A 68,842-nucleotide genomic window follows, 5' to 3' on the forward strand; every position below is an offset into this window, starting at 1 on the left:
CGCCAATACTTCGGGCCTCTTCGTTTCCTCCACAAAGGGGAACGGATTAGGATGATCAGGAAGACCGGAAAAAAAGTCGTCAAAATTGGGAATTTGCACATCGCTCGAACCGCTCCCATCGCCAAAGCCTAGAGACGGATCCCATCCCGGAAGCGGAGAATCATCGGCGGGAAAGTCGTGATCCTCGACCTCGATGTCTTTATTTTTCCGCGGCAACTCAGGCGATCTCTCGACCGGAACACGCTCTGGGAGATGCTTAACAGGAGCAAAATCAATCTCACATTCCGCCTCGAAATCAGAGTGAACCAATCGAATCGCCTTCCGAACCCTCTGACTGGTAAAACTGGTCCACCAATGATCGCCGCTCCTAAGTGCGTTCCTCACCTCCATAATGTCCCTAGGCCAGGGATGGACCACGCTGATGTGTGGAAGGGGATTTGGAACCGTCCGGAACATCGGAATAAATTCCTCCGCGATTGCAGCATTGAGTCGGACGTAGAAGAAAAATTGTCTCCAATTGTTAAAATTGGAAACGGTTCCCCTTACTACCAGCATTATGGTACGAGGAGTCAGTCGCCCGGAGGTCGGCTCCTTGTTGTATTAAATCCGCAGAAGTGCCTCAAAATGGTTAGCAGTGAGGGATAGGCCACGCTCGTAACTCAGAATTACGAGACCGATAAGGATCTCGAAACTCGTAGGGTTCATCTGGTTTAACGAAACCTGAAAACGGTCCAGTACGCGGACAATGATCTCAGGAATTGGAAACCAGATACGACAGCACCTCAGAACGGCCTCGTAACACGTTAAGTAGCCTTCCGGAGGATGGTCGGCGCTTTCTCCGACCTTAGGAATCCGGAACTCAACCGCGTCCAGGACTCCGACAAACTTCCGAAGATCGGCATATCGGAAACTTTTCTTCTCCGGGACGTTTGATATGATCACTGCTTGTTCTACAATACGCATAACGTTCAGCCGCATTCGGAGGAAGCTCAAACTCGGCCTTCGGAACTAGGAGTTCTTCATCCTGATCGCAATCGGGAGAAGGAGTCACGGGAGTCTTCTTCTTGGAAGACTTCTTTCCGCTTCTAAACAACTTTGGCATTTAGTTGAAGGATTTTCTTTCTAAAAAAAAATTTCTTGAGAGGATTCTTCAAAGAATGTCTTATGAAAGATGGGTGAGTAAAAATGAAAGAGTTACCCTCTCTTTTATAAACTTCAGGATTTACTATTCAAGTTCGGACTTTTGGACACTAACTTGGCCTAAAAACTCGCCTAAACTCGCCAAACCATACGACAGAATCTCGTCAGCCCACGATTATACCGCACTGGGGGGCTAACTGTTGGGGTCGAAATTGGACAAGGAAAAGTTGGCATCCAAATTTCCACTAAAAATTATTTACTTAGAAATTTTTTACGGTTTTTCGGAAAAGGAATACTTATACGAAATATTTACGGAAAAATCTTGTTTTAAAAGAACGATTCTTTAAAACGACGATTTCTTAATCAAGGATTTCTTAACAAAGACGATTTCTTAATCAACGACTTAAGAAATCAGCGATTTCTTAACAACGGCTTAAGAAGTTAGCGATTTCTTAATCCACGGCTTGAGAAATTTACGACTTAAAAAAGAAAACGATTTCTTAAAACAAACGGAAAATTGTTATCAAAGGTCTGAACATCCGCAAACAAGCATCCTAAGAGAATCGTAGCTTCGCAATGGTTCCAAACGTTCGGACAACGGACCATAATCCACGGCACAAACCCGATCGCGATGGCGATTGGGACACGGATAAGGGCTCGATTGCTATAGCGAACGGATCACGAGACCACGCTACAGCGACCGAGCTTCGATTACAGCTCGGTCGCTATAGCGATCGAGCGTTCGTGCATCGATCATTCTCCGAAAAGTCCAAAGTCTTCCCAAACGACGATATGACGTAAAACTATGCATGCTCGACTATCCGTATAGCCGTTCTCCGCAATTCACGACTATCTGTTCCTTGATCTCTCGATCAAATGGAATCGTCCATTTGGTTTACGATAAAACCGCAGAAAACTTAACCTTATCGGAGAAATCGTAAAAAAGTCATAAATCAAAAATACGGCCCAAAGAGGTCCTAAACTTGATTCGAAGCCCACTTGCGATTTCTTAAAAACTCATAAACCTAATGACGGTTTATGCTTGGAGAATAAGCATCAGTTTCCGTGGAAAAAATGGAAACTTTCTGCAGATAATCATGAAGATCGGAAAAAATGGAATATTCCCATTTTTCGACTATGACGGCTTAAGGGCAAAAGGGGGAAGCGTAAACCGACCTTGGAGGGAGTATATAAGGAGTTCAAGGCGAGAGGCATAGATGCATCACTTTTCCAGAGCAACTTAGCACTTAGAGCAATTTAGGCAACTTTCCGTTTTTATTTTTCGAGCTGCGACTCAATTAGGTTTAGCCAGCTTCGGGTATTAGAACTAGGATCTCACCGACATCTCTCGTAGCCGAAGCACGTTGTCCTGTTGTTGTCACGCTCATACGCAGATTCAGAATAAAATCCTTCTTGCTCTCTTTTTACGATTTCTATTTTTATTTTCCGTTATTGTCGTGTTCTGATTGCTTGACGTGTGGTTTCTCAGAAATCCGTGACCTTCTGGGAAATTAGGGTTTTTCCTAGTTTCCTTATTTATACGAAATATTGACGGTGTGAATTTCGGTTCCCACAGTAACAAGTGCAGGATGATAAGGAGGGGTAGCGATTCCTCTCCATCACGAGGCGGCAGGCCTAGGGAGGGTGTAAGTACGCGCTCACAACGACCGTCGTTGACCAGATACTCGTCCGAAGTATTGTCTGACGTGTTGGCTGATTTGAATGCCAACGTATTCGAGAGGATGCAGGCTCTTCCCTTGGACAAGGATTCCTCTGGGATTATTCAGCAGGTTCAGGGCGAACTCCTTCAGGTGAGATATAAATAGGACCCTGTATTATGAGTCCGCAGTTTATGAGACTTATTTTCCTACGCAGGTCCTCTCTGATTTGCATCATCTGAAGGACCGAATAGTGGAGGAGGGTTCGTCAATGAATCGAGACGAGGTTTCGGAATTATCCCGTCAATTATCTGAGGAGAAGAGTGTTGGGGAAAAATATCCAGACATAAGTTTTCTCCAGCTTCCAGATAGGTCCTCGACTTCCAGACCCTTGTTCAAAAGGAACCAAGGACCGACCCCTGCCTTAGGTCCGACCCCTAGATCGGACCGACCCCTTAGAGCAAAATAGAAGTTTTCTACCTAAGGGAAAACTTCCATTTTCTGATTATGGAAGAGTTCTATTACTACAATTATAAAAGGGGAGCCCAAACCCTAGAATAAGGGATCAACAATTCGAGACTTAGAGATTAGAGTTTAGGCGACTAGAACTAGGGTTCATTCACCATCAAAACGTTGTAGTCCCGATCAATAACTCAATAACATCTTATTGCTCTCGATTTACAACTCTTACAAACAAGTTCTCTAGTGTTTCGTAGTACTTAAACGATCCTAAACAAAAATACCCTAACAGTTTGGCGTTAGAAGGAGGGGAGTGATCCAATTACGTGACGATGACGCTAGAGGACGATACTAACCAAACGGAGATGACTCCGAGAGAGATCGAGCTCCTCAACAAGCTCGAGTTTCTTCAGAGTCAGGTGACCGATTTTCACAAAGCTCGGGGGACAACACCCGGAGGTCCTGAACTTCTCCTCGAAGTTCAAACCCTAAAAGACCAACTTGTAGAACACTCCAAGCAACTACAGCAAAGTGCCGAGAAGCTAGACGCCATAGAGGCGGAGAATCTTGTCCTCCGACAAGAGAACCATACCCTCGGTGAAGCTAGCAACAAGCAAAAATGGTTCCGGACTAAGGTTCGACCCATGGCTTCACTCTACACTCTCCGCGATGGTGAAGAAGTACCTCGTCGACCCGCCTCCGCTGAAGACGAACCCGAAAGTCGAGGAGCCGCGAACGATGGGACCCGAGTACAAGTGGATAGCGATTCCGATACGGAGGATGAAGAGTAATCACCCGATGATCCTGGGATCTCAGATCCGGCTCTAGCAGCCTACTTAGAAAGAGTGGTCTCCGAAAGGTTCGACACCATTCAATCAATGGTAGAAAGGCTCCCAGGGGTATATCCTCCTATTCGAAGGAGTAATCAAGGGTCCTACTCAGATACACCTTTCGTGGAGGAGATTGCTTCGGTGGAGATGCCATGAAAGTTTTCTTTCCCGAGCATAAAGATGTATGAAGGTGTCGGGGATCCCAACAATCATATCGCCCAGTACAAGCAACGCATGCTAGCAGTAGCAATCCCTCGGGATGCACGGGAAGCTACCATGTGCAAAGGATTCGGATCAACCTTGACCGGTCCTGCTCTCCAATGGTATATCAATATGCCTACCAAATCCATCAAATCCTTTGCAGCACTTAGCGATAAGTTCGTAGAGCAGTTCGCCAGCAGCCGTGACCTAGATAAGAACTCAGATGATCTCTACGAGATCCTCCAGCATAGGAATGAGCCCCTGCGTTCCTACATAGCGCGCTTCAAACAAGCGAAGGTGGTTATCCCTGAGTGCAACGCTGATACGGCTACCTCAGCCTTTAAGAGGGGTCTACTTCCGGAGGGAGATCTTTACAAGGAGCTGATTAAATACAAGTGCAGGATTATGGAAGACGTACTGTCTCGTGCTTGGGCTCAAGTAAGGTGGGAAGAAGACGTTGCTAGTAGGGCCAAAGCCGGTCCGAAGTATGATCAGAAGTCATCAAAGCCTACCAGGAGTGTTCGCGATGAGCCTTCTCACCCCAAGTCCTCTAGGGAGACTAGTAACCCGAACAGGGGCAGGTACTAGCATCGACCTTTGCCTAGATCCGAAGGAATGATGGTGTCTACTTGGCCTGACATCTCCCATCTTGCAATATCCAAACCGGAACTGATCGGTGTCCTACGACAAATGGGTCCTCAAGTCAAGTGGCCTCCTAAGATGAAGGCCGCAGAGGCTAATCGAAACCCCAAGCGATGGTGCGAGTTCCATAGTGACCATGGTCATACTACGGAGGATTGCATATCCCTGAAGATGGAAGTCGCTGAGCTCCTCAAAAAAGGCTACCTACGGGAGTTCTTCTCGGATAAAGCCAAGAACCTCCTAAACATAGAAGGTCCCAGTCCCCCTATCAAGGCAGCTACTGCATTGCCACCAAAACAAGACCGGGTGATCCATGTCATCTCAGGCGGATCAGAGGTAAGCGGAATTAGCAGTGCCGCAGCCAAGAGAAGTACTCGCAACGCCAGGAACGGCCAAGAGGCCGAGGGTCCCAAGAGCCTACTCCTTGGAACATACGAGATCAACTTCACTGCAAGGTAGCAGGAGAAGGTCCTTGCCCCTCATCACGACGCTCTCGTCATTTCACTTACCATTGCAAACTGCTTGGTCAAGCGAATACTAGTAGATAATGAGAGCTCCAGCAACATAATCTTCCATTCGGCCTCCGCCGACCTAGGGTTGGAACCTACAGCTCTAACCAGAAAGGCGACTCCCCTTGTAGGCTTCAGTGGAGAAGTCAAACAAACCTTGGGAGAGGTCCTTCTTCCCGTGTACGCCGAAGGGGTAAACCAAGCCACGAAATTCCTGGTCGTCGACTGCCCCTCATCATACAACGTGATATTGGGAAGGCCTTGGATCCAAGACATGGGAGCCGTACCTTCAACTTTGCATCAGCTGGTCAAGTTCCCAACCCCTTGGGGCATCAACGCGGTCAAGGGAGATCAAGAGAATGCTAGGTCCTGCTATCAGACTACCCTTAAGGGAAAAACTCAGGTCTTATAGCAATTATAGAAGAAGCTTCCGGCCCCACACATCGAAGAGCCGGAAGTGGAAGGAATGGATGAGGTCCCACTCACGGAAGGGAACTCGAACCGAAACTTAAAGATAGGCTCCAAGCTTCCAGAAGGTTTGAGAAGGAGATTGATTTCCTAAGATCCAACTCCGATTGCTTTGCCTGGTCTCATGAAGACATGCCTGGAATTGACCCCGATGTCATCATGCATCAACTCAAAGTGGATCTAATGCATCCTCCTGTCAGACAGAAGAGGAGGAAGTTCGCTTCTGAAAGGGACGAGATACTCAACGAAGAGGTCAAGAACCTACTAGACGCCGGGTTCATACGAGAGGTGCAATACCCAGAATGGCTAGCTAACGTAGTGGTCGTTAGGAAGAAGAACGGGAAGTGGAGAGTCTTTATCGACTTCACGGACCTTAATAAGTCCTGTCCTAAAGACCCCTTCCCTCTGCCTCACATCGAAAAGCTAGTCGAAGCAACCGCTGGTCATCAACTGATGAGTTTCATGGATGCGTTCTCCGGATATAACCAGATCCTAATGCATCCTGACGACCAAGAGAAGACCTCATTCATGACCTCAAGGGGTATCTACTGTTACAAGGTTATGCCTTTCGGATTGATGAACGCCGGCTCGACCTATCAAAAGCTTGTCAACATGATGTTCGCCGATCAGATAGGGCAGACCATGGAAGTCTATATTGATGACATGTTGGTAAAGTCCCTGGATGCCGAGGACCATATCTCACACCTTCAACAAGCCTACAACATGAAGCTAAACCCTTCTAAGTGCTTGTTCGGAGTAAGCTCTGGAAAGTTCCTAGGGTACATAGTCACCCACAGGGGCATTGAATCAAACCCAGAGCAGGTGAGAGCGATCCAGGTGATACCTTCCCTTCGCAACGTCAAGGAGGTGCAAAGACTGACAGGAAGGATGGCCGCCTTGAGTAGGTTCATCTCCAGGCTATCTGACAAGTCGCATGCCTTCTTCGAAACCTTGAAGGACCCAAAAGAGTTCCAATGGACCGAGAAATGTGAGCAAGCCCTATCCGATCTCAAGGCCTATCTCACTACTCCACCTCTCCTCTCAAAACCCTTGGAAGGTGAGGTCCTATTGCTCTATTTGGCGGTATCGGAACATGCGGTCAGTGCGGTCCTAGTAAGGGAAGAAGGAGGGAAACAGCATGCTATCTACTACGTGAGCAATTCTTTACTAGACGCGGAGACCCGCTATAGTCACCTCGAGAAGCTTGCCCTTGCCTTAGTTAACGCCGCTCGAAAGCTACGCCTCAACTTCCAGGCTCATCAATTCGTGGTGGTCACCTCCTTCCCCATCAAGGCAGTCCTGCATAAGCCGGAAGTGTCTGGACGACTAGCAAAATGGGCTACAGATCTTGGGGAATACGACGTGATCTTCCGACCTGCAACAGCCATCAAATGCAAGTCCTAGCAGATTTCGTAGCTAAATTCTCTCATGCCATGCTTCCAGCCCTAGAACAAGAGGTAAAGCTTCGTGATAGCGAATGGGAGAAAGGCGAATGTACACTGTATGTTGATGGATCTAGTAACGTAAGGGGCGCAGGCGTGGGACTAGTCCTAACTTCCCCCACGGGGGAATCAGCCTCAAGGGCCGTACGTTGCAACTTCAAAGCAACGAACAACGAAGCTGAGTATGAAGCTCTAATAGCAGGGCTGACACTCGCCAAACAAATGAGGGTAGAAGACATCCAGGTCTTCAGCGATTCACAATTGATCATAAGCAAAGTCTAAGGAGACTATCAAGCGAAAGATCCGAGTATGATCAGATACCTATCCGTGGCTAAGCGACTACTCGACAGGTTCCGACATTGTAAGCTCACACAGATCCCTAGGGAGCACAACTCCCAGGCTGACGCTCTAGCTAATCTAGGGTCCGCCCTAGAAATTGCTTTTCTGAGGGGAAACTATACCGAAGATCCTTTTCAGGACTCTATCTACGATGTCTTACCCCTAGAGAAGCCGCCAGGATACTAGAAGAGTTGCATGAAGGAGAATGTGGTTCCCATTCTAGTTGTTGGAGCCTGGTACTCAGAGCCAGAAGGGCAGGATACTATTGGCCAACCATGGCGAGGGACTCCCTCAAACAAGCCAAGCTCTGTAGCCAATGTCAGAAGCACGCGCCAATCTCCAACCTTCCACCAGAGAACCTCAAATCATTAAGTTCTCCTTGGCCCTTCCGAAAGTGGGGCATGGACATCGTAGTGAAATTCCCTATGGCATCGGGGCAAAAGACCTTTGTCCTAGTCGTGACAGATTATTTCACAAAGTGGGTGGAAGCTGAAGCACTAGCCAAGATAATGGATCTCCAAATCAGGAAATTCCTGTGGATTAACGTGATCACACGCTTCAGAACTCCCCATGAGATCGTCACAGACAACGGACCCCAGTTCACAAGCTACAACTTCCGAAAGTTCTGCAAGGACGGGAACATCAAGCTTTCCTATTCAGCACCACGACACATTCAATCTAACGGTCAAGCCGAATACACTAATAAGACAGTGGTGAACATGCTCAAGAAGCGCCTATAAGACGCCCACGGGCGATGGGCAGAAGAGCTACACGGAGTACTCTGGACCTATCAGACAACCCCGAAGACGGCTACCCAGGAGACTCCCTTCTCCCTTGTCTATGGTGCTGATGCGGTGATACCCACAGAGGTGCACGTAAGGACCACGGTCTCTGAATTCCTTTCCCAGGAGGAGAATAACGAGCTAATGTCCATGAGTCTAGACCTACTCGACGAAAAGAGGGAGGCGGCCTGCCTTAGAAATGCGTCCTACCAGTTGAAAGTTGCCAAGAGCTACAACAAAAAGGTCAGATCCATAACTTTCCAGAAAGGGGACTGGGTCCTAAGGCGAGTCTGTGAACACACAAGGGACAAATCAGCCGGAAAACTCGCTCCTGGATGGGAAGGTCCCTATAAGGTAATAGAGGTGCAAGGGGCAGGAGCCTATAAGCTGGAAGACAGCGACGGCAAGGTCCAACCCAACTGCTGGAATGCCTTGCACCTCAAATTCTATCACTTCTAAAGTAAGATCCTCGGATCAAGCTTTATATACTACTACTATTATTATGATATATTTAAGTACACTGGTTTCCTACTCCTATGTATGCGATAATGTCTCCGGACTAAGCTTATAAAATAATTATTAGTTACGGCTAAAGGGGTTATAGGAACTCCAATGTAAGTAAAGGGGCATACTAGCTAGGTCAGGTCCTAAGGGATCTTAGATCTCAGCAAACCCTATATATACTAGTGAGACTACTCACATGGGTGTACAACATATAAGGAACATGTCTGATCAACCCTATTACATTGTCTGCACCTCGGGCCCTGCTTAAAGGCTATAAGTCCAAAAGTTACGTGGGGACCACCATACTAGTGCTACCCAAACCCTCTGTTAAAGACGCTACGAGCTAAATACTCGCAGGGGGCATGACGTACTCACATGGGTGTACTACATACTAGTGAGACTACTCACATGGGTGTACGACATATAAAGAACGGGTCTAATCAATCCTATTACATTGTCTGCACCTCGGGCCCTGCGTAAAGGCTATAAGTTCAAAAGTTATGTGGGGACCACCATACTAGTGCTACCCAAACCCTGTGTTAAAGACGCTACGAGCTAAATACATGTAGGGGGCATGACGTACACTGCAAAGTACTGTAATCAGATGCTGACGGCTGATATGCAGGGAGCAAATGTGTGAAAATACCGGTTAGCACCAAAAGTTAATACTTATCCAGACGTGGAAAGTAGTGTGTCTGGTGTGAAGTCGCTCCGCGGGCCAGGCCCACGACAGACCACAGTAAGGCTGAGCGTGACCTTTTCTGCAGAAAGGTAGATTGCAGCATTGAGATTCACGAGAGTGGCCTATACCTCTGGGTGGCAGAGTGCGGTTTCTCAATAACAGATCGGTCGTGGTTCCCCCATGGGGAGCAGAATACGATCACAAACCTCCCATAATGCATACGGCCTCAGTGTCTATGACGAACCTCAGGGTTCAATACGGCCTCAGGGTCTATATAGTAACCTCCGGGTTCAGTACGGCCTCAGGGTCTACATAGTAACCTCCGGGTTCAGTACGGCCTCAGGGTCTATATAGTAACCTCCGGGTTCAGTACGGCCTCCGGGTCTATAAAAGAACCTCAGGGTTCAGTGCAGCCTCCGGGTCTGTAAGGGTCTATCAAGAACTTTTGGGTCTAACTGATCTTCGGATCTAGTAAGAACCTCAGGGTTCAAGGATCTTCGAATCCAAATACCAACCTTCGGGTTTGCCAAGAACCTCAAGGTTCAAAAGCATCAACCTTCGGGTTCGAGGTATCCATAGGGTTTAATCACGGTCCCCGGATCTAAATAATAAACCCCACACTCAGAAACCTCAGGGTTCAATGAGCAAACCTTCGGGTTCAATAAAACGGCCTTTGGGCTTAAGTAAGGGACCCCAGGGTTCAAGACCTTAAGAACTTCCAGGTTCTAGGGCTCAAGAACCTCAGAATTCAAACCAAGCTAGAACTCTAGGGTTCCAAGCAAGGATCTTTCATTCCAAATCTAAAACTCAGGTTTTTAATAATGGATTACAAGGTCTAACTCTTTTCTAATGATTTCAGGATTCATTCAATTTACTAACATGATCCAGGTCCTAAACATTGATATATATTCAAGGGATCAACCCTTACAAGGGTCCAGCCCTCACGAGGAGTCAATTCCTTTCAAGGGTCCAGCCCTCACGAGGAGTCAATTCCTTTCAAGGGTCCATCCCTCTCAAGGTTTCGTCCCTTTCGAGGGTCCGTTCCTTTCCACGAATATGTGCGTCTACCTAGGGCTCAAGTCCTGATTCCTCTAAAGTCCTAAGTGGTATGATCCCCAGGGTGGAACTATCATCGGTTCCTAAGATCTCGCCCGATCTGATTAGGGTTATGGTCGGCCTTCGCCCCATAACCTCTGATAGGGAATTCCTCAATCCTCGAAACATAAACAAGGCAATTTGTTTCGGAAGACGAATCTATGCTACTAAAAGATAAAAACAGAAGCATAAATAGATTAAAGTTAAGACCCCCGAGGGTCAGTACTTAAAGAGTCTTAAGGCACGAAGTCCTGAGGTTTAAAAAGCAAAACCCTGAAGGGTAAAAACAACAACAAAAGCCCGAAGGGCTTAAAAGATCAAGAGTTCAAGAGATAGGGAGATCAGGCAGTTGGAGAAGCACCCGCGCCCTCAGATGGAGTAGGGGAAGTCTCCTTGGCGGCATCGGCTTTGGGAAGAGGTGGCTCGTCATCAAAAGAAGGAGGAGGCAGCCCCTGCAGCTTAGCCTCGGCCTCCTTCACCAGCTTGTATCGCTGGAACTCCACAGCCAACTCCCATTTGTCGGTCTGCTCCTTAAGCCATTCCCTCATCAGCTCCCAGCGAGCAGTCACCTTGGCTCCACTCACCGCCATCATCCTTTCGTCCTCAAAGGACTCCTTCTCCAGCTTCAGCCCACAGAGCTCCTCCTGGGTCTCCTTCAACTGACGCATCAGAGCGGTGTTCTCCGCAGCAGTAGCAGCCTCAGCCTCCTTCGAGTTCTTCAGCTTGAGCTGAAGGGATTTGATCTCCTTTCCCTGAACCAGGACCTTGTTCTTCTCTTCTTTGAGCTGAGCATTCACGCTCTCCAGCTCCTTCTTGGATGACTGCTCGTTCACCATGTTCTCAAGATGGTGAATCTGAGACATAGCATGTAAATCAAATCACAACGATCACTAATCCACAGATAAGTACCTGATCGTACTCGGATCTTTCGCCTGGTAGTTGATAACAGGACTTTTCAAGGGTCCAATTATGCAAATCAAAGTAGTACTTCAGATGTCAATCTATTCCTAGATGATCTCAATGCAAAGAGAATGCAAGTCTATACTTAAGCTAAGTGCAATCCAATAAGAGAGATGGTTTTGATTATAAATTAAGGCTATACTAGAAATGCAATAAAAGAGTGAACTTTCTTTTCAATATGAAGCAAGGAGGACTTATGGGGCTAGGCATTTGATCTTGGGTGATGTAGATCCAATCTAGAGGTGGCAAGCTATCAATCTAACATTTTCCTTATGCATAAACACTATGCTAAACAAGCTCTATCTCTAGATGCATGCTCTTTTGCTAAAGTAACTCAAGCATCTAATCTCTTAGGTTGAATGTTGCTAAATCAAACATGGAGAACAAGTCTAATAGCAATCTTAACTCCTTTAGCAACTAATCTCTTAGGTAAAGCAAGCTAAAAGCATTGAAGAGTTGGTTCAGGCATTTCATTATACACCTTGTGGGCAAGAAATGCCTAAGGATCTATTTTGATATGGTTAAGATCAAAATAACATTGAGAACCCTCAACAAGCAAGGAAACAAGTAAATCTAACACTAAACACCTTAGATCTTCACTAATCATCCTTAATCACCCTAGCCCATGAATCCAAAAGGAGTCTACTCACTAATCTTCATGATTAACCTTAAACCCGTGGTTGATTTAAAAGAAAATATGTTTAGAAGCAAGTTTAAACCAATAATCACAAAGAAATAAGAAGAAAAGAAACTAAAGATTCAATCTTTCTTTAAGGTTTCAATGTGTTCTTAGAGAGAAAAGAAGATAAGTCTCAACTTTGGGTTACAAGAGTACTTATACTTAGGTTTAGAAAGGAAGAAACACCAAGACAAATGACCAAAATGACCTTAGGAAAAGCTAATTTTCGTCCAAAATGAGGTAAGAAAACGGACCGGGGTCGAGCCAAGGTCAACCAACCCGGTCCTGCCACCCCGGTCCTTGCTTCTTCCTTTTGCGCCCGGGGTGCTGACTCCAGTCCAAGCCTCCCCGGTCCTTCTTTGGTCCATCTCCGCCCGGGGTTTTGTACCCGTTCCATGCTTCCCCGGTCAAAAACTTCCTTGGCCAGACCCATCATTTGCGCCCGGGTAGCTGTACCCGGGCCACTCTACCCGGTCAGCTTGATGTGCTTCTAGTAAACTGATCATAACTCCTCCAATATAGCTCCAAATGACTTGAAACCACTTCCATTGGAAAGCTAACTCAATTATCTGTCTGTCCACAAAATCTTAGAAACAGAATACATCTCTAAGGCCTCCGTCCAAGATTATCTTTGTCTCAACCAGATGATGGATTGACTTCTCTTTTCATGGCCAAACTTGATTCTTCACCTTCTTTTTGGGCCATAAGACTCCCAAACACTTCAAATCACACCAAAGCATGCTCAACCACCTGATAAGGACAAATGAATGTAAAATGGACCTAAAGGTGCCTAATGCCTAACTTATATGGTCAAAATGCACAAGATATGAATGCTAAAAACATGTAAATATGCAAGACATCAACTCCCCCACACTAGACCTTTACTTGTCCTCAAGTAAACTTTTCAAAACACAAGGAGGGAAGACTCACAACCAAAAGAATCTCTTCTTAGTTCTCAACCTAACAACCTATCACAATCATGCCAAATAGCAATGAGCAAAGACTTTTTCCATCTCTAACTTCTCTAGGCCTATCATAACTCTTTTGCACCTTTACTCCTCATCATCATGTTTCCACAAACCACAAATCTACTAACTCTCTAACAATCAACAAGTAACTCAATAGAAATCTTGCTCATGGTCAAATGGTCCAAGTCATTTGGTTTGGTAAGGAAAAAGGGTCAAAGTGTGAAGTGAAACAAGATAAGATAGCATGTATTTTTGGGTGGCTAACTCTCAAAATAAGTAGCCTTGACATTGCACATAATATATCTAAGAAAGGGATCAATTCATGCATACAATGCTCAATCTCCATTATTCTATCCTTTTCCTAAATAATCATAACTAAGAACTTATCCCTAATGTCAACCCAACTCACATCACTCACCAAAAGACATTTTAAGATACTCAAAGGTAATTTCTCACTTAGAACTCTTTCTTTTTGAAGTCTACAAGGGATTTTCATATTTGTAAACACTTCTAAGCTATCACTAACTTTGCTAGCCCCCTTATTTCATTCATTTTTTTCTTTTTCTTTTTTTTTCTTTTTTTCCTTTTTTTATACATGGGGGCCAAGACATTCTTATATACTAGAGCTAGAATCCTTCTTTGCCATCCCTATAAGACATAATGAATAACTTTCTCTAGAGTTCTAGGGATCTATTTTTTTTATAACCAATGAGTCTATCTTCTCTTCCTTAACCAAATCTCATTCCCCAATATCAAACTTACAACACTCACCTCCCCATCCTAAGAGCTAGATAATAGAGTGCCTAATCTAGCAAGAATGGAGACTAAGCATTGTTGTTCCCAATACTTTCAACATTATGCACATGTAAAGCTTTCCAAAAAGGCTTCACTCAACAATCAATGAAGGCTTGAAAGAAAGGATGGGGGTTAAGGGGATGGAGTGCCACTTGAGTTAGTCAAAAGAGATTGGTAAAATGAATGGGACAACTCAAGTGTGTATAACCATGACCTAGTACACAAGGGACCATATGCAAAAGACACTAAGTCTAAATGTGACAGGAGCTAGCTTCAAAGAGAGAGTTTCAAACATTCTAATGAGTTTCAAGAAGAGTTTTCAAGGCTCAAAGTCTACAAGCTCTCTAAAGGATGCTCAAGCTACTTGCCATGTTTACAAAGGTTATCAATTTAAGAACTTAGCATGAGCTTCTTTACAAGGTTGATATCATTTTAATGCATGAATGCAACCTATATGCTTTTAGACTCAATCTTAAAGATGTAGATGATGCAACTACATGATCTTTTGAAATTCTTTTTATGCAAAAATGTATGTACAATGCAATGCATGAGACTCAAAATCATCAAAGCAAACATGATCAAATACTTGGTACCTCCCCCACACTTGAATCACACAGTCTCTGTGTGAGTAAGGGAGAGGTACCCAAATGCAAATAATATGCAAAAATAAACTGGTATGTACAAGATTAAGGTGAAGGAGTACCTCTGATGGATTGTTAGAAGAGCAGTGTGGTGCAAGGAGTAGTGTCTGGTCGCCTTCCTCTCAATTCAAGGGCTCTTATTCAGAAGATACTACTGATATGTACATGGATAGACATGGAACTTCCTCCCAAGTGAGCTTGTTTTAAGTCTCTAGCTTGACTTTCCTTCCTTTAGCTAGTGAGAAGGAGACTCCTTTCCACCTTCAAGAGTGATGGTGAGGACGTGGGAGAGAAGCTCTTGAAGCTTGATTGGATCATCTTGGAGGTTAGGAGTGATGATGGCCTTTGCACTTGAGAATGGCTTAGACCTTCCCTTGCACTTGATCTTGTACTCAATAGCTCCATCCTTGAGCTTCATTGGGTGGAGAGTAAGGGTGTGAGGAGTCTTCTCAAGAGGTGGACGGTGAGATTCCTTCACAATCTTCTTCTTGCCATGGGAGGCCTTTGTGGCTTCACTCACCTCCTCTTTTTGAGCACTTTCCAAGTGCTCATCACACTTCTCCTTAGGGGACTCTTCACCAAGAACCTCTTTCTCAATACCACTCAGCTCAGCCTTTGTCTTCTCAATGGAGGATGCTCCACAAGTTATTGTGCCACAATACTCAGCTTTCAACTTAGGTGATTGAAGAGGGTAGGAGACAGCTTTGTTCACATTTAAGAGTGTGACTTTGTTGTTGGCAAAGTCTATGCAAGCTCCCACTGTTGTGAGGAATGGAGTGCCAAGGATCAATGGGACTCTCTTCCTAGTTGCCATCTTCAAAACAGTGAGGTCTATAGGGATGCTGCATGCTCCAAGCTTCAAAGGGAAATCCTTAATGATACCAATTGGGGTTGTAGAAGAGGAATCCCCAAATTGGAGCTTAGATGTGTCTTGTAGCATGTGCTCAATCCCTAGACTCTTCATCACCTCAAGTGAGATCACATTCACACTTGCACCAGAATCAACTAGAGCATCATCAAAGTTAAGCTTTCCAAGGGAGCAAGGCAAAGTGAACATCCCTTGGTGTCCTAGTTTAGGGAGGGACTTGGGTGGGACTGGTGGATCAAGCTTGACTGTAGAGATGTCAGGAGCTCTGCTACTTCAGCTTGGTGGTCTATAATGTCCTTGATGAGCATCATCTGGACATGAGCAGCTTGCATGTTGTGGATCTCTGGAAGCCTTACTCCAATATCACTCAAGTCTTTTCTGAATTTGGAGACCACCTTCTTTTGAGCTTTGGTGAGGAATCTCTCTCGAAAAGGGAGCTTGTCATAGGGGGATAGCTCAACCTCAGTGTCTTCCTGCTTCACCACATTCAGCCTCTGACCAGATCTTCTCTCAACTGGTTTCTCAGCCTTGTGCTCTATGCTCTGCTCAACCTTTTCTGCAACTATCCTGTCAGCTTCTTGCACGATCTTGGACTCAGCTGTTGCAACAACCACATGCTCAACCTGTTCAATTCCAGTTCCAAACACCAATCTTTCAATCTCATCTACCTCTCTCTTGTAGGTGGCGACCTGAGAAGTGTCACTAGAGAGGAGAACAATGCAATGTTCCCTTCGGTTTGCCTCTGCTTTCCCTGGTAGAGTTCCCATAGGCTGCTTGGAGGATGAAGGCATAGAAGCAACCTGGCTCTCTAAAGCTTTGACGTGAGAGGCAAGTTGCATGTACTTGTTGTTGAGGTCAGAATAAGTTCCATCAATCTTGGCATGAATAGCTTTGAACTCATCTCCAATGTCCTTAGCAAATTTCCCTTGAGTTTCTAGGATTTGTTTGAACATAGATTCCATGGTTGAACTTGGAACTTGAGCTTGAGAAGAGCTTCCTTTAGCTTGAGTAGGCTGGTTGCTTTGATAACCACCTTGTTGGTTGTTGTAGAGGGGCTTTTGCTGGTAGTTGTTTTGGTATTGAAAGTTGGGCTCTTTCCTATACCAAGTTCCATTGTTGTTGATAAAGCACACCTCTTCCTGTCCTTCCAAGCCACCAATCTTCTTGATCTCAGCAACCTGCTTTTGTTGCTGTTCCCCAACTGATTTCATCTGATCCAGCTTAGCTTTGTTGGCAAGAAGTAGGTCCAGCTTCTCTTCCAAAGACTTGAGCTCTTTCTTGGTCTGCTGATCATCACTTCTGTTTACTCTATCATGATCCTTGTGGGAACCGAAATTCGCACTGTCGATTTTAGTTAAGTTAAAACGTAGGAAAACTAAGTTGACCTAGTTTTCCCCGAGGATCCCGGCTATCTGCTGGGCCACGCACGACAGAGTTAAGACAAGTCTAATTTGAGAATAAATACGCAAAATAAGTAGAGCAAAAAGAAAAAATCTTATTTCCGAATCTGCGGAGAGCGTTTGGACAACAGGTCGAGATCTCGGCCGCAAGAGCTGTCGATCGTCGCTAGTCTCGAATCCTAGATCTAACCTAGTTGAGTCGCAGCTCGCTAAAAAAGGAAATAAGCGCCTAAGTTCTAAATTGCTCTGGGATGGTTTCTTTCTTCTGATTTCGGATCCCCCTTCCTCTGCTCCTAGCATTGCTTATATACTCCCATATGACGGTCTATCCTTGGTGGGCTGAGTCTGCCGTGGGCTGGACTTTTTCCATTTTCGTCGGCTTTCGTGTTTATCGGGAAAGTTGACATTTATCTTTTCGGAAAGTTGACATTTATCTTTTCGGAAGTTTATCATTTATCTTGTCATGCGAAGATAATTGTAAACCGTCGCATCTATCCCTTTAGAGAATCGTAAACTGGTCGTCCGATCGGAGTTGGTCCCTTTCGGGCCGCATTCCGGGCTTCCGCTGTTTTTCTACGATTTCTCTGAAAGGATACTCCTACTTGGATGTCGAGTCTTTCGGAAGATCTTCGATCCATTGCTGAGGTGAATGGTGTTGTACGATAACCATCACCGTTTTATACGAAGTCTTCCTATCCGTTGACGTCTTAGGGGTTTTCAGAAATCCCGGAACAGAAAAAGGAGTTTTATTTATAAGGACTCGGAAGTCGTGAAACACGGATTTCTGGCGACCCGGAGGCTTGGAACTTATGCACGAAGACTAGCCGTCGACGACCCGAGCGAGCACGGGGCTAGCCGCCCGGCGACCACGGCCAGCACGGGCGCTAGCCGCCGGCGGCCACGGCCAGCACGGGGCTTGCCGCCCGGCGGCCACGGCCAGCACGGGCGCTAGCCGCCGGCGGCCACGGCCAGCACGGGGCTAGCCGCCCGGCGGCCACGGCCAACACGGGCGCTAGCCGCCGCCGGCCACGGCAGCACGGGGCTAGCCGCCCGGCGGCCACGGCCAGCACGGGCGCTAGCCGCCGGCGGCCACGGCCAGCACGGGGCTAGCCGCCCGGCGGCCACGGCCAGCACGGGCGCTAGCCGCCGGCGGCCACGGCCAGCACGGGGCTAGCCGCCCGGCGGCCACGGCCAGCACGGGCGCTAGCCGCCGGCGGCCACGGCCAGCACGGGGCTAGCCGCCCGGCGGCCACGGCCAGCACGGGCGCTAGCCGCCGGCGGCCACGGCCAGCACGGGGCTAACCGCCCGTCGGCCACGGCCACGTCCGGTGTTGGCTGCTCGGTTCCTTCGGCGCGTTCGTGTTCTTTGCGTTTTTAGTTTTCCGTAGGTTTTTTTCCTTGTGTAGAAAATGTTTCTAGCAGTTGATTTCGAGACGATGAATCTCGAACTTAATTTTTTCTTAAGGTTTCTCGATTAACAATTAGTCTCTCGAGGTTGCTTTTACATCTTTCATATTTTTCCGAGATTTTCGGACATCGATTTCGTCTTGACCGATTTTGACCCCAACAATCCTCACTGTATACTGAGTCACTCTTGGCCATGTTCTCTATCAGCTACTCTGCATCCACCTCGTTTCTGCCTAAGAAGAATACATTGCTGGCTGTATCAAGTCTGTTTCTGCACTGTGGTATAGCTCCCCTGTAGAAGGTACTCAACAAGTTCTCTTTGGAGAAGCCATGGTGTGGGCAATGAGCTTGGTAGCCTTTGAATCTTTCCCATGCTTCACTGGAACTTTCTAAGTTCCTTTGCTGAAACCCAGAGATCTCATTCCTGATCTTAGCTGTCCTGGAGATGGAGAAGAACTTGTCTAGAAAGGCTTCCTTGCACTAATCCCAAGCAGTGATAGAGTTGCTTGGGAGAGACTTCTCCCACTGTCTTGCCTTGTCTCCCAGAGAGAAAGGAAGAGCCTGAGCTTCAAAGCATCTTCTGACACTCCATTGATCTTGGACAAACCACAATAGCTATCAAACTTGTCCAAGTGGTCAAAAGGATCTTCAGTAGCAAGACCATGATACTTGTTGTTCTCAATGGTGTTGAGCAGTCCTGACTTGATCTCAAAGTAGTTGTTCTCCACAGCAGGTGCTCTGATTCCCAACCTATGACCATTGATGTGAGGTTGATCATAGGCCCCAATGGCTCTAGCTTGGCGTGGAGGGTGTTGTGGCTGGCACTGAGATCTAAGGTTGGCAGCTCCTTGACCAATACCAGCTTGAGCAGCTTCATGTTGAGGTACGTTCTCCATATCAAACCCCAATCTCTGCAAGTGAACCTGTTACTCTTCTTCTCTTCTCTTTCTTACTAACTCTCTTTCAAGTGCAGCTATGTCTTCAACTCTTGGAACAAGGCTTGATGAACCTCTGCTCCTCAAGTTCATACACCTGAAATGCACCAAGCTTTGCAGGGAGAGAATCAATATCACAAACAGCAATAATAAAAATGACTTAGTCTCAAGCAAGTGACCATATCTCAATGTCAAAATCAAACTAGGATTGGCAACGGCGCCAATTTGATAACAGGACTTTTCAATGGTCCAATTATGCAAATCAAAGTAGTACTTCAGATGTCAATCCATTCCTAGATGATCTCAATGCAAATAGAATGCAAGTCTATACTTAAGCTAAGTGCAATCCAATAAGAGAGATGGTTTTGATTATAAACTAAGGCTATACTAGAAATGCAATAAAAGAGTGAACTTTCTTTTCAATATGAAGCAAGGAGGACTCATGGGGCTAGGCATTTGATATTGGGTGATGTAGATCCAATCTAAAGGTGGCAAGCTATCAATCTAACATTTTCCTTATGCCTAGACACTAAGCTAAACAAGCTCTATCTCTAGATGCATGCTCTTTTGCTAAAGTAACTCAAGCATCTAATCTCTTAGGTTGAATGTTTATAAAGCAAACATGGAGAAACAGTCTAATAGCAATATTAACTCCTTTAACAACTAATCTCTTAGGTAGAGCAAGCCTAAAAGCATTGAAGAGTTGGTTCAGGCATTTCATCATACACCTTGTGGGCAGGAAATGCTTAAGGATCTATTTTGATATGGTTAAGATCAAAATAGCATTGAGAACCTTCAACAAGAAAGGAAACAAGTAAATCTAACACTAAACACCTTAGATCTTCACTAATCACCCTTAATCACCCTAACCCATGAATCCAAAGGAGTCTACTCACTAATCTTCATGATTAACCTTAAACCCATGGTTGATTTAAGAGAAAACATGTTGAGAAGCAAGTTTAAACCAATAATCACAAAGAAATAGGAAGAAAAGAAACTAAAGATTCAATCTTTCTTTAAGGTTTCAATGTGTTCTTAGAGAGAAAAGAAGATAAGTCTCAACTTTGGGTTACAAGAGTACTTATACTTAGGTTTAGAAAGGAAGAAACACCAAGACAAATGACCAAAATGACCTTAGGAAAAGCTAATTTATGTCCAAAATGAGGTAAGAAAATGGACCGGGGTCGAGCCAAGGTCAACCAACCCGGTCCTGCCACCCCGGTCCTTGCTTCTTCCTTTTGCGCCCGGGGTGACGACTCCGGTCCAAGCCTCCCTGGTCCTTCTTTGGTGGCTCTCCACCCGGGGTTTTGTACTCGGTCCATGCTTCCCCGGTCCAAAACTTCCTTGGCCAGACCCATCATTTGCGCCCGGGTAGCTGTACCCGGGCCACTCTACCCGGTCAGCTTAATGTGCTTTTAGTAAACTGATCATAACTCCTCCAATATAGCTCTAAATGACTTGAAACCACTTCCATTGGAAAGCTAACTCAATTATCTGTCTGTCCACAAAAGCTTAGCAACAGAAGACATCTCTAAGGCCTCCGTCCAAGATCATCTTTGTCTCGACCAGATCATGGATTGACTTCTCTTTCATGGCCAAACTTGATTCTTCACCTTCTTTTTGGGCCATAAGACTCCCAAACACCTCAAATCACACCAAAGCATGCGCCAACACCTGATAAGGACAAATGAATGTAAAATGGACCTAAAGGTGCCTAATGCCTAACTTATATGATCAAAATGCACAAGATATGAATGCTAAAAACATGTAAATATGCAAGACATCAACTCCCCCACACTAGACCTTTACTTGTCCTCAAGTAAACTTTTCAAAACACAAGGAGGGAAGACTCACAACGAAAAGAATCTCTTCTTAGTTCTCAACCTAACAACCTATCACAATCATGCCAAATAGCAATGAGCAAAGACTTTTTCCATCTCTAACTTCTCTAGGCCTATCATAACTCTTTTGCACCTTTACTCCTCATCATCATGTTTCCACAAACCACAAATCTACTAACTCTCTAACAATCAACAAGTAACTCAATAGAAATCTTGCTCATGGTCAAATGGTCCAAGTCATTTGGTTTGGTAAGGAAAAAGGGTCAAAGTGTGAAGTGAAACAAGATAAGATAGCATGTATTTTTGGGTGGCTAACTCTCAAAATAAGTAGCCTTGACATTGCACATAATATATCTAAGAAAGGGATCAATTCATGCATACAATGCTCAATCTCCATTATTCTACCCTTTTCCTAGATAATCATAACTAAGAACTTAACCCCAATGTCAACCCAACTCACATCACTCACCAAAAAACATTTTAAGATACTCAAAGGTAATTTCTCACTTAGAACTCTTTCTTTTTGAAGTCTACAAGGGATTTTCATATTTGTAAACACTTCTAAGCTCTCACTAACTTTGCTAGCCCCCTTATTTCATTCATTTTTTTCTTTTTTTTTTTTCTTTTTTTTCCTTTTTTTATACATGGGGGCCAAGACATTCTTATATACTAGAGCTAGAATCCTTCTTTGCCATCCCTATAAGACATAATGAATAACTTTCTCTAGAGTTCTAGGGATCTATTTTTTTTATAACCAATGAGTCTATGTTCTCTTCCTTAACCAAATCTCATTCCCCAATATCAAACTTACAACACTCACCTCCCCATCCTAAGAGCTAGATAATAGAGTGCCTAATCTAGCAAGAATGGAGACTAAGCATTGTTGTTCCCAATACTTTCAACATTATGCACAAAAGCTTTCCAAAAAGGCTTCACTCAAGAATCAATGAAGGCTTGAAAGAAAGGATGGGGATTAAGGGGATGGAGTGCCACTTGAGTTAGTCAAAAGAGATTGGTAAAATGGATGGGACAACTCAAGTGTGTATAACCATGACCTAGTACACAAGGGACCATATGCAAGAGACACTAAGTCTAAATGTGACAGGAGCTAGCTTCAAAGAGAGAGTTTCAAACATTCTAATGAGTTTCAAGAAGAGTTTTCAAGGCTCAAAGTCTACAAGCTCTCTAAAGGATGCTCAAGCTACTTGCCATGATTACAAAGGTTATCAATTTAAGAACTTAGCATGAGCTTCTTTACAAGGTTGATATCATTTTAATGCATGAATGCAACCTATATGCTTTTAGACTCAATCTTAAAGATGCAGATGATGCCACTACATGATCTTTTGAAATTTTTTTTTATGCAAAAATGTATGTACAATGCAATGCATGAGACTCAAAATCATCAAAGCAAAAATGATCAAATACTTGGTACCTCCCCCACACTTGAATCACACAGCCTCTGTGTGAGTAAGGGAGAGGTACCCAAATGCAAATAATATGCAAAAATAAACTGGTATGTACAAGATTAAGGTGAATGAGTACCTCTGATGGATTGTTAGAAGAGCAGTGTGGTGCAAGGAGTAGTGTCTGGTCGCCTTCCTCTCAACCCAAGGGCTCTTATTCAGAAGATACTACTGATATGTACATGGATAGACATGGAACTTCCTCCCAAGTGAGCTTGTTTTAAGTCTCTACCTTGACTTTCCTTCCTTTAGCTAGTGAGAAGGAGACTCCTTTCCACCTTCAAGAGTGATGGTGAGGACGTGGGAGAGAAGCTCTTGAAGCTTGATTGGATCATCTTGGAGGTTAGGAGTGATGATGGCCTTTGCACTTGAGAATGGCTTAGACCTTCCCTTGCACTTGATCTTGTACTCAATAGCTCTATCCTTGAGCTTCATTGGGTGGAGAGTAAGGGTGTGAGGAGTCTTCTCAAGAGGTGGACGGTGAGATTCCTTCACAATCTTCTTCTTGCCATGGGAGGCCTTTGTGGCTTCACTCACCTCCTCTTTTTGAGCACTTTCCAAGTGCTCATCATACTTCTCCCTAGGGGACTCTTCACCAAGAACCTCTTTCTCAATACCACTCAGCTCAGCCTTTGTCTTCTCAATGGAGGATGCTCCACAAGTTATTGTGCCACAATACTCAGCTTTCAACTTAGGTGATTAAAGAGGGTAGGAGACAGCTTTGTTCATATTTAGGAGTGTGACTTTGTTGTTGGCAAAGTCTATGCAAGCTCCCACTGTTGTGAGGAATGGAGTGCCAAGGATCAATGGGTATCTCTTCCTAGTTGCCATCTTCAAAACAGTGAGGTCTATAGGGATGCTGCATGCTCCAAGCTTCAAAGGGAAATCCTTAATGATACCAATTGGGGTTGTAGAAGAGGAATCCCCAAATTGGAGCTTAGATGTGTCTTGTAGCATGTGCTCAATCCCTAGACTCTTCATCACCTCAAGTGAGATCACATTCACACTTGCACCAGAATCAACTAGAGCATCATCAAAGTTAAGCTTTCCAAGGGAGCAAGGCAAAGTGAACATCCCTTGGTGTCCTAGTTTAGGGAGGGACTTGGGTGGGACTGGTGGATCAAGCTTGACTGTAGAGATGTCAGGAGCTCTGCTACTTCAGCTTGGTGGTCTATAATGTCCTTGATGAGCATCATCTTGACATGAGCAGCTTGCATGTTGTGGATCTCTGGAAGCCTTACTCCAATATCACTCAAGTCTTTTCTGAATTTGGAGACCACCTTCTTTTGAGCTTTGGTGAGGAATCTCTCTCGAAAAGGGAGCTTGTCATAGGGGGATAGCTCAACCTCAGTGTCTTCCTGCTTCACCACATTCAGCCTCTGACCAGATCTTCTCTCAACTGGTTTCTCAGCCTTGTGCTCTATGCTCTGCTCAACCTTTTCTGCAACTATCCTGTCAGCTTCTTGCACGATCTTGGACTCAGCTGTTGCAACAACCACATGCTCAACCTGTTCAATTCCAGTTCCAAACACCAATCTTTCAATCTCATCTACCTCTCTCTTGTAGGTGGCGACCTGAGAAGTGTCACTAGAGAGGAGAACAATGCAATGTTCCCTTCGGTTTGCCTCTGCTTTCCCTGGTAGAGTTCTCATAGGCTGCTTGGAGGATGAAGGCATATAAGCAACCTGGCTCTCTAAAGCTTTGACGTGAGAGGCAAGTTGCATGTACTTGTTGTTGAGGTCAGAATAAGTTCCATCAATCTTGGCATGAACAGCTTTGAACTCATCTCCAATGTCCTTAGCAAATTTCCCTTGAGTTTCTAGGATTTGTTTGAACATAGATTCCATGGTTGAACTTGGAACTTGAGCTTGAGAAGAGCTTCCTTTAGCTTGAGTAGGCTGGTTGCTTTGATAACCACCTTGTTGGTTGTTGTAGAGGGGCTTTTGCTGGTAGTTGTTTTGGTATTGAAAGTTGGGCTCTTTCCTATACCAAGTTCCATTGTTGTTGATAAAGCACACCTCTTCCTGTCCTTCCAAGCCACCAATCTTCTTGATTTCAGCAACCTGCTTTTGTTGCTGTTCCCCAACTGATTTCATCTGATCCAGCTTAGCTTTGTTGGCAAGAAGTAGGTCCAGCTTCTCTTCCAAAGACTTGAGCTCTTTCTTGGTCTGCTGATCATCACTTCTATTTACTCTATCATGATCCTCACTGTATACTGAGTCACTCTTGGCCATGTTCTCTATCAGCTCCTCTGCATCCACCTCGTTTCTGCCTAAGAAGAATACATTGCTGGCTGTATCAAGTCTGTTTCTGCACTATGGTATAGCTCCCCTGTAGAAGGTACTCAACAAGTTCTCTTTGGAGAAGCCATGGTGTGGGCAATGAGCTTGGTAGCCTTTGAACCTTTCCCATGCTTCACTGAAACTTCTAAGTTCCTTTGCTGAAACCCAGAGATTTCATTCCTGATCTTAGCTGTCCTGGAGATGGAGAAGAACTTGTCTAGAAAGGCTTCCTTGCACTAATCCCAAGTAGTGATAGAGTCGCTTGGGAGAGACTTCTCCCACTGTCTTGCCTTGTCTCCCAGAGAGAAAGGGAAGAGCCTGAGCTTCAAAGCATCTTCTGACACTCCATTGGTCTTGGACAAACCACAATAGCTATCAAACTTGTCCAAGTGGTCAAAAGGATCTTCAGTAGCAAGACCATGATACTTGTTGTTCTCAATGGTGTTGAGCAGTCCTGACTTGATCTCAAAGTAGTTGTTCTCCACAGCAGGTGCTCTGATTCCCAACCTATGACCATTGATGTGAGGTTGATCATAGGCCCCAATGGCTCTAGCTTGGCGTGGAGGGTGTTGTGGCTGGCACTGAGGTCTAAGGTTGGCAGCTCCTTGACCAATACCAGCTTGAGCAGCTTCATGTTGAGGTAGGTTCTCCATATCAAACCCCAATCTCTGCAAGTGAACCTGTTGCTCTTCTTCTCTTCTCTTTCTTACTAACTTTCTTTCACGTGCAGCTATGTCTTCAACTCTTGGAACAAGGCTTGATGAACCTTTGCTCCTCAAGTTCATACACCTGAAATGCACCAAGCTTTGCAGGGAGAGAATCAATATCACAAACAGCAATAATAAAAATGACTTAGTCTCAAGCAAGTGACCATATCTCAATGTCAAAATCAAACTAGGATTGGCAACGGCGCCAATTTGATAACAAGACTTTTCAAGGGTCCAATTATGCAAATCAAAGTAGTACTTCAGATGTCAATCCATTCCTAGATGATCTCAATGCAAATAGAATGCAAGTCTATACTTAAGCTAAGTGCAATCCAATAAGAGAGATGGTTTTGATTATAAACTAAGGCTATACTAGAAATGCAATAAAAGAGTGAACTTTCTTTTTAATATGAAGCAAGGAGGACTCATGGGGCTAGGCATTTGATATTGGGTGATGTAGATCCAATCTAGAGGTGGCAAGCTATCAATCTAACATTTTCCTTATGCCTAGACACTAAGCTAAACAAGCTCTATCTCTAGATGCATGCTCTTTTGCTAAAGTAACTCAAGCATCTAATCTCTTAGGTTGAATGTTTATAAAGCAAACATGGAGAAACAGTCTAATAGCAATATTAACTCTTTTAACAACTAATCTCTTAGGTAAAGCAAGCCTAAAAGCATTGAAGAGTTGGTTCAGGCATTTCATCATACACCTTGTGGGCAGGAAATGCTTAAGGATCTATTTTGATATGGTTAAGATCAAAATAGCATTGAGAACCCTTAACAAGAAAGGAAACAAGTAAATCTAACACTAAACACCTTAGATCTTCACTAATCACCCTTAATCACCCTAGCCCATGAATCCAAAAGGAGTCTACTCACTAATCTTCATGATTAACCTTAAACCCATGGTTGATTTAAGAGAAAACATGTTGAGAAGCAAGTTTAAACCAATAATCACAAAGAAATAGGAAGAAAAGAAACTAAAGATTCAATCTTTCTTTAAGGTTTCAATGTGTTCTTAGAGAGAAAAGAAGATAAGTCTCAACTTTGGGTTACAAGAGTAGTTATACTTAGGTTTAGAAAGGAAGAAACACCAAGACAAATGACCAAAATGACCTTAGGAAAAGCTAATTTTCGTCCAAAATGAGGTAAGAAAATGGACCGGGGTCGAGCCAAGGTCAAACAACCCGGTCCTGCCACCCCGGTCCTTGCTTCTTCCTTTTGCGCCCGGGGTGCCGACTCCGGTCCAAGCCTCCCTGGTCCTTCTTTGGTCCATCTCCGCCCGAGGTTTTGTACTCGGTCCATGCTTCCCCGGTCCAAAACTTCCTTGGCCAGACCCATCATTTGCGCCCGGGTAGCTGTACCCGGGCCACTCTACCCGGTCAGCTTAATGTGCTTTTAGTAAACTGATCATAACTCCTCCAATATAGCTCCAAATGACTTGAAACCACTTCCATTGAAAAGCTAACTCAATTTTCTGTCTGCCACAAAATCTTAGCAACAGAAGACATCTCTAAGGCCTCCGTCCAAGATCATCTTTGTCTCGACCAGATCATGGATTGACTTCTCTTTTCATGGCCAAACTTGATTCTTCACCTTCTTTTTGACTCCCAAACACCTCAAATCACACCAAAACATGCTCCAACACCTGCTAAGGACAAATGAATGCAAAATGGACCTTGTTGGGGTCGAAATCAGACAAGGCAAAGTTGGCATCCAAATTTCCGTTAAAAATTATTTACTTAGAAATTTTTTACGGTTTTTCAGAAAGAAAAACTTATACGAAAAATTTACGGAAAAATCTTGTTTTAAGAGAACGATTCTTTGAAACGACGATTTCTTAATCAACGATTTAACAAATCAACGATTTCTTAACAAAGACGATTTCTTAATCAACGACTTAAGAAATCAACAATTTCTTAACAACGGCTTAAGAGGTTAGCGATTTCTTAATCAACGGCTTGAGAAATTTATGACTTAAAAAAGAAAACGATTTCCTAAAAGAAACGGAACATTGTTATCAAAGGTCCGAACATCCGCAAACAAGCATCCTAAGAGAATCGTAGCTTCGCAATTGTTCCAAACGTTCGGACAACGGACCAAAATCCACGGCACAAACCTGATCGTGATGGCGATCGGGTCACGGATAAGAGCTCGGTTGCTATAGCGAACGGATCACGAGACCACGCTCGGTCGCTATAGCGATCGAGCGTTCGTGCATTGATCATTCTCTGAAACGTCCAAAGTCTTCTAAAACGACGATATGACGTAAAACTATGCATTCTCGACTATCCGTATAGCCGTTCTCCGCAATTCACGACTATTCGTTCCTTGATCTCTCGATCAAATGAAATCGTCTGTTTGGTTTACGATAAAACCGCGGAAAACTGAACCTTTTCGGAGAAATCGTAAAAAAGTGTCAAATCAAAAATACGGCCCAAAGAGGTCCTAAACTTGATTCGAAGCCCACTTGCGATTTCTTAAAAACCCATAAACCTTATGACGGTTTAAGCTTGGAGGATAAGCATCAGTTTCCGCGGAAAAAATAGAAACTTTCCGCAGATAATCATGAAGATCGGAAAAAATGGAATATTCCCATTTTTTTGACTATGACGGCTTAAGGGCAAAAGGGGGAAGCGTACCGACCTTGGAGGGAGTATATAAGGAGTTCAAGGCGACAGGCATAGAGGCATAGAGGCATCACTTTTCCAAAGCAACTTAGCACTTAGAGTAATTTAGGCAACTTTCCGTTTTTATTTTTCGAGCTGCGACTCAACTAGGTTTAGCCACCTTCGGGTATTAGAACTAGGATCTCGCCGACAGCTCTCGTAGCCGAAGCACGTTGTCCTGTTGTTGTCACGCTCATACGCAGATTCGGAATAAAATCCTTCTTGCTCTCTTTTTACGATTTTTATTTTTATTTTCCGTTATTGTCGTGTTCTGATTGCTTGACGTGTGGGAAATTAGGGTTTTTCCTAGTTTCCTTATTTATACACAATCCAGGACTCCCTCCATAAAGCCTCGGATTACATAATGATCGAAGAAGAGACGAAAGTCCTGTCGCAAAAACATAAGCCGGCAAGGAACTCTTCGAAAGACATGGATCCAAAGTCGAAGAAGAAAACTTCTCATAACGACAAGTACGTCCATCACGAGGGGGAAGCACTCCAAGGCACGCACAACTACGCGGTAATTACGGAGCAGGGCAGAACTTCGGGAAATATGTGGAACCGTAACTAGAGTTACGACAAAAACGTCTACTGCGAGTTCCATCAGACCGAAGGTCACTCCACGGTTAACTGCAAAGTCATAGGGGCAAGGCTTGCCGCAAAGCTGCTTGCTGGAGAACTCTCTGGAGTAACCAGCGTCAAGGATTTAATCCTCGACTCCGACCGTCCGCCAAAAACCAATAAGAATCCTCCCGTGGAAACTCGTCGCCGAGAAATCAGGCCGGAGAAAAACGCGAGAGAAGACCGGACGATAGAGGGAATGATAACTCCCGCAGGAGGGTGAACATGATCATGAAAGGATCCCAGTACTGCAAGGACTCGGTCTCGGCCATCAAAGCCTACCAACGGAAAGCCGAGACAACTGTGAAGTATCCCCCACGGTCTCCGACTCGAGACGGGCATAACGCCTCGATCACGTTCACGGAAGAAGAGGCTTGCGGAATCGACCAGCCTCACTGCGACCCCTTGGTCATTGATCTCGTAATAAGAGATCTCGAAGTCACAAGAATACTTATCGATACCGGAAGCACGGTAAAACTAATCTTCCGCGTTACCGTAAGAAGGATGGGCGTTAAACTCGGAGAAGTCACTCCGGTACCAAAACCGCTCACGGGTTTCTCCGGACAAACGTCCATGACCCTGGGATCCATCCAACTACCCGTCATAGCAAAAAACGTCACCAAGATAGGTGACTTTGCGGTGGTAGATAGCCCGGCTATTTACAACGCGGTTATGGGAACACCATGGCTAAACGCCATGAAGGCCGTTCTCTCGACTTATTACTTGGGCGTTAAATTCCCAACCAGGACTAGAATCGCCGCAATCTGGGGTTGTCAAAAACAGTCGCGACTTTGTTTCCTAGCGGAGCATAAGATAAGGCAGATAACGACGACCTCCACTTTAAACGCAAGCGAACCCAACCTTCCGCCGAAGATGCCCCGACAAAGGGCACATCGATGCCTTCTGCAGAAGCAGATTCAGAGATCGGAACCGTCCCCGACTCCAAAGACAACATCACAACTCAACGGGAAGAGAAAAATCCCGAGGAAAACGTCGACCCCGCGACTAAAGTGGTCGACAAAAAACTAGCCGACGAGTAATCACACTCACGGCACAAACAGAACTACGAGATGGCTTGATCCTCAAAAGAGGTACGTAGGCAGCCTGTTGAAACCCGGCGAGTTCAGCTATCCCCCTCGCCAAAAAGGCGGGGGAGTGGGTGCGTATACTCGTATACTCCCACAAGACAAAAAAAAAATTACCCGCAATTGTATTCGAAATTTTCGAAACTTTTTCAATAAAATTCTTTTTCTCAATCTATCGATTCTTAAACATTCCAGAAAAGGAAAAACGTATCCTCAAGAAAATGCGAGACGTCACAGTTTTACTGAAGATTTTTAGTTCGTATCATCCGTCAAAATAGTCCATCCGCGACTTTAAACATTTAATCAAAATAGTCCGCCCGCGACATTAAAACAACCACTAAATAGTCCCTCCACGACCTTAAAAACGAAAACAAACCCGTCGATTGGCCCGACGGGCAAATAAAGAAATGTTTCACTTAAACAAATTCGTAGTCAGATCTTTTCACGAGATCCTCTTACATCCGACCAGTATACCATAGCGCGCTATACAAGAAAATCGAAATTTTGTCTAGCACTTCGTAAAGGAAGTCGCTCGGTTCGTACTCAGACAAATAGTATAAACCGGTAACATTTCGCGGATTTTAAAACGGTACGAATCAGGTCAAAATCACAAACAGGCAAAACGGAAGCCGATCAGTCATCGCATAGCCATTAAGCTGAGACTAAACATAGGTCTTGCCCTAAGCCCAGTCTTGCTGGCACTTAACATCTCACGAACATAGTATCAAATACGAGATCCCAAAACATGTCTCTTATCGCTTATACCTAAAACACTCGCTAAAAAAGTAGCATACGGACCAAGCGACGAATTAAGAGTTAGAATACGAAATGACTACTAGCATTCTGCCCTCTACACTTGGCGAAAGTTTAAATCAGATCATAAAACATAATCATCGAAAAACTTACTTCATATTTATAAAAAGCCGTGCAAAGACGGCAGGGATTCAAAGCCTTAAAAGGCCAGTCCCGAAATACATAAAATTACGCAACCTGCTACGGTCGCGGCATAAACATATAAAACGGCCACACTTGGCCACGGAAATACAAAGATAAGGGAAAACATTTTCCCGACAAATTCAGTAGAGGATAAAATTATCCGACGACAAAGTTCCGAACTCCGTCGGATAAGTCACCTCATCTTCACCTCCCTCCGCTTCGGTCGCGACCTCCACCATGTCAAGAGAAACAGGGATCGGCTCTTAGAGTCCCCAGATCCTTTCCTCGATGGGGGGAACAAGCGACTTGGCGTGAACATTGTCCTTCATGCCATCCTGCATGAGGCTCAACTCCTCTTTGTAAACATAATCCCTCTGCTGAGTCCTCGTGAGAGCTCCAACCGATCCGCGACACTCGCGAAAATCACCTACCGCGGCATCGGCCGCCCGGAGATTGTAATACTCCTCCTGGAAACGCATCGCTCGATTCTGCATCTCGGCGGCAATCTCCCGCTTGGCCTGCCTCCTCGCTCGGCGAATCTCTCTAGCATGGTCGGCAGCCGCCCTTAAGTTCGCTCTAAGGTCTCCTCCTGAAGTCGCGCCAAGTCATTCGCGTTCTTCTCCGCTTTGAAGCGCCAGATCCTCAATTCTCTCTGGCTATCCACCAACGCCGAGCCGAGATGGTTCATCGCCTGCGAAATTCGAAAATAGAATTTTTATTTTTTACAAAAATATAAATATGATCGGATAACAAAAGAGAATGTAGGAAGAAGTAGAAACTAACCCCATTTACCACGCGAGAAGTCTCCGCCAATATTTCGGGCATCTCCGTTTCCTCCACAAAGGGGAACGGATTAAGATGATCAGGAAGATCGGAAAAGAAGTCGTCAAAATTGGGATTTTGCGCATCGCTCGAACCGCTCCCATCGCCAAAGCCTAGAGACGGATCCCATCCCGGAAGCGGAGAATCGTCGGCGGGAAAGTCGTGATCCTCGACCTCGATGTCTTTATTTTTCCGTGGCAACTCAGGCGATCTCTCGACCGGAACACGCTCCGGGAGATGCTCAACAGGAGCAAAATCAATCTCACCTTCCGCCTCGAAGTCAGAGTGAACCAATCGGATCGCCTTCCGAACCCTCCTAAGCGCGTCCCTTAACTCCATAATGTCCCTAGGCCAGGGATGGACCACGCTGATGTGTGGAAGGGGATTTGGAGCCGTCCGGAATATCGGAATAAATTCCTCCGCGACGGACGCAGCATTGAGTCGGACGTAGAAGAAAAATTGTCTCCAATTGTTAAAATTGGAAACGGTTCCCCTTACTACCAGCACTATGGTACGAGGAGTCAGTCGCCAGGAGGTCGACTCCTTGTTGTATTGAATCCGCAGAAGTGCCTCAAAATGGTTGGCAGTGAGGGATAGGCCGCACTCGTAACTCAGAATTACGAGACCGATAAGGATCTCTAAACTCTTAGGGTTCAGCTGGTTTAACGAAACCTGAAAACGGTCCAGTACACGGACAATGATCTCAGGAATCGGAAACCAGATGCGACAGCGCGTCAGAACCGCCTCGTAACACGTGAAGTAGCCTTCCGGAGGATGGTCGGCGCTTTCTCCGACCTTAGGAATCCGGAACTCAACCGCGTCAGGGACTCCGGCAAACTTCCGAAGCGTCTCGAGAAAAAGATCAGTGGTCTTACTCGGCAGGTGGGCCCCCGCTTTCCGAGATTGGCAGATCGGAAACTTTTCTTCTCCGGGACGTGTTATACGATCACTACTTGCTCTCCAATACGCATCAAGTTCAACCGCATTCGGAGGAAGCTCAAACTCGGCCTTCGGAATGAGGAGTTCTTCATCCTGATTGCAATCGGGAGAAGGAGTCACGGGAGTCTTCTTCTTGGAAGACTTCTTTCCGCTTAAACAACTTTGACCTTTAGTTGAAGGATTTTCTTTCTACAAAAAAAATTTCTTGAGAGGATTCTTCAAAGAAAGTCTTATGAAAGATGGGTGAGTAAAAATGAAAGAGTTACCCTCTCTTTTATAAACTTCAGGATTTACTATTCAAGTTCGGACTTTTGGACACTAACTTGACCTAAAATCTCGCCTAAACTCGCCAAACTATATGACAGAATCTCGTTAGCCCACGATTCTACCGCACTGGGGGCTAACTGTTGGGGTCGAAATCGGACAAGGACAAGTTGGCATCCAAATTTCCATTAAAAATTATTTGCTTAGAAGTTTTTTACGGTTTTTCGGAAAAGAAAAACTTATACGAAACATTTACGGAAAAATCTTGTTTTAAGAGAACGATTCTTTAAAACGACGATTTCTTAATCAACGATTTAAGAAATCAACAATTTCTTAACAAAGACGATTTCTTAATCAACGACTTAAGAAATCAACGATTTCTTAACAACGGCTTAAGATATTAGTGATTTCTTAATCAACGGCTTGAGAAATTTACGACTTAAAAAAGAAAACGTTTTCCTAAAACAAACGGAACATTGTTATCAAAGGTCCGAACATCCGCAAACAAGCATCCTAAGATAATCGTAGCTTCGCAATGGTTCCAAACGTTCGGAAAACAGACCATAATCCACGGCACAAACCCAATCGCGATGGCGATTGGGTCAAGGATAAGAGATCGGTTGCTATAGCGAACGGATCACGAGACAACGCTCGGTCGCTACAGCGACCGATCTTCGATTACAGCTCGGTCGCTATTGCGACCGAGCTGCGGACAAAGTTCGGTCGCTATAGCGATCGAGCGTTCGTGCATCGATCATTCTCCGAAACGTCCAAAGTCTTCCGGAACGACGATATGACGTAAAACTATGCATTCTCGACTATCCGTATAGCCGTTCTCCGCAATTCACGACTATCAGTTCCTTGATCTCTCGATCAAATGGAATTGTCTGTTTGGTTTCTTATAAAACCGTGGAGAACTTAACCTTATCGGAGAAATCGTAAAAAAGTCTCAAATCAAAAATACGGCCCAAAGAGGTCCTAAACTTGATTCGAAGCCCACTTGCGATTTCTTAAAAACCCATAAACCTTATGACGGTTTATGCTTGGAGGATAAGCATCAGTTTCCGCGGAAAAAATGGAAACTTTCCGCAGATAATCATGAAAATCTGAAAAAATGGAATATTCCCATTTTTTCGACTATGACGGCTTAAGGGCAAAAGGGGGAAGCGTAAACCAACCTTGGAGAGAGTATATAAGGAGTTCAAGGCGAGAGGCATAGAGGCATCACTTTTCCAGAGCAACTTAGCACTTAGAGCAATTTAGGCAACTTTCCGTTTTTATTTTTTGAGCTGCGACTCAACTAGGTTCAGCCACCTTCGGGTATTAGAACTAGGATCTCGCTGAAAACTCTCGTAGCCGAAGCATGTTGTCCTGTTGTTGTCAAGCTCATACGCAGATTCGGAATAAAATCCTTCTTGCTCTCTTTTTACGATTTTTATTTTTATTTTCCGTTATTGTCGTGTTTTGATTGCTTGACGTGTGGTTTCTCAGAAATCCGGGACCTTCTGGGAAATTAGGGTTTTTCCTAGTTTCCTTATTTATACGAAATATTGACGGTCTGAATTTCGGTTCCCACAGACCTAAAGGTTCCTAATGCCTAACTTATATGATCAAAATGCACAAGATATGAATGCTAAAAACATGTAAATATGCAAGACATCAGTAGTCTCCTTGGACTTAACTTATGATCAGTTGTGAGTCGCTGAAGACCTGGATGTCCTCTACTCCCATCTGTTTGGCGAGTGTCAACCCTGCTATTAAAGCTTTGTACTCAGCTTCGTTGTTCTTTACTTTGAAGTTGCATCGTACGGCCCTTGAGGCTGATTTCCCCGTAGGGGAGTTAGGACTAGTCCCACGCCTGCGCCCCTTACGTTACTAGACCCATCAACGTATAATGTCCATTCGCCTTTTTTCCCTTCGCTATCACGAAGCTTTACCTATTGTTCCAGGGCTGGAAGCATAACAGGAGAGAATTCGGCTACAAAATCTGCTAGGACTTGCGATTTGATAGCCGTTGCTGACCGGAAGGTCACGTCGTACTCCCCTAGCTCTATAGCCCATTTTGCTAGTCGTCCGGACACTTCCGGCTTGTGAAGGACTTCTTTGATGGGGAAAGAGGTGACCACCACGATTTAATGAGCTTGGAAGTAGGGGCGTAGCTTTCGAGCAAAGTTAACCAAGGCAAAGGCCAGCTTCTCAAGGTGACTATAGCGGGGTTCCGCGTCTAGCAATGATTTGCTCACGTAGCAGATAGGATGTTGTTTCCTTCCTTCTTCCCTCACCAGGACCGCACTGACTGCATGCTCTGATACCGCCGGATAGAGCAATAAGACCTCACCTTCCAAGGGTTTTGAGAGGAGAGGTAGAGTAGTGAGATAGGCCTTGAGATCGGATAGGGCCAACTCACATTTATCGGTCCATTGGAAGTCCTTGGGGTCCTTCAAGGTTTCGAAGAAGGCATGCGACTTGTCGGATGCCTGGAGGTGAACCTGCTCAGGACGGCCATCCTTCCTGTCAGTCTTTGCACCTCCTTGACGTTGCGAGGGGAAGGTATCACCTGGATTGCTCTCACCTGCTCTAGGTTTGCTTTGATGCCCCTGTGGGTGACTATATACTTTAGGAACTTCCCAGAGCTTACCCCGAACGAGCACTTTGAAGGGTTCAGCTTCATGTTATACCTCCTGAGAGTGGTGAAGGCTTGTTGAAAGTGCGAGATATGGTCCTCAGCGTCCAGGGACTTTACCAGCATATCATCAATATACACCTCCATGGTCTGCCCTATCTGATCGGCGAACATCATGTTGACAGGCCTCTGATAGGTCGAACCTGCGTTCTTCAATCCGAAAGGCATGACCTTATAACAGTAGATGCCCCTTGAGGTCATGAATGAGGTCTTCTCTTGGTCATCAGGATGCATTAGGATCTGGTTATATCCGGAGAATGCATTCATGAAACTCATCAGCTAATGACCAGCAGTTGCGTTGACTAGCTTGTCAATGTGAGGCAAGGGTAAGGGGTCTTTAGGACAGGATTTATTAAGATCCGTGAAGTCGATACAGACTCTCCACTTCCCGTTCTTCTTCATAACAACCACTACATTAGCTAGCCATTCCGGATATTGCACCTCTCGTATGAATCCGACATGCAGTAGGTTTTTGACCTCTTCATTGATTATCTCGTCCCTTTCAGGAGCGAACTTCCCCTCTTCTGTCTGACGGGAGGATGCATTGGATCCACCTTGAGTTGAAGCATGATGACGTCGGGATCAATTCCAGGCATGTCCTCGTGGGACCAGGCGAAGCAATCGGAGTTGGATCTCAAGAAGTCGACCAATCTCTTTCTTAGACCTTCTGGTAGCTTGGAGCCTGTCTTTCAATTTTGACCCAAGTTCCCTTCTGTGAGTGGAACCTCATCCATTCCTTCCACTTCCGGCTCTTCTGTGTGCGGGGCCGGAAGCTTCTTCTGTAATTGCTATAAGACTTGGGTCTTTCCCTTCAAGGTAGTCTGGTAGCAGGACCTGGCATTCTCCTGATCTCCCATGACCACCTTGATGCCCCAGGGAGTTGGGAACTTGACCAGCTGATGCAAAGTCGAAGGTACGGCTCCCATGTCGTCGATTCAAGGCCTTCCTAGTATCACATTATACGATGAAGGGCAGTCGACGACTAGGAATTTTGTGGCCTGGTTTATCCCCTCGGCATACACGGGGAGAAGGATCTCTCCTAAGGTTTGCTTGACCTCTCCGCTGAAGCCTACAAGGGGAGTCGCCTTTCTAGTTAGGGCTGATGTTCCAACCCTAGGTCGGCGAAGGCCGAATGGAAGATTATGTTGCTGGAGCTCCCATTGTCTACTATTATTCTCTTGACCAAGCAGTTTGCTATTGTAAGTGAAATGACAAGGGTGTCATGATGAGGAGCAAGGACCTTCTCCTGCTCCCTTGCAGTGAAGCTGATCTCATCCGTTCCGAGGAGTAGGCGCTTAGGACCCTCAGCCTCTTGGCCGTTCCTGGCGTTGCGAGTACTTCTCTTGGCAGCAGAACTACTAATTCCGCTTACCTCTGATCCGCCTGAGATTACATGGATCACCCGGTCTTGCTGCGGTGGCAATGCTGGAGCTTCTTCGGTAGGGAGACCGGGACCTTCCTTGTTTAGAAGGTTCTTGGCTTTATCTGAGAGGAACTCCCTTAGGTAGCCTTTCTTGAGGAGCTCAGCGACTTCCATCTTCAAGGCTATGCAATCTTCTGTGGTGTGACCATGGTCGCTATGGAACTCGCACCACCGCTTGAGGTTTCGATTAGCTTATGTAGCCTTCATCTTGCGACGCCACTTTACTTGTGGACCCATTTGTCGTAGGACACCGATCAGTTCCGGTTTGGATATCACACACAAGATGAGAGATATCAGGCCAAGTGGACACCATCATCCCCTCGGACCTAGGCAAAGGTCGATGTTGGTACTTACCCATGCTTGGGTTGCTAGTCTCCCTGGTGGACTTGGAATGAGAGGGCTCGTCACGATCATTCCTAGTTGGCTTTGAGGACTTCTGATCGTACTTCGGACAGGCTTTGGCCCTACTAGCAACATCTTCTTCCCACCTTACTTGAGCCCAAGCACGAGACAATACGTCCTCCATAGTCCTGCACTTGTATTTGATCAGCTCCTTGAAGAGATCTCCCTCTGGGAGTAGGCCCCGCTTGAAGGCTGAGATAGCCGTATCAGCGTTGCACTCAGGGATAGCCACCTTCTCTTGGTTGAAGCGTGCTATGTAGGAACGAAGGGGTTTGTTGGGGAAAAATATCCAGACATGAGTTTTCTCCAGCTTCCAGACAGGTTCTCGACTTTCGGACCCTTGTTCAAGAAGAAACCAGGAACCAACCCCTGCCTTGGGTCCGACCCCTAGAACGGACCGATCCCTTGGAGCAAAATAGAAGTTTTCTACCCAAGGTGAAACTTCCATTTTTCCGATTATGGAAGAGTTCTATTACTTGAAGCCGACATCTACAACTATAAAAGGGGAGCCCAAACCCTATAATAAGGGATCGACAATTCGAGACTTAGAGATTAGAGTTTAGGCGGCTAGAACTAGGGTTCATACACCACCAAACGTTGTAGTCCCGATCAATAACATCTCTTTGTTCTCGATTTACAACTCTTACAAACAAATCCTCTAGTGTTCCGTAACACTTAAACGATCCTACATAAAATACCCTAACAGTTTGGCGCTAGAAGGAAGGGAGTTATCCAACTACGTGACGATGGCATTAGAGGACGACGCTAACCAGACGGAGATGACTCCGAGAGAGATCGAACTCCTCAACAAGCTCGAGTCTCTTCAGAGTCAGGTTACCGATCTTCACAAACCTCGGGAGACAACACCCGGAGGTCCTGAACTTCTCCTCGAAGTTCAAACCCTAAAAGACCAACTTGGAGAGCACTCCAAGCAACTACAGCAAAGCGCCGAGAAGCTAGACGCCATAGAGGCGGAGAATATTGTCCTCTGACAAGAAAACCATACCCTCGGTGAAGCTAGCAACAAGCGAACCGGTTCTGGACTAAGGTACGACCCATGGCTTCACTCTACACTCCGCGCGACAGTGAAGAGGTACCTCGTCGACCTGCCTCAACCGAAGACAGACCCGAAAGCCGAGGAGCCGCGAACGATAGGACCCGAGTACAAGTAGATAGCGATTCCGATACGGAGGACGAGGAGTATTCACCCAATGATCCCGAGATCTCAGATCCGGCCCTAGAGCCTACTTAGAAAGAGTGGTCTCCGAAAGGTTCGGCACCATTCAATCTATGGTAGAATGGCTCCCAGGGGCAGCTCCTCCTATTCGAAGAAGCAATCAGGGGTCCTAATCTGATACACCTTTCGTGGAAGAGATTGCTTCGGTGGAGATGCCGCGAAAGTTCTCTTTCCCAAGCATAAAGATGTACGAAGGTACTGGAGATCCCGACAATCATATTGCTCAGTACAAGCAACCCATGCTAGCAGTAGCAATCCCTCGGGATGCAAGGGAAGCTACCATGTGCAAAGGATTCGGATCGACCTTGACCGGCCCTGCTCTTCAGTGGTATATCAACCTGCCCACAAAATCCATCAAATCCTTTGCAGCCCTCAGCGATAAGTTCGTGGAGCAGTTCGCTAGCAGCCGTGACCTAGAGAAGAACTCAGATGATCTCTATGAGATCCTCCAGCATAGGAATGAGCCCCTTCGTTCTTACATAGCTCACTTCAACCAAGTGAAGGTAGCTATTCCTGAGTGCAATGCTGATACAGCTATCTCAGCCTTCAAGAGGGGTCTACTTCCAGAGGGAGAGCTTTACAAGGAGCTGATCAAATACAAGTGCAGGATTATGGAAGACGTGCTGTCTCGTGCTTGGGCTCAAGTAAGATGGGAAGAAGATGTCGCTAGTAGGGCTAAAGCCGGTCTGAAGTATGATCAGAAGTCATCAAAGCCTACAAGAAGTGACCGCGACGAGCCTTCTCACTCTAAGTCCTCTAAGGAGACTAGTAACCCGAGTAGGGGCAGGTATCAGCATCGACCTTTGCCTAGATCCGAAGGGATGATGGTGTCTACTTGGCCTGACATCTCCCATCTTGCGATATCCAAACCGGAGTTGATCGGTGTCTTACGACAAATGGGTCCTCAAGTCAGGTGGCCTCCTAAAATGAAGGCCGCGGAAGCTAATCGAAATCCTAAGGGATGGTGCGAGTTCCATAGTGATCATGGTCATACTACGGAGAACTGCATGGCCCTAAAGATGGAAGTCGCCGAGCTCCTCAAGAAAGGCTACCTACGGGAGTTCCTCTCGGATAAAGCCAAGAACCTCCTAAATAAAGAAGGTCCCGGTCTCCCTATCGAGGCAGCTCCCGCATTGCCACCACAGCAAGACCGGGTGATCCACGTCATCACAGGCGGATCAGAGGTGATCCACAGCAAGAAAAGTACTCGCAATGCCAGGAACGGCCAAGAGGCCGAGGGTCCCGAGCACCTACTCCTTGGAACAGATGAGATCAGTTTCACTGCAAGGGAGCAGGAGAAGGTCCTCACCCCTCATCATGACGCTGTCGCCATTTCACTTACCATAGCAAACTGCTTGGTCAAGCGGATACTAGTAGATAATGGGAGCTCCAGCAACATAATCTTCTATTCTGCCTTCGCCGACCTAGGTTTGGAACCTACAGCTCTAACCAGAAAGGCAACTCCCCTCGTAGGCTTCAGTGGAGAAGTCAAAAAAACCTTCGGAGAGGTCCTTCTTCCCGTGTATGCCGAAGGGGTAAACCAAGCTACGAAGTTCCTGGTCGTCGACTGCCCCTCATCATACAACGTGATATTAGGAAGGCCTTGGATCCATGACATGGGAGCCGGACCTTCGACGTTGCACCATCTGGTCAAGTTCCCAACCCCTTGGGGCATCAGAGCGGTCAAGGGGAATCAAGAGAATGCTAGGTCTTGATATCAGACTATCCTTAGGGGAAAAACTCAGGTCTTATAGCAATTATAGAAGAAGCTTCCGGCCCCACATACCGAAGAGCCGGAAGTGGAAGAAATGGACGAGGTCCTGCTCACGGAAGGGAATCGAGTCGAAACTTAAAGATAGGCTCCAAGCTTCTGGAAAGCTTGAGAAGGAGATTGGTCGATTTCTTAAGATCCAACTCCGATTGCTTTGCCTGGTCTCACGAAGACATGCCTGGAATTAATCCCGATGTTATCATGAATAACCTCAAGGTGGATCCAATGCATCCTCCTGTTAGACAGAAGAGGAGAAAATTCGCTCCTGAAAGAGACGAGATAATCAACGAAGAAATCAAGAACCTACTAGATGCTGGGTTCATACGAGAGGTGCAATACCCGGAATGGCTAGCCAATGTGGTGGTCGTCAGGAAGAAGAATGGGAAGTGGGGAGTCTGTATCGATTTCACGGACCTTGATAAGTCCTGGCCTAAAGATCCTTTCCCTCTGCCTCACATCGACAAGCTGGTCGACGCAACGGCTGGTCACGAGCTGATGATTTTCATGGATGCGTTCTCTGGATATAACCAGATCCTAATGCACCCCTGACGATCAAGAGAATACCTCATTCATGACCTCAAGGGGTATCTACTGTTACAAGGTTATGCCTTTCGGATTGTCAACATGATGTTCGCCGATCAGATAGGGTAGACCATGGAAGTCTACATTGATGACATGTTGGTGAAATCCCTAGACGCCGAAGACCATATCTCACACCTTCAACAAGCCTTCACCACTCTCAGGAGGTACAACATGAAGCTAAACCCTTCAAAGTGCTCGTTCGGAGTAAGCTCTGGAAAGTTCCTAGGGTACATAGTCATCCACAGGGGCATTGAAGCAAACCCAGAGCAGGTGAGAGCGATCAAGGTGATACCTTCCCCTCGCAACGTCAAGGAGGTGCAAAGACTGACAGGAAGGATGGCCGCCTTGAGCAGATTCATCTCCAGGCTATCCGACAAGTCGCACGCCTTCTTCGAAATCCTGAAGGACCCCAATGACTTCCAATGGACCGAGAAATGTGAGCAATCCCTATCCGATCTCAAGGCCTATCTCACTACTCCACCTCTCCTCTCAAAACACTTGGAAGGAGAGGTCCTGTTGCTTTATCTGGCGGTATCGGAACACGCAGTCAGTGCGGTCCTAGTATGGGAAGAAGGAAGAAAACAACATCCTATCTACTATGTGATAAAATCTTTACTAGACGCAGAGACCCGCTATAGTCACCTTGAGAAGCTGGCCCTTGCTTTAGTTAACGCTGCTCGAAAGCTACGCCCCTATTTCTAGGCTCATCAAATCGTGGTGGTTACCTCCTTCCCCATCAAGGCAGTTCTGCATAAGCCAGAAGTGTCTGGACGACTAGCAAAATGGGCTATAGAGCTGGGGGAATACAACGTGATCTTCCGGCCTGCAACAGCCATCAAATCGCAAGTCCTGGCAGATTTCGTAGCTGAATTCTCTCCTGGCATGCTTCCAGCCTTGGAACAAGAGGTAAAGCTTCGTGGTAGCGAAGGGGAGAAAGGCGAATGGACACTGTACGTTGATGGGTCTAGTAACTTAAGGGGCGCCGGCGTGGGACTGGTCCTAACTTTCCCCACGGGGGAATCAGCCTTAAGGGCCATACGTTGCAACTTCAAAGCAACGAACAACGAAGCTGAGTATGAAGCTGTAATAGCAGGGCTGACACTCGCCAAACAGATGGGGGTGGAAGATATCCAGGTCTTCAGCGATTCACAACTGATCATAAGCCAAGTCCAAGGAGACTATCAGGCGAAAGATCCAAGTATGATCAGATACCTATCCATGGCTAAGCGACTACTCGACAGGTTCCGACATTGTAAGCTCACCCAGATTCCAAGGGAGCACAATTCCCAGGCTGGCGCTCTAGCTAACCTAGGGTCCGCCCTAGAAACTACATGTCATATGAGCATCCCACTACTGGTACTTCATGGCGCGCGACCGAAAAGGAGACGGAACCTGAAGAAGTATCCATGGTAGACGAAGGAGAGACCTGGATGACGCCCATCACCAACTACCTAAGGTACGACACCTTACCTGAAGATCAAGACGAAAGTCGGAAGATAAAGCGCCAAGCTGCAAGGTATTGCTTTTTCAAGGGGAAACTATACCGAAGATCCTTTTCAGGACCCTATCTACGATGTCTCACCCCTAGAGAAGCCGCCAGGATGTTAGAAGAGCTGCATGAAGGAGAATGTGGTTCCCACTCTAGTGGTCGGAGCCTGGTACTCAGACCTAGAAGAGCAGGATACTATTGGCCAACCATGGCGAGGGACTCCCTCAAACAAGCCAAGCTCTGTAGCCAATGCCAGAAGCACGCGCCAATCTCCAACCTCCCACCAGAGAACCTCAAATCCCTAAGTTCTCCTTGGCCCTTCCGAAAATGGGGCATGGACATCGTAGGAAAGTTCCCTATGGCACCGGGGCAAAAGATTTTTCTTCTAGTCGTGACAGACTATTTCACCAAACGGGTGGAAGCTGAAGCACTAGCCAAGATAACGGATCTCCAAATCAGGAAATTCCTGTGGACTAACATGATCACACGCTTTGGAACTCCTCATGAGATCGTCACAGACAACAGACCCCAGTTAACGAGCTATTACTTCCGAAAGTTCTGCAAGGACTGGAACATCAAGCTCTCCTACTCAGCACCACGACACCCCAAATCTAACAGCCAAGCAGAATCTGTGAGGGATTAAACTCACCTCCTGATTTTAGGTCAGGTTAAGATTTAGGAAAAGGTTAGGGAAAGATAACGTGGGCTGAATCCCGTAAGAACTTATAAGATGAATGATGATTTTATTGATTCTTGATAAGAATTGTTTACAAGGAATGTTTTTGAGATTACAAAGAGATAATAGTATTTAAGAGCTAATGTGTATGAATCGTAGAGAATGCGGATCCCTTGATTATTGTTTGATGTCTTCTTTAAATAGCCTCAGGTCCCGCTTGATCGTAGCCAACTGGTTCCCGAGATCCCCTCCGTGATTTGAGGGATTTGTAACAGCTCCCTTTTGACCGGGTCCTGCGCCTATTTATTTGTCCACGAGCTACCTCTTTGATCGGGTCCTGCGTCTGTTTACTTGTCAACGAGCTGCCTCTTTTCCTTGACCTCTCTGATGAACATCTCCAGCTCACAGCCTCCGGATCTGACTTAGCTGTTTTTGAAGATTGAATTCATGATGGGCCTTTCGCGGCCCGTTATCATTTCTTATTGTCTATCACTAGCTAGGGGGTCATATTTGGGCCCAACAGTTGCCCCCAGCTTTCGAGATAAGATTCCTTATCTCGGAAGCTAGACCTAGCCGCCGAGCATCAATCTTTTTGTTGAGATCTCGAGCAACAGTTATCTTTATGGAAGATTTCTTTTGCTTAATCTGATGGCTACGATTGCGTATGAAAAGGAGCAAGTATCCGACTTCTCGGCCAGCAAGCTTCCCATTCCTCAATTCTCAGAGAGTTCAGGTAGTTTCGAGATTAACATGTTTAATCTATCCTTTTCCGGAGAGTATGGTTCTAACTTAGGTTTGGTGGGTCCTGATTCAGCTCCAGTCGAGACGTCCCAGATGGGCGATGACAAGGAGGCAGATGAGGGAGATCCAGCCAAAGAAAGTGATCCAGTCGAGGGAGACAAGGATGTCGGGATGAGCTCCCGTGATAATGATGGCTAAGAGCTGCTGCTCTTTTTGAATTGTAATGTTGCTTTTCATGACTTTTGCCCAATGGGCTTTGTTTACGTTTCAGACTTATAGCCTGAGGAGGCTTTTAAACCTTAGGGTCTTCTGAACCCTTGTTAGCCTAGGAGGCTTTTAAACCCTTTTATTCAAATTTCGGTTTTGTTTTTCGTATTAAGTCATTTGACTTGGTTTGATCGTTTCTTGGATGAGATTGACTTTTGTCAAGTGGAAGTTTTGGTTTGGACATGTATCGTGATTATTATATACAATGTCCAATGACTTATCAGGTCTCGAAGATTTCGAGTACATTCGATTACGAGGATCCTTAGAAGGAGTTCCTGAAACATTGAGATTAGCTCAGGGTTTTTAGGAACCTGAGCTACTCTGAAGACCTTAGGAGGGGGTTCATGGGAACCTGAATTCGTGTGTGGGATTTTAAGACCCATTGAAGTTTGCTTAGGATTTTAAGACCTTTTGAGATTTGATAAGGATTTTAAGACCTTTTGAGATTTGATAAGGATTTTAAGACCTTTTGGGATTTGATAAGGATTTTAAGACCTTCTGAGGTTTGATAAGGATTTTAAGACCTTTGTGATTTGATGAGGATTTTAAGACCTTGGAGATTTGATAAGGATTTTAAGACCTTGGAGATTTGATAAGGATTTTAAGACCTTGGAGATTTGGTAAGGATTTTAAGACCTTGGGTCCAGGTTCGTCGAGACCTGATATTGCTTGAAGGATTTTAAGACCTTCGAGGTTACTAAGGATTTTAAGACCTTAGGTCCAGGTTCGTGGAGACCTGAGTTTGTTGGAAGGATTTTAAGACCTTCGAGATTACTGAGGATTTTAGGTTCAGGTTGACGGAGACCTGAATTTGTTTGAAGGGTTTTAAGACCTTAGGTTCAGGTTCACGGAGACCTGAATATATTCGAAGGGTTTTAAGACCTTAGGTCAGGTTCATTGAGACCTGAATTTGTTCGAAGGGTTTTAAGACCTTAGGTTCAGGTTCACGGAGACCTGAATATATTCGAAGGGTTTTAAGACCTTAGGTTCAGGTTCACGGAGACCTGAATATATTCGAAGGGTTTTAAGACCTTAGGTTCAGGTTCACGGAGACCTGAATTTATTCGAAGGGTTTTAAGACCTTAGGTTCAGGTTTATTGAGACCTGAATTTGTTCGAAGGATTTTAAGACCTTAGGTTCAGGTTCATTGAGACATGTATTTGTTCGAAGGGTTTTAAGACCTTAGGTTCAGGTTCACGGAGACCTGAATTTATTCGAAGGGTTTTAAGACCTTGGGTTCAGGTTCGTAGAGACCTGAATTTGTTCGAAGGTCAAGTTATCGAAGATAATTGCTTTATTGATAATAGGATACATGGTATCACAATAATCATACAATCGCTGTTTGGGCTTTATGTTCTCAAACATATGCCCACTTTCGTCATGGTGGAAAGAGTGTTAAAATGAGATTGGGGTTGCACTCATAACACAATTGCCTACGTACCCAGTCAAGGGGTCAAGCCTAACGTAATTCGAGGAATTTAAGTACCTAATGATAGTATTTCTTCAGATTTGTGGCATTTCACGATCTGATTTCAGATACTCCGGTTCGCACCTTCAGGAGCTTATAGACGCCAGGTCGTACCACATGGATAATCCGGTAGGGACCTTCCTAATTGGTTCCTAACTTCCCAGCATCTGGTTCCTTGGTTCCTTCGAAAACTTTCCTAAGTACTAGGTCACCTACAACGAATTGTTGGGGCCTGACTTTGGAATTGTAATGTCGGGCCATTGCTTGCTGATAGTTTTGAATCCGAAGCAAAACTTGGTCTTGTCGTTCCTCGATTAAATCGAAGCTGTCTGATAAGAGCTGGTCGTTAGCTTCGGGATCAGACGTACAGAGCTCTCGACGGAGGCTCCCAGTGGAGGTTTCCGCCGGAACGACAGCTTCCTTTTCGTAGGCTAAAGAGAAAAGGGTTTCCTCTGTAGCCTTTCTAGGGGTGGTTCGTCATGCCCAAAGTACTTCAGGTATCTTTTCAGACCAGGTTTTCTTTTTGGTTCCGAGGCGTTTCTTGAGGTTTGCTAATATTGACTTATTAGCAGCCTCCGCCTGACCGTTGCCTTGAGGTCGTCGAGGTGTTTGAGAAGGTAGGGCGGATATTCCACTTGTCGCAAAATGCTTTGAAGTCGCGAGAAATGAAATGTCCTCCATTGTCGGTTACGATCTCATACGGGACGCCGTGGCGGTAGACAATGTCTTTCCACACAAATCCTTCGACTTCGAAAGTTTCAGCTTTTATCCACTTCGTGAAGTAGTCTGTCAAGACCAAGAGGAAGCGTAGCTTCTGCCTTCCTCTTCCTGACGTTATGAGTGGTTCTACGATGTCCATGGACCACCTCATGAACGGGTACTGAGCGGGTATTGAGGATAATTTTTCCGCAGGCTGATGTATAATCGGTGCATGCCTTTGGCATTTATCACATGAAGAGGAGTAAACCTCGCAGTCAGCTATAATGGTGGGCCAGAAATAACCCTGTCTTTTGATTCGGATAGCTAGAGCTCTGCCCCCAGAGTGGTTTCCTCTGGAGCATGCATGCATTTCTTTCATAAGATTGATAGCATCGAGGCCATGGACGCATTTTAGGTAAGGTCCGGAAATGCTTCTTTAATGGAGGACTGACTTGATTATGCAGTATCTTGCGCTTAATGCTTTGAGTTTTTGGGCCTCCCACTTATTGGAGGGGATCTTACCCTACAAGATGTACTGCATGATCGGTATTCTCCAATCCTCTCTCCCAATGATTTTGTCATGAAGAGATGAGGGCGGGTCTTGTTCAGGTCCCTGAGTGTCGTGACCTGATATGTCTTGTTCAGGTCCCTGAGTGTCGTGACCTGATGTCTTATTGCCCCCGGAGATATTGGTCGGATTAGGCTCGAAGGAGTCTGAATTCTGAGGAATATCTCCAGTTCTGGTGTTGTTCTATGGAGTCTGGGTCGTTTCTTCGGATGCGCTTTCAAAAGCAGAACGACTCCTGGTCCTGGCTGCGTGGACAGGTGAATCCGAGGTCTGGATCTTGCCCCCGGAGGTATGCTTTTCAAAGCTACGAATTCTGGTTTTTAGGAACCAGTACGTTGTAAGAACTTGGGTTGCTACCGTCTGGGGGTAGCTACCTTCCGTTTGCTCTTTTGGCTTGCTATCGATCTCAGCTTTGGTAGCTATGTCGATATTTTGCTTTTCGATTCCCTTTACGGATATGATCCGTTTTACGAGGGGGTCTGATGTTGACGCTAAAGCAGCCAGCGCGTCTGCTGAGGAGTTCTCTCCTCGTGGGATCCTTGTTAGTTCAAATCTGTTGAACTGCTTAGTGAGGTTCCAGACAACTTCTAGGTATGCCCCCATTCTTTCGTCCCTTGTTTCATACTCGCCGTGGAACTGGCTAGCTACTAGCTATGAATCACTATAAGCGTTCAGCTCTCGAATTCCGAGGCTTAGGGCGAGTTTTAATCCTGCAATTAATGCTTCGTATTCAGCCTCGTTATTATAAGCGCTGAATCCGAGCCTGTAGGATTGTTGGATGGTTTCTCCAGCTGAGGAGGTCAGCCTTAGACCGATGCCGGAACCTTGTCTTGGCGAGGCTCGTCAATGTACAGACTCCACTTCGGAGCTTCCGTTTCCAAGTCTACTTGTTCGGAAGCTAGCTCGATTATGAAATCGGCAAGGACCTGAGCTTTTGCTGCTGCTCGAGGTCTATACTCGATATCGTATTCACTGAGCTCTATGGCCCATTTAGCAAATCGTCATGATTGGCTAGGGCTGTGCAAAATTGTTTGCAACGGTTGTGAAGTCATTACGACGATTGAGTGCGATTGAAAATAAGGTCACAATTTTCTGGCAGCTGTTACGACAGCTAGAGCTAGTTTTTCCATAGTAGGGTATCTAGTTTCGGCGTCTATCAGACTCTTGCTGGTATAATAGACAGGTCTTTGCTCGTTTTGCTCTTCTCGTACCTGCACACCACTAACTGCAGCGGTTGTTACGGCGAGGTAAAGATATAGCGGTTCTCCCATACTGGTTTAGCCAGGATCGGAGGTTCGGAGAAGTAAGCTTTCAATTGTTTGAAGGCTTCCTCGCACTTTTCGTCCCATAAGAACTTCTTATTATTTTTTAGAAGTTTGTAGAATGGGAGGCACTTATCGGTGGAGCTGGATATGAATCGATTTAATGCTGCGATTCGTCCAGTCAATGTCTGTACCTCTCTGGTTGTCTTAGGTGACGGCATTTCCTGAAAGGTAGCTATCTGTTTTGGGTTGGCTTCGATGCCTCTTTCGGTTACGAGGTAGCCGAGGAACTCGCTTGAAGGTACCCCGAAGATGCACTTAGCAGGGTTGAGCTTCATATCGTATTTGTTGAGGATATCGAAGCATTCCCTTAGGTGGGAAATGTGGTTTTCTCCAATTGAGGATTTGACTAGCATATCATCAATATAGACCTCCATGGTTTTCCCGAGCTGGCCAGCGAACATTTTATTCACTAGCCTTTGATAGGTAGCTCCTGCATTTTTTAAACCGAATGGCATGACCTTATAGCAATAGGTCCCTCGTTCAGTTATGAATGCGGTTTTTTCTTGATCGTCGGGATCCATCATGATTTGATTGTACCCTGAAAAGGCATCCATGAAGGACGTGAGCTGGTGGCCAGCAGTGGCCTCGACCAAACGATCGATGTGAGGTAACGGGAAGCTGTCTTTGGGACAAGCTTTATTTAGGTCGGTGAAATCTACGCAGATTCTCCATTTCCCGTTCTTCTTTTTTACAACTACTGGATTAGCTAGCCAGTCTGGGTAATGTACCTCACGAATGGACCCAGCTTTCGTAAATCGGTCAACCTCGTCGTTAACAGCTTGAGCATTTTCTAGGCCTAGCTTGCGACGCTTTTGTTTGATCGGTTTGAAAGTGGGGTCTACATTAAGCTTGTGAGTAGTGACGTCAGCGTTTATACCCTTCATGTCACAGGTGATCCATGCAAAGGTTCCGACGTTGCTTTTTAGAAAGTCGATGAGCTCCTTCTTAGTCTGGAGAGGTAGCTCGGATCCGATACTCACTTGCTTTTCAGGATTTGAGTCGTCGATACTAACTTGCTCGGTGAGGTTCTTAGGGGGACCTCAAATATTCTGTTGTATCTCACGACCCTCCTGGATCTGTAATTGCTATTGGGGTGATTCTTTGAGAATTTTGAATCCTCCTAGGTAACAGATCCCGGAGATCTTGTGGTTACCATGCACGGTAGATATCCCTTCAGGTGTCGGGAATTTCACACATTGGTGATAAGTTGAAGCTACTGATTTCATTTTATGGATCCAAGGTCTTCCTAGGATCGCGTGAAACGGGGAAGGTCTGTCGATGACTATGAAATTCATCATTTTCATGATTCCGCCAGCTATAATTGGGAGCTTAATAGTTCCCAATAAGGTAGCTGTTTCTCCGGAAAAGCCTACGAGATTAGCTTTTTGGCCAATAATTTTGTAGTCGTCTATTTCCATCCCTTTTAGGGTGTTGTAGAAAATAAGGTTAACAGAGCTTCCTGTGTCTATCATGAGTTTAGGGACCTTATATCCTGCGATGTTCAGGGTGACGATCAGCGCGTCATCGTGAGGTCTGTCAAGGTTTGAGGTCTCGCTTTCCCAGAAAGAAATCTCAGTATTGGACTCTGGGTTAGGAGGCTTAGGTCCAGTGTTAGACACAGCCTTCCGTACGTGATTCTTAATAGAGTTGACGGAGTCTTGACATATATCTGATCCTCCAAGAGCTTTCACGATAGCTAGCCGGAAGGCTCTCAGGTAAGCCTTCGGGAATACTAATTTTTCGGGTGTCTCTTATGTAAGAGTTGGCAATTCTGTCAGTGAATGGAGTTCCACAGGTCTCCTCGATCAAGTTCTCGATCTTGGGAGCTGAGCTCGTTGCCTTGTGGACTTGAGCACCCAGCTTTTGGAGAGCTGCGTGAGTCCGCTCCATATCTCTACGAATAGCCTCTGGTCCCTCTAGAGGAAGGACAATCGGATCATCGTTAGGTACCTGACGAACATGTACCTGGCGAACAGGTCCCTGATGGAATCGTGTTTGATCATTTTTCCAAGTGCTCGGTGGGCTGATTTGCTCACTGGCTATTGGGTTATTTTGACGAGTTAGGTTAGTGGGGCGAGCTGTAGGATCAGCATCCGTCCTTTGATGTTCGCCCGGATTCGTGTTTAGGTTTTTGGCCCGAAACACCGGAGCTGACGTTCTGCCCCCGGACGGGTCGGATACTCCTTCTCCTGACCTAAGAATAGGTGGTGGAGGAGGTAAGCGAGCGCTCTGACCAGTAACCTGATCGGGAATAGACCTAGTCGATGCTATGTTGCTTCCCATAGCACTGGTGAGGGGTGGACTGAACACGGGAGATGTCCTAGCATGAGGCGTTTGGAAAGCTGGTCCCTGTTCTCCTGATCCAGTGTTATCAAGGGAAATGTCGAGACATCCTCGAGGGAACGAGGGGTCAGTTATTCGATCTCGGAAGGTCACTCCCAAGCCCTGACGTTGCGGTGGTTGGGTTGTTGCGGTTCGAGATCTAGTGACCTCTTCGAATCGTTGCTGCCGAGCGGCTAGCTGTTGCATTGTACGCTCACCTTCTTGAGCTTTTTCTACCAGCTGCATCATCATGCGATGGATCTCAGAGAGCTGAGCCTCCGTCTGGTTCGGAGCAGGTTGGTGCTGAGGGGTAACGAGGGCTGGGAGCCCTGGATCGATCCCATTGGAGGTTCTCGTGCTGGCTGCTCTAGCACTGTTCATCGAGATACTGTTCATCGAGATACTGTTCATCGAGATACTGTTCTTCCAGTACTGTTCATCCGGATACTGTTCATCGGGATACTGTTCATCGGGATACTGTTCACCGAGATACTGTTCATCGAGATACTGTTCACCGAGATACTGTTCATCGAGATACTGTTCATCCAGTACTGTTCATCCGAGTACTGTTCATCGGGATACTGTTTATCGGTTAGATGAATTTGTTGTCTGATCGACTGGATTCATCCTTAAGTTTGAGTAAGGGATTCCATTGTTTCTTCCCCACAGACGGCGCCAATTGTGAGGGATTAAACTCACCTCCTGATTTTAGGTCAGGTTAAGATTTAGGAAAAGGTTAGGGAAAGATAACGTGGGCTGAATCCCGTAAGAACTTATAAGATGAATGATGATTTTATTGATTCTTGATAAGAATTGTTTACAAGGAATGTTTTTGAGATTACAAAGAGATAATAGTATTTAAGAGCTAATGTGTATGAATCGTAGAGAATGCGGATCCCTTGATTATTGTTTGATGTCTTCTTTAAATAGCCTCAGGTCCCGCTTGATCGTAGCCAACTGGTTCCCGAGATCCCCTCCGTGATTTGAGGGATTTGTAACAGCTCCCCTTTGACCGGGTCCTGCGCCTATTTATTTGTCCACGAGCTACCTCTTTGATCGGGTCCTGCGTCTGTTTACTTGTCAACGAGCTGCCTCTTTTCCTTGACCTCTCTGATGAACATCTCCAGCTCACAGCCTCCGGATCTGACTTAGCTGTTTTTGAAGATTGAATTCATGATGGGCCTTTCGCGGCCCGTTATCATTTCTTATTGTCTATCACTAGCTAGGGGGTCATATTTGGGCCCAACAGAATCCACTAACAAGACAGTGGTGAACATGCTCAAGAAGCGCCTAGAAGACGCCCATGGGCGATGGGTAAAAGAGCTACACGGAGTACTCTGGACCTATCGGACAACTCCGAAGACGGCTACCCAGGAGACTCGCTTCTCCCTTGTCTATGGTGCTGATGCGGTGATACCCACGGTGGTGCACGTAAGGACCACGGTCTCTGAATTCCTTTCCCAGTAGGAGAATAACGAGCTAATGTCCTGAGTCTAGACCTACTCGACGAAAAGAGGGAGGCGGCCCGCCTTAGAAATGCATCCTACCAGTTGAAAGTCGCTTAGAGCTACAACAAAAAGGTTAGATCCAGAACCTTCCAGAAAGGGGACTGGGTCCTAAGGCGAGTCTGTAACCACAGAAGAGATAAATCAGCCGGAAAACTCGCTCCTGGATGGGAAGGTCCCTATAAGTAATAGAGGTGCAAGGGGCAGGAGCCTATAAGCTGGAAGATAGCGACGGCAAGGTCCAATCCAACTGCTGGAACGCCTTGCACCTCAAATCCTATCACTTCTAGAGTAAGATCTCCGGATCAAGCTCTATATACTACTACTATTATTATGATATATTTAAGTACACTGGTTTCCTACTCCTATGTATGCGATAACGTCTCCGGACTAAGCTTATAAAATACATTATTAGTTACGGCTAAAGGGGTTATAGGAACTCCAATGTACTTAAAGGGGCATACTAGCTAAGTCAAGTCTTAAGGGACCGTAGACCTCAGCAAACCCTATATACACTAGTGAGACTACTCACATGGGTGTACGACATATAAGGAACAGATCTGATCAACCATATTACATTGTCTGCACCTCGGGCCCTGCGTAAAGGCTATATGTCCAAGAGTTACGTGGGGACCACCGTACTAGTGCTACCCAAACCCTGTGTTAAAGACGCTATGAGCTAAATACACGCAGGGGGCATGACGTACACTGCAAAGTACAGTAATCAGATGCTGACGGCTGATATGCAGGGAGCAAATGTGCGAAAACGGTTAGCACCAAAATTTAATACTTATCCAGACGTGGAAAGTAGTGTGTCTGGTGTGAAGTCGCTCCGCGGGGCAGGCCCATGTTAGACCACAGTAAGTCTGAGTGTGACCTTTTCTGCAGAAAGGTAGAGTGCAGCATTGAGATTCACGAGAGTGGCCTATACCTCCGGGTGGCAGAGTGCGGTTTCTCAATAACAGATCGGTAGTGGTTCCCCCATGGGGAGCAGAATACGATCACAAACCTCCCATAACGCATACGGCCTCAGTGTCTATGACGAACCTCAGGGTTCAGTACGGCCTCAGGGTCTATATAGTAACCTCCGGGTTCAGTACGGCCTCCGGGTCTATAAAAGAACCCCAGGGTTCAATGCAGCCTTCGGGTCTGTAAGGAATCTCCGGATTCTAGATCACCTAAGTGTCGATCAAGGGCCTTCGGGTCTAACTGATCTTCGGATCTAGTAAGAACCTCAGGGTTCAAGGATCTTCGAATCCTAAATACCAACCTTCGGGTTAGCCAAGAACCTCATGGTTCAAAAGCATCAACCTCCGGGTTCGAGGTATACATAGAGTTTAATCATGGTCCCCGGATCTAAAGATTAAACCTCAACACTAAGAAAACCTCAGGGTTCAATGAGCAAACCTTCGGGTTCAATAAAACGGCCTTCTGGCCTAGGTAAGGAGCCTCAGGGTTCAAGACCTTAAGAACTTCCGGGTTCGAAGGCTCAAGAACCTCAGGGTTCAAACCAAGCTACAACTCTAGGGTTCCAAGCAAGGATCTTTCATTCCAAATCTAAAACTCAGGTTTTTAATAATGGATTACAAGGTCTAACGTTTTTCTGATCATTTCAGGATTCAATCAATCTACTAACAGGATCCAGGTCCTAGACGTTGATATCCATTCAAGGGGTCAACCCCTATAAGGATCCAAACCTCATAAGGAGTCAGCTCCCACGTAGGATCCATCCCTCTCGTATTATTAGCCCTTCCAAGGATCCACCCCTTACAACACGTCTACAAGCCTATCTAGACGCCCCCGTATTCTAAAGATACGAAATGTGTTCGGCAAGGGCTATACCCCTGAATTATCGGCGCCACGAGAGGATCCCGATCCTAGAACCTAAAACTCCGCCCAGGAGATCGTGCTCAAAGGTCTTACGAAACATTCCGAACGAAAGACGAACAAAAGCAAAAAGTATTATTCAACAATAAAATTCAAGGGACAAGAAAAGCATATGAAAAACATTGTTTTAGCAAGGACGGACCGCCCAAGGCCGTTATTACAAAAAGCTCGGATATCCTCTAAGGCCTACCGCGCCTAGATGAAGGAATAGATGGTTCATCTTCAAAGGAGGGAGGTTCAGTACCCTCAAGTTCCGCTTCAGCCAAAACCACCGTCTTGTATTGAGAGAACTCCTTGTGCAAGTTCCATTTATGGGCCTGCCCTTTGAGCCACTCTCTCATTACTTCCCAACGGGCGATGATCCTTGCACCGTTCACAGCCATGGTCGTCATATTTTTCGAAGTCTCCGCCTCCGTTTGAAGTTTAACGATAGTCTCCTCCAGCTCCTGCTTCTCTCAGCTCAATTGAAGCGATTCAGCTGAAGCAATTTCTACTTAACCCTTCATGGCCCGAACCTTTGGTTGAAGGTCCCTCAGCTCCAGTTCCTTCTCAACACGCCTACGCTTCTACTCAGACAATTGATGGGTTAATTCCGAAACCTCATCTCGATTCATTGATGAACCCTCCTCCACTATTCGGTCCTTCAGATGATGCAAATCGGAAAGGACCTGCGTAGGAGAACAAGTCTTATAAACTGCGGAGTCATAATACAAGGTCTTATCCATATCTCAACTGAAGGAGTTCGCCCTGGACCTGCTGAATAATCCCAGAGGAGTCCTTGTCCGAGGGAAAAGCCTGCATCCTCGCGAACACGTTGGCATTCTAATCAGCCAGCACGTCAGACAACCCTCCGGATGAGTATCCAGTCAGCAACGGTCGCTGTGAACGCGTGCTTACACCTTCCCTAGGCCTGCCGCCTCGTGATGGAGAGTAGTCGATATCCCTCGTTACCATCCTACGCTTGTTACCAGCAGTCGCGGCTCCATCGCCCGAAGCATTCCTGCTGGATGAGCCCCTTCTTGCCGATATGGCATCCATGGCCTTCTTAAAAGCCACCATCGGATCTTCAGGATCCCCTTCCCTTTTGTCTTCTGAAAAAGAGATATTTCGCGAGTTATTATGTGAAAGAGGGATACCTGTAGGTCGCAAAGAAATAATTTACCCCATAGCTTGCTACGGCGCATGACCTCCAGACTGAGAAGATGGGTCACGCGGCGTTGCTCGAGGGGAAGCTTCTGTACCTGAAGAACATTGCCTTCGCCCTCGACGGGAGCTGAGTGAGTTCCCGCTAAAAAAGGGAGGGGGAATGCAAATCAGATAGATTCCATCATCAGAAATCGTGAGAAAAAGCGTCTACTAAAACTCCTTACCTACGAAGTTTCACCGATAATGGATCCTGGGAGAGTCATAAAAACATATCTCTCTGGCCATTTTTTCACAAAAGCCAATCCCTTCCGATCAGTCTTGGAAAGTTCCTCGACTATGGGAAGCCCCGATCTCGGACGAAGATGAAAATGCCTCTCGTGCCCATTAATCGGAGCCAGATGATAAGCAAAAAGTACTTCATTAACTCCGAAAGCCAGATCTTCTTCATCTCCAAGGTTTTGGATAGCTATGAGGATGCGTAAAGCTGGAGGATTAAGCTGAGATGGAGAAATATGGAAGTAGCTGCAGAGACTCGATATCAATGATGGTATGTCACCTCTGAAGCCCGATTCGAAGAAAGCCTCATAGATAGCAATCTCCTCGGGCATACCACCAGTAGCTCGCTCTGACAGTCTGGGAACGCGAAGAACGACGGAAGAAGGAAGCGAATACTTTTTTCGCCAATCGCATAACTCGTCCTCCCTAACCGTTGATGCGGGACCTGTTGGGCCCAAATATGGCCCGCCAGCTAAATACCGGAAGTTAATGATGGGCCGCGAAAGGTCCACCACAGATTGAATCTGCAACAAAGCCGAAGGCTGTTAGCTAAAAGGAATTACGAAGGAGGTCACGAAAAAGAGGCTGCTCACGATACCGACGAGGAGGTGCAGAGCCGAGTCAAAAGGAACCTGTTACAAATCCCTCAATCCATGGAGGATATCTCGAGAAGGCTATTTAAAGAAGAAGATGATGGAAGAAGAGGGACACGTTCATTCAACCCTCATTCACACAAGACTCTTAAACATTCTCATTATCTTTATAACATTCTCATTATCTTTGTAATCATCAGAAGAACATCTTTTGTAACCATTCTCTTATCAAGATTATCAATACAAATCAAATTCATTCTACAAGTTCTAACGGGATTCAGCCCACGTTATCTTTCCCTAATCTTAACCTGATCTAAAATATAGGAGGTGAGTTTAATCCCTCACATTTGGCGCCGTCTGTGGGGAAGATAATCGAATCCCTTACTGTAAACACTTGAGGATGAATCCTACCGATCAGACAACGAATCCGTCTGACCCTAACCTCATGATTCAGAGCGATGGCTCACCAAACGATGGAGGCTCTAGTCTCCTAACTCCGGAGCCTCGACGCGGTGACCACCGATCTGGGCATCAGCCTTTGGCTAGCGCTCGAACGAGCCAGACTGCCACTGGGGTAACTAACCCAAGATCTTCTGGTGGAACCAACTCCGGGCTTCCAGTCACCAAGAATCCTCAGCAGCAAACTGCACTGAATCAAACGGATGCTCAGCTCTCTGAGATACGTCAAATGATGATGCAGTTAGTAGACAAGGCTCAAGAAAATGAGCGTACAATGCAACAGCTAGCTGTTCGGCAGCAACGATTCGAAGAGATAACTAGATCTCTAACCATTACAACCCAACCACCGCAACGTCAAGGTCTGGTGGTCACTTTCCGAGATCTATTGACCGGTCCCTCGTTCCCCCGAGGACGTTTAGATTTTTCTCCTGATAGTACTGTTCCGGAAGGACGTGGATCTGCTTTCCAGACACCTCATGCTGGGACAGCTCCCGCGTTTAACCCGCCCATCACTAGTGGCTATGGGAAGTAACGTAGCGACAACCAGCTCTACGCCCAGTCAGATTGCTGACCGGAGCACTCGCTTGCCGCCTCCGTGATAGTGCTCAAATTACCCAGTAGAGCTTACTCTCTCAAATAAGAGGTACAACTGTAGTACTTAGGGATCGAATCACGAGGAGCTAGGGAACCAATTAAATAAAATCTACTAATCAATCCTAGGCAAGGTTGTTTATATGATAGAAATAAAAGTAAGAATTCCTAAAATGAGCAAGGTAGTTGCTCTAACTAACAATATGATGGGTTGTTTAAATGTGATAAAGAGTACTAGACATAGGGTTTCTATTCAGGAATGGAGATTATAATCTCTATAAATGCTTTAACAAGTTGCTTGCATGATACTATAGATCTCAGCCGCTTAACTCAAGTGAAGTATCACTGGTTAAATAATCTACATCTCTGGCCTCAACTGTCGTAATGTTGGCGCAGAAAAAAATCGAGACACCTTTCGCTGCACCGATCGATTCACCTGTCGGGATATCGATCGACGGCTTCTAGATCTGCCTAGGCGCGAGCCGAATATGAACACAAGATCTCAAGGAGGAGCTTTCGCTCTTCTCAACGGGAGACAAGCAAGTTCAAATGGATAATTCAAGATAATCAAAGATCCTAGTGATCTATGTTCTAGCTAGCTAATCTAAAACAAGCATAGGGTGCAATACATTTGATGAGTACCACAACTTAGCAATTATAGTTTGGGGATAATTCCACAAACCTATTTGAACCCTAGATCTAACAAGTAGACTACTCAGACATAGCTAAGCAATTCATAAACTTGAGATCATCCTTGAGATTTAGAATACTGGGGTCGCAGGAGACACTCCTACCCTCTGCCTCTCAAGAAATCATTTCAATCTTTTATAACATAAACTTAGATCTTGAGACTTGTAGGAGGGAACCAGAAACACACAGACTTTTTACCTTCCAGACTTGTAGGAGGATTCCGATCCAGTGATTTCCAAGCCCCAGGACAAGCAAATAAGTCAGTATTAGTGTTGGAGGTCAGCTTTGGTTCCTTCAAACAATCTTAACTAGTGAATATAGGTGGAAGATTGATCCACTTTAGCATCTTTAGTACTATCTGCAATCAGTAATCTAAAATGGTGCTAAAGAGTGGTCAGACAATCAAATATAAATCTATATCAATGTTCCTATTTAATACTTATGCGAAAAGTAATTCTGAAAAACAATTTGAATAAAAACCAAAATAAAAAAACATATTAGTAAACTCCCCCCAGACTTAAATTACACTGTCCCAGTGTAACACAGCCGGTGGTGAAGTAAATAAAATAAAGCATAATTAATAAATATAAACAAGTTAGAATGAATAAACCTGATCGACAAGGTGTCGATCGATTCGTAGTGGTATACGTCGATCGTTAGTAACGGTCGTGTGGTGTCGAGCGATATGAATGGTAAATGTCGGTCGACGGAATCATCATTCTACTTGGATCTAATAAAAACTGCAAAATAAATCCGAAAAAATAAAAGCAAAAATGAAAAATAAATAAAATAAAGAAAAATAAAGAAAACCTAATAGTGGGTTGCCTCCCACTCAGCGCTTTGTTATAGTCATTTAGCTTGACTGTGGTAGGTGAGTGACTCATGGGGTGCAGAAACTGCTGATTGCCGGACAGCAATCATCAATCTTGTGTCTCCTACTGTCGAACCATGTGGCGACGAAGCTTCTTGTGGCATCATCCGCTCGTAGTTGTTTCTTATCTATCTTGAGGACTGTATCTTGAAGTTTCCTCACAGAATTCTCAATGTATTCGATGTTGCCAACCTTCCTGTCGATGGTCTGGTAGGTATGTACGGACAATTCCTTCAGCTCACTCTGTAACGCATTGATCCTGTCAAGAATAAACTGATCTCGGTCTGTCAAAGACTCGGTGTCTATCGATGCTACGAGATGCGCGTCGGTCATTTCGCTGAGGGGTCTGTCGGTCGACTCAGAATCTACTGTGTCGATCGATTGTGAGCACTTTCTTTGGTTTTGCAGAGCACGTATATTGCCCTTCATATGGCGAGTAGTTCTGCATAGGCTGTTAACTCGTTCGTTAACAGTGTAGTCAATGGTATCACAGGTCCCGTTGAGTCTCTTCTCCATAGCATCCATAGCCTCGTACAGCTTATGTTTAAGTTCATCAACTTCTACTGTAGTGCATGCTCTTCTCGCTGGTGGTGGCTCGCTGTCGATCGATATTGGTCTAGGCATGTCGATCGATGTTGCGTTTCTGTCACGAAGACCAAGATGATCTTGAACTATGCTCAAGTCTTGTTGTAGCTCGTTCAGCTGCTGTGACAGTGTGTCTTGGAATCGCAGGATAGGTGAACTGAAATTTTCATGCTTCTTCACGTATGCTTTCATCCTATCTTCCAGTTCTGCGAACCTTGTGTCGATCGACGGTGAAGATTGTGTGTCGATCGATGGAAAGGTAGCATTCTTAGCTTGATCTTTCTTGCGAATTGATGCTAGCTCTTTCTGTAGAAGATCGATCCTCTTGCTTAACCATTCGACATTGGTGTTGAGAGGGCTGTAGACGTCTCCAATTCGTGTATTGATGTAAGCAACCTCCCATTCATCTTTCTTAGGCGATGAACATTCTGGTCGGTCCATGGATGTAGTCTTGCCGATGTCGATCGATGGTACAGGTACTCTGTCGGTCGATACTGTGGCGTAGCCTCTTTCTCAAGCATGGTCAATATGTTTCCAAGCTCCACTCTTATCTCAGCCATATCATTCTGGAAGTCCTTGTAACTGACTTCTTATGCAGTCGAGGAAGATAAGGAAGAAAAACCTGTCGCCACGACGACTAAAGCTCCCTGGTCAAAAGGCTTCGATAAGAACAAACATTGCTCCTATCACGATCGAGAAGGGCACTCAACTGAGGAATGTTGGGACCTCCAACGACATCTGGCAGCTAAATTCGTAGCCGGAAAAATAAAGGACGTGGACCTTAAAAAGCCACCGCCCTATCAGAAAAGAGGTCCCAGAGATACCTCTCCAAAACGCGAAAGATCACCTGAGAAGTAGACAGATTCGCCACCTCCAGCTCCCAAGAAAAGAGTCGATATGATCTTGGAAAATTCCTCCAAGGAAAAAGCCTACAAATCGAGGCTCTCCTGAGCAAACCGACACCTCAATCGAGCCCGACTCGAGGGTGGACTGTATCCTTGGAGGATCCGACATATGTCAAGACTCCGTTAATTCTATTAAAAATCACGTACGGGAGGCTGTGTCCAACACTAGACCTAAGCCTCCCAACCCCGAGTCTAACACTAAGATTTCTTTCTGGGAGAGTGAGACGTCAGACTTCGACATGCCTCACGACGATGCCCTGATCGTCACCCTGAACATCGCAGGGTACGAGGTACCTAAACTTATGATAGACACAGGAAGCTCTGTTGACCTTATTTTCTACAACACCCTGAAAGGGATGGAAATAGAAGACTACGAAATTATTGGCCAGAAAACTAACCTCGTAGGCTTTTCCGGAGAAATAGCTACCTCATTGGGAACTATCAAACTCCCAATCATAGCTGGCGGAATAATGAAAATGACCAATTTAGTAGTCATCGACAGACCTTCCCCGTTCCATGCGATCCTAGGAAGACCTTGGATCCATAAGATGAAAGCAGTAGCCTCAACTTATCATCAATGCGTGATGTTGGGGTCAAAAACAGTTATCTCGAAATCAACGGCTAAGTCTATTTGTCATACGAAAGTATAAGGAAGAAACGGGAAGCGATCTAAGTTTGGATAGGCCGGACGACAAGGAATCCTCCTTGAAACTTCAAAGAGCCCGTTCTCCCAAACCGTGAGGACCCAGAAAACGATCAACATATCAAATCGAAGCCCTCGTCAAGACGCACGTGCTGGTCCGTAGCCGCCGGGCGGCTAGCCCCCGTGCTGGCCGTGGCCGCCGGCGGCTAGCGCCCGTGCTGGCCGTGGCCGCCGGGCGGCTAGCCCCGCGCTGGCCGTGGCAGCCGGCGGCTAGCGCCCGTGCTGGCCGTGGCCGCCGGCGGCTAGTCCCGTGCTGGCCGTGGCCGCCGGCGGCTAACGCCCGTGCTGGCCGTGGCCGCCGGCGGCTAGCGCCCGTGCTGGCCGTGGCCGCCGGCGGCTAGCCCCGTGCTGGCCGTGGCCGCCGCGCTGCTAGCGCCCGTGCTGGCCGTGGTGGCCGCGGCGGCTAGCCCCGTGCTGGCCGTGGCTGCCGGCGGCTAGCGCCCGTGCTGGCCGTGGTCGCCGGCGCGCTAGCCCCGTGCTGGCTCGGGTCTTCGGATAACAATCTTTCGTACACGAACCCCAGTCCCCGGCCATCAGAAGTCTGTATTTCGAGTCTTTCCTAAGTCCTCGCAGGATGAATCATTGAGATTCCGCGTACGAAACTCCGGTTCTTACTCCAATCTAGGACCGTCGGGAAAACTTCGGAAACTCGTAAGATATCGACATGAAGGAAGATCTTAAATTCTTCGTACGAAACAGCGATGGTTATCTTAAGATACCACTCGTCTCAACTCTACGAACGAATGAAGAACTTCCGAAGAAATCGTAGAAAACCACGGAAGTCCTGGAAACGGCCCGAAAGGGACCAAACACGATCGGACAGTCCGTTTACGATTATCTGAGATAGATACGACGATTTACGTTTATCTTTGCATAGCAAGATAAATGCTAAATTTCCGGAAGGATAAATGTCAAGTTTCCCGAAGATAAATGTCAAGTTTCCCGATGAAAGCCGACGAAAATGGAAAGAAGCCCGCCTTGCGGCCCAGAATGAGAATAGACCGTCATAAGAAGGAGTATATAAAGGAGCTTTGGGAGAGGAAGAAAGGCAGAGCAAAAAATCTCAGAGAGAGAGCAAATCCGAAACTTAGGGACTTAGAGAATTCCTGCTAGCTTAAGACTTAGGAGTTAGACTAGCGGAGCAAAGCTTAGAACGTTTTGTCTCCTTTATTTCCGTCGTTTTTTGCTTCAGCGTTTCTCTACTTCCCTTTTTCGGAAGAATATTGTACCATCTATTCAATAAAACGCCTTAGTGCAATTTTTCCGCTACGTTGCTTTATTCTATCAATTTCGTTTGGTTATCGCAGAGAATCCGAGCCTTCAGGGAAAACTAGGTTTACTTAGTTTTCCTTCGATTAACTTAACTAAAATCGACAGTGCGAATTTCGGTTCCCACAGTTTGGCGCTAGAAGGAGGGGGGGTCGGATTCTCTTACTCAAAAACCTACGATTGATAACAACAGCATGGCCACATCACCTGTCCGCAACATCGTGTCATTCGGGGATAGAGCAACGGCTGGTCAAGCCAAACCTCACGACGAACTCCTCGTTATCAGACTAACGATCCAGGACATCGACGTAGCGAGAATATTGGTCGACACCGGATGCTCGACAAATATTATATATAAAAACACCCTCGAGAGGATGGGAATCGACCTAAACGCTATCACGGACGATCCCAATCCGATAATCGGACTCTCAGGAAACATCACGATGACCCTCGGCTCGGTCGATCTCTCGGTCAGAGCCGGGAGCATCACGAAGACGGTGGAATTTTTGGTAGTCGACGGTCCAGCTGCATATAACGCGATCGTCGGGACTCCGTGGTTAAATTCCATGCGAGCGATCCCCTCGACTTTCCATCTGTGCCTCAAATTTCCAACCCTCTCCGGAGTGGAAACAATACAAGGAGATCGTAAAGCGCCGCAAGTCTGCTTGGCCACTGGGTTAAAACGGAAAAACTCCGAGCCCGAAATTAAACCAAAAAGCAAGCAACCCACGAACCAGCATCGCAGGACCCTCCAGAAATCTTCTGGCAATCGCAAAGAGCTGAGGTCCTAGAAGGGAAACGTGAGCCCACTTGCGAACCGGTAATTTCGGTCTGCCTCGACGAGACTAACCCAGAGCGGTGCGTGGAGATTGGAGCCAATCTCCGCGATCCGTTGAAAGCAAAACTCATCGCGTGTCTCAAGAAGAACCTTAACACGTTCGCTTGGGCTGCGGAAGATATGCCGGGAATCGACATTAACATAACATGTCACGAACTCAACATCGATCCAACTCATAAACCGTAAAACAAAAGAGGCGAAAGCTAGGCCCCGAACGGGCGACTGCGGTTAATGAGGAAGTCGAAAGACTCCTCAAAGTTGGGTCAATAACAGAAGTAAGATATCCCGACTGGCTCGCCAATCCCGTCGTCGTCAAGAAGAAGAACGGAAAATGGCGAGTGTGCGTCGACTTTACCGATCTCAACAAAGCGTGCCCGAAGGATTGTTTTCCGCTTCCGCACATCGACCGTCTGGTCGAGGAAACCGCAGGAAACAAACTCCTATCATTCATGGACGCGTTCTCCGGTTACAATCAAATCATGATGAATCCCGAAGACCGCGAGAAGACAGCATTCATTACCGACCGAGGAACCTATTGCTACAAAGTAATGCCTTTCGGTCTTAAGAACGCCGGCGCCACGTATCAGCGACTCGTCAATCGGATGTTTGCCGAGCAACTCGGAAAAACCATGGAGGTGTATATCGACGATATGTTGGTAAAATCTCTTGACGAACGCGACCACGTAGTCCACCTGGAGGAATGCTTTGAGAGATTGAACCAGCACAACATGAAACTCAATCCAGCAAAATGCAGATTCGCCGTGGCGTCGGGAGAATTTCTCGGTTACCTCGTAACATTCCGCGGAATAGAGGCCAATCCGAAACAAATCAACGCACTGATAGAAATGGCCTCCCCGAGAACCAAGCGGGAAGTCCAGAGGCTGACCGGACGAGTCGCGGCCTTAAACCGATTCATCTCGCGCTCCACGGATAAGTGTCTCCCTTTCTACGAAACCTTAAAGGGGAACAAAAAGTTCGAGTGGTCAGAGGATTGCGAGAAAGCTTTCCAACAGCTGAAGCAATATCTGGCCACCCCTCCTATCCTCGCAAAACCCGTAGTCGGAGAGCCTTTGTTCCTCTACATCGCAGTATCCGCATCAGCAGTCAGTGGCGTCCTGATTCAAGAAGAATTCGGAGAACAGAAACCGGTCTTCTACATTAGTAAAACATTACTAGATGCCGAAACTCGGTATCCGCTAATGGAAAAATTGGCACTCGCTGTCATAACTTCGGCAAGAAAACTTAGGCCATATTTCCAATCTCATAACATCGTGGTGCTTACCACTTTTCCGTTACGGACGATTCTACACAGTCCAAGCCAGTCTGGTAGACTCGCGAAGTGGCCAAAAACCTGCACGAAATCGCAGGTACTCGCGGACTTCTTGGTAGAATTACCCACGACGGACTTGACTAACGAGGATCCTGGGTCAACATGGGATCTCCATGTCGATGGATCTTCGAGCAAGCAAGGATCTGGAATCGGGATCCGACTCACTTCGCCGACAGGAGAAATCCTCGAGCAATCATTCCGCTTGGATTTTCATGCATCGAACAACGAAGCAGAATATGAGGCGCTAATTGCGGGCCTACGACTGGCCCAGGGGCTGAAGATTCAAAACATTCACGCTTACTGCGACTCTCAGTTAGTCGCAAACCAGTTCAGCGGAGAATACGAAGCAAGGGATGAAAGGATGAACGCATATCTGAAGGTCGTCCAAGACTTGGCCCACGATTTTCAGCAATTTGTGCTAACCAGGATTCCACGCTCGGAAAACGTCCAAGCTGACGCTTTAGCCGCTCTCGCCTCAAGCTCGGATCCAGGGCTTAAGAGAATAATTCCCGTCGAATTCATAGAGCATCCAAGCATCGGACCGCCGGTAATCGCCAACCTGATCAGAACACAGATCGAAGGCGCGGAAGAAAACGAAGATCAACCGAGAGGACGACGCAGACCAAACAGACTATGGCTGCGACACTCCCTGGTTAGAACCTATCAAAGCCTACATCGTAGATGGTACCCTACCCGCGGAGAAATGGGCAGCCCGGAAAATAAAAATCCAGGCAGCACGATACGTAACCGTGGAAGGCAAAATCTACAAATGGCGATTCTCCGGACCTCTCATGACTTGCGCGGAAGGAGAAAAGGCGAGAGAAAATCATGGAGAAGGTTCATTCCGGATTCGTGCGGAAACCACTCCGGCGGAAGGTCTCTCGCAACAAAAATAAAATGCCACGGATTCTACTGGCCAAACTATGATAAAGGATTGCGAGAAGTTCGCTCGGAAATGCGAGAAGTGTCAGCGGCACCGCCCGACAATTCATCAGCCCGCTGAAATCCTCTCTTCTATCTCATCTCCGTACCCTTTCATGCGATGGTCGATGGACATCGTCGGACCAACCGCCTGCACAAATCAAAAACAAAAACGTTTCCTGCTGGTCCTCACAAATTCTTTTCGAAAATGGGTGGAAGCAGAATCCTACGCAAGTATCCAAAGACGTGCAAGTCGAGAGAACTTCGTCTGTAAAACATTTCATAACCAGACATGGTGTCCCATACGAAATCGTAACGGACAACGGGTCTCAGTTTATATTCCACTCGATTCGAGGCATTCTGCGAAAAATGGAAAATACGACTTAACAAGTCTACTCCCAGATACCCGCAGTGCAACGCGACAGGCTGAAACCATAAACAAAACCGTCCTAGACGGATTGAAAAAACGCTTGGAAGCCAAAAAGGGACGATGGGTGGAGAACTCGAAGGGGTCCTTTGGTCTCATCGAACCACTCCAAGACGAGCAGCGGGGGAAACTCCATTCGCTCTCGTTTACGGAGCAGAATGCATGATTCCGCGGAAGTAGAATTCCCCGGCGTACGGGGAGATTTCTTCCGAACGGGAAGACCTGAACAAATGCCATGCTGCTGGATAATCTTGACCTCGTCAATGAACGTCGCAACCAACCCTCATCCGAATTCAAAAATTACCAGCAGGCCGCCGCAAAATACTACAACCGCGAACGTGGGTCATCAAAGATTCAAAGAGGGTGATCTGGTCTTGCGAAAAGTCTTCCAAATCACTGCCGAACGAAACGCAGGAAAACTGGGAGCAAACTGGGAAGGACCATTACAAATCATAAAAGTCGTCCGACCAGGTTCGTATCAAATCGCGAACATGCAAGACGTAAACTCCCCGAGAACTTGGAATGCGATGCATCTCAAGAAATACTACCACTAGATCGTAAACGTGGACACACAGAACTACGAGATGGCTTGATCCTCGAAAGACGGTACGTAGGCAACTCGCCAACGGTGGGTCAGCTATCCCCCGATTTAAAAAGGGGGGAGTGGGGTGCGTACACACCGCTCGCTCCCACAATTTTCGAAAAAACTGAACTTTTCGAAAACTTTCCGCAAATCAATTCGCCTAACGGCCTCAACAATGATCCAGTATCCACCAAATAAATCATAAACTATCGCCCGGAAACATTCCGCGATTTCTAAAAGCCCATAGTTCTTTATGGCATAAGAAAAACAAACTTCAAAGCACTGCGAGACGTCGCTTCGTGCCTGAACATTCGTTTTTCGATTAAACCTTCATACGCCTCTAAACGGCATCATATCGTTGTTGCTAATCACAACAAACAACTTAACGTCCTAAACAGACAAGCCACTAAGGGTAGGCTCTTTTACATCCGACAAGCGGATTCCCATAGCGCGCTATACAAAAAATCCAAATTGGTTCAGCACTTCGTAAAGGAAGTAGCTCGATTCGTGCCCATACAAATCATATAAGCCGATACCACTTCGCGGATTTTAAACGGTACGAATCAGGTTAAAATCACGAACAGGCAAAACGAAAGCCGATTTGTCATCGCACAGCCTCAGTCTGAGAGTAAACCTAGGTCTTGCCCTAAACCCAGCCTTGCTGGTATCTTAAACATCATCATAGGCAAAGCGTCAACGACGCCGAGATCCCAAACTTGTCTCTTCACTCAAGTCTGTACGTTTCCACGAATTTTCGCGTAAATCGTAAACCGCAAGGAATCTCGCTTTGTACAAACTACGGATACGGTGATCGTCAGGGAGGCAGGAATGAGACGACACTCACACCCTGCCCCTCCAACTTCGAATAAACAGAAGTTCTAAAACGCAAAATTATTTATTAAACGCGTACCGCAAATCAATACAACGCCCTAAAAAGGGCAGGGATTCAAAGCCACCAACGGTCAGTCCCGAAATCATACATGATGGCCAACCAACGGCCGAAATACAGTCAAAATAAAAATCCCCTCAGGGGTTGATCAACCTAGGCGTCCTCTGGAACACCGCCTTCATTCTCCGACTCACCCGAAGTAGGAACAGCCTCGCCCTCGCCGACCTCCTCACCGCCCTTATCCGCCAACAATTCAGCGTCCTGGACTTCTGGAATTTCCGAACTCGGGACCAGGGCACACCCGAGGATGACGGGCCCGGCGAGCTCCGTCGCAGTACAAGCTCCATCTCCTCAAAAGCTGAATCCGCCTCTTGAGACGTCGAACTTTCGAGGACTTGCTCTTTCTTTCTCCTCCTTCGCCTTGAGCAGCGAGCTCATAGTCTTTCCCAGATCACGCTCGAGATCGCTGATCCTAGCTTCAAGCGTCAACGTCAGCAGAATGAGTGCTCTTAATCGATTGAAGGACAGCCTCGGTACGCTTCAAGAAGTTTCTCGCGACAAATCCAGCTCCTTGGACAAACGTGTGACCTCCAGTCCGCAATCGCCAAGCATCCCGTCAAATCAACGACACAAAACTGATCACACGAGAGAAGGTGAGAATCAAGGAGTCAACAAAAGAAAAAGGGTTTTCGCGAAATACCTTGGAACGATGTTGCGATAGTTTCACCGAAACCTCGCCTTCATCACTCTTAGTGCACCTTTTCCTCTTCGCTGATCCGGCAGCCCCAGTTCTTGAACGTCCCTTCGATGGTGGGAACAGCGTTGACGCGGGAAGTCCCAAGACGATTCTCCCTCTTCTTTTCTAGGAGGAGGAGGCATGACTTCCACCGCGTCCTCCCAAAACCACTATCGGCGCAAAAAGGGAGCCCTCAGGACAAGCCTGGACATCGGATGCTTGCTCCGGAACGACGGTTCTCCAGCAGGCAAAGGGACATCGGATCCAGAGGCTGGAATTTGGGGGTCGGGACTGGGTAACGTCGGGTCCAAGAGCCGGAACCGCGGGATCCGGAGCTAAAGCGACATCGGATCCAAGAGTCGAGCCACAACAGAAGTAGCACTAGGCCTGCCACGCTAGACTCCATATCAGCACGGCGTCGCTCCATCTTGACCTGAAAAGAACTGAACCCCTCAACGAATGCCTGCGTAAGGACAGGAGCATCCTGCGCCGGCGAGGCTTGGTTAGCTTCACTCATTTCGACATCGGAATCTTTCTTTTCATTTAGAGAGGAAGCCATATTTTCTGAAATTTGAGAAGAGGAGAGTGAGTGAAAAATGAGAGGGGATGGAGTGCTACTTATAAGAAATCAAAGGTGGTAGAGTTTTTTCGAATAAAATATTCCTAGCCGAAAAATTTCGATTTTCAAAAATCTTCCGCACACAAAATCGCTCCCGCATCTTGCATGCTGGGGGGCTAACTGTTGGGGTCAAAAAACGGTTATCTCGAAATCAACGGCTAAGTCTATTTGTCATACGAAAGTATAAGGAAGAAACGGGAAAGCGATCTAAGTTTGGATAGAACCAGACCGACAAGGAATCCGCTCTTGAAACTTCAAAGAGCCCGTTCCTCCCAAACCGTGAGGACCCAGAAAACGATCAACATATCAAATCGAAGCCCTCGTCAA

General features: G+C 46.2%; 2 protein-coding genes and 2 non-coding genes across 4 annotated transcripts; all 4 read left to right on the plus strand.

The window, feature by feature from the left end:
- Positions 1-18,794: 18,794 nt before the first annotated feature.
- Positions 18,795-18,901, plus strand: LOC130500666 (small nucleolar RNA R71). Its single transcript, XR_008939251.1, has one exon. It is a non-coding gene; the product is annotated as a small nucleolar RNA R71 (small nucleolar RNA).
- Positions 18,902-25,075: 6,174 nt separating this feature from the next.
- Positions 25,076-25,181, plus strand: LOC130500667 (small nucleolar RNA R71). Its single transcript, XR_008939252.1, has one exon. It is a non-coding gene; the product is annotated as a small nucleolar RNA R71 (small nucleolar RNA).
- Positions 25,182-29,218: 4,037 nt separating this feature from the next.
- Positions 29,219-30,033, plus strand: LOC108830117 (uncharacterized). The gene is made up of 2 exons (XM_018603719.1): positions 29,219-29,762; positions 29,807-30,033. Exons 1-2 carry the CDS (start codon positions 29,219-29,221, stop codon positions 30,031-30,033), a joined length of 771 nt encoding a protein of 256 aa, XP_018459221.1.
- An 8,936-nt stretch (positions 30,034-38,969) lies between these two features.
- Positions 38,970-40,499, plus strand: LOC130500665 (uncharacterized). The gene has a single exon (XM_056995600.1). It carries the CDS (start codon positions 38,970-38,972, stop codon positions 40,497-40,499), a length of 1,530 nt encoding a protein of 509 aa, XP_056851580.1.
- The last annotated feature ends 28,343 nt before the right edge of the window (positions 40,500-68,842 follow it).

The sequence above is a fragment of the Raphanus sativus genome, unplaced genomic scaffold (genome assembly GCF_000801105.2).
Source record: "Raphanus sativus cultivar WK10039 unplaced genomic scaffold, ASM80110v3 Scaffold0009, whole genome shotgun sequence".
Taxonomy (NCBI): domain Eukaryota; kingdom Viridiplantae; phylum Streptophyta; class Magnoliopsida; order Brassicales; family Brassicaceae; genus Raphanus; species Raphanus sativus.

Bases quoted from the DNA above. Each gene is read 5' to 3' on its own strand.
- LOC108830117 (XM_018603719.1), top strand. From the start codon at position 29,219: ATGATCATGAAAGGATCCCAGTACTGCAAGGACTCGGTCTCGGCCATC. The intron at 29,763-29,806 runs GTTGTCAAAAAC...GCGGAGCATAAG, and splicing joins TAGAATCGCCGCAATCTGGG to ATAAGGCAGATAACGACGAC.
- LOC130500665 (XM_056995600.1), top strand. From the start codon at position 38,970: ATGTACGAAGGTACTGGAGATCCCGACAATCATATTGCTCAGTACAAG.